At 39.0% G+C, this 60,948-nt stretch overlaps 2 protein-coding genes, 1 long non-coding RNA gene and 1 other non-coding gene across 5 annotated transcripts; 1 reads left to right on the forward strand and 3 right to left on the reverse strand.

The window, feature by feature from the left end:
• Window positions 1-821: 821 nt before the first annotated feature.
• Window positions 822-7,938, reverse strand: LOC148670143 (uncharacterized). The gene is made up of 2 exons (XM_088632440.1): window positions 7,332-7,938; window positions 822-4,273 (listed from the first exon to the last, which is right to left on the reverse strand). The coding sequence occupies exons 1-2, from the start codon at window positions 7,717-7,719 to the stop codon at window positions 2,619-2,621; spliced, it is 2,043 nt and encodes a 680-aa protein (XP_088488566.1). The 5' UTR covers window positions 7,720-7,938; the 3' UTR covers window positions 822-2,618.
• Window positions 7,939-27,581: 19,643 nt separating this feature from the next.
• Window positions 27,582-27,653, forward strand: trnam-cau (transfer RNA methionine (anticodon CAU)). The gene has a single exon. It is a non-coding gene; the product is annotated as a tRNA-Met (tRNA).
• An 18,141-nt stretch (window positions 27,654-45,794) lies between these two features.
• On the reverse strand, window positions 45,795-46,144 carry LOC148670145 (uncharacterized). The gene is made up of 2 exons (XR_015937085.1): window positions 45,966-46,144; window positions 45,795-45,886 (listed from the first exon to the last, which is right to left on the reverse strand). It is a non-coding gene; the product is annotated as an uncharacterized LOC148670145 (long non-coding RNA).
• Window positions 46,145-50,580: 4,436 nt separating this feature from the next.
• Window positions 50,581-59,613, reverse strand: LOC148670146 (uncharacterized). 2 transcript variants are annotated; one of them, XM_088632401.1, is made up of 11 exons: window positions 59,406-59,613; window positions 55,434-58,182; window positions 55,076-55,210; window positions 54,823-54,957; window positions 54,508-54,573; window positions 53,944-54,035; window positions 53,696-53,822; window positions 53,481-53,601; window positions 52,890-52,948; window positions 52,668-52,782; window positions 50,581-52,102 (listed from the first exon to the last, which is right to left on the reverse strand). In XM_088632401.1, the coding sequence occupies exons 2-11, from the start codon at window positions 58,170-58,172 to the stop codon at window positions 52,086-52,088; spliced, it is 3,606 nt and encodes a 1,201-aa protein (XP_088488527.1). In that variant the 5' UTR covers window positions 58,173-58,182; window positions 59,406-59,613; the 3' UTR covers window positions 50,581-52,085. The 2 variants fall into 2 exon arrangements, with proteins under 2 accessions (XP_088488527.1, XP_088488528.1); XM_088632402.1 differs by lacking the exon at window positions 59,406-59,613 and adding an exon at window positions 58,575-58,654.
• Window positions 59,614-60,948: the final 1,335 nt, after the last annotated feature.

Genomic DNA, 60,948 nt, shown 5'->3' on the forward strand with positions numbered 1-60,948 from the left:
ATGTTGCACATTGGTGGTGGTGGAGGGGAGTCCCCATTACCTGTAAAGCACTTTGAGTGGAGTGTCCAGAAAGTGTAAGCAATTATTATTATTCTGCTTTATTTCAATCTTAATACGAAACTTTTGTTTTCATGTTCCCTTTACCATCTTTTCTTTAGTCCTTATAATAGTCTTCCTTAAGTGGTCTAGAACCGACCCTGTTTTATCTGGACTAGATACCATCTCCAGATCTATCAGTGCTGCCAGCACACTTACAAGTACCCTTGTGAAGAAGTCAGTGAATATGAGTCTGGTGTTAGCATACAGGGCCAACTCCTCGCTTAACACTCAGCTCAGCAGTCACTGGTGATTTAACTGCTAGCACAACTGGTCTATACTCATATTATTAATAATATAATCTTAATAATATCATTAACCTTAGCTTCCTTAGGGGTGCCCACCTGGACTCAGAGGGAATCTTGCTGGCACAATATCGTCTCTCAGCTCACCTTGTTCTGTTTAGGGACTTTGCCTCGCCCCAGGGGGAATGCGCCCTGGTTTAGAGCCCTGCCCCGAGCTCAGAGGAACCACGTCTTGTCTTGGTTTCGAAATCAAGCTCAGAGGAATCGAGTCTTGTCTTGGTTTAGGGATTTTGCCCTGAATCTCACAGAGACGTGTCCTTACTCTTTTCCCTATAAATGATTCTTTATATTCTCCGTTTCCGGTCCTTCCCTAATATACTCACCCTGTGTGCCGTCTGGGAATTACCGGAGACCTGGAGAATCCTGTCGACTATGCCAACTGTTGTGAGAAATTCTTCATCAGAGAAGCAGGACACAGTCTTGTACAGATTCAGTTTTATTGAGCTCAATAAGTCCAACAAACGCACACCGGGTCTGCTCCACAGAACAGACAAACTGCAAGGGTTTCCAAGCTCTTATATATACAATCAAAAGAAAGTTTCACAATCTGAGTGCTTGTCCTGTTATTTGATAATTACTTAATTTGTAATTACTTCTTGTACTACTCTGTCCTACTCTGTCTTGCTCTAGGTTCTGTCCTTTGATATGCAGCAGACATTGGTCTGGTTTATCCTGTTTGTGGGTGTTGTTCCTGTCTTTTATTATGTAGCATTAAGCCACTGGGGCTGCTAAAGCAGGTCAGCTTTATGGCATCTTAGTTTAACTTTTGTTTGAGGCTTGATTAACAGACCCCATCAACACCTCTCACAGTGTGCTTAAGTGGTGATACTGTGATGCTGGATAAGTGAGATATATACGTCCCACTTCAGTTACAATGGACTTCACGGGGCTCTTAGGAAGGTTCAAAGCTTTGCCAATCTTTTTATAACCTTCTCCAGCTTTTCTCCTCCTAACAACTTTATCTCAAAGCTCCACAGGCAGCTCCTTGGTCCTCATGACAGCAGGACTGATCTGATCTGCTGTTTTAGTTGTGAGACCTTACAGTTAGTGATATTTATTGTGCAATTTATCGAGCAAGTGAACACCAGTGAATTTGAAAGGAACACAGGTGTACCTTGTTAACATAATTTAGTTTGACCTCAAGATAATTGACCCAAATTAGGTTGTTAAAACAAAGGGAGTGAATACTTATCAATTAAGTAATTTTCCATTTTTATTTAATAGATGACTTCAGAACTATATTTAATTTCATTTTAACATTATAAACAATGGGGCATGAATACTTTCTGAAGGCACTGTATATGTTGCTTGTCTTGTTTAAAAAATAGTTTGCATTGAAAAAAGAACATAAAAATATGGAATTACTATTATGGAATTATTACTAATGGTGCCAAAATAAATTTTCTTATTAAAAGAGATTCATACAATATCTTGTTCTTTATTATTTACCCTTTATTGTATAAATATTTATTGTATTTGATATATATCCTCTCTGGGGAAAATACACTTTAGATTGTGCAACAAAGACTTTGAGCTTTTGTTTGTAGAATTTAATCAGATGTGTGACTTTTTTTTTCCTTAAGAGTGACAGTTAAGGATCTTAATCTGTTTTATACACATTCTGTGTATAACATGGTAAGTTAAAAGCTATTACACAATTACAAGCCTATCCAATGAGAACAGTCTTAATTGTAAAATTAAACAAGACTAAAATTAACATTCCAAGACTATAAGGAATTAAATTCAATTGACAATGAAATTTATTCAGTTTAGACCTAATTCATTTTAAAATTGAATAAAACTAAAAACATTTTATTATACACATAAATTAAACTCTGTGACAAGAGCTATTTCTATTTTAGTCAACCGTAAATAATAGTATAGTCATAATTTAATTGACCAGACGAACTCAAAAGTGGGTGAGTACAAAGTGACTGTGACTAATAGATATTTTAGGAACAAGTAAAGGTTTGTTCCATGCTGAAAAGAGAAGAAAATAAACGTTTCGGCTGTGGAGCCTTCTTCGGATGTCACATGCCTACTTGCACTGAAAGACATTTTAGTTGACTGATAACTGACCTGGTGATTAGATTGGTGTTTTTAAGTCACCTGACTGGAAAAAACATTCTAACTGCAGCTGAATGGTTACTCTCCTATGTGAATGTGCTGGTGTGATTGCAAGTGGCTTATCTGACTAAAACTATTCCCTCGCTGACTTCAGCTGAACGGTCTCTCTCCTGTGTGGATGCGCTGATGGGATTTTAAGTCACCTGACCGACTAAATCTCCTCCCACACTGACTGCACCTGACTGGTTTCTCTCCTCTGTGAATGTGCTGGTGCCTTTTTAAATCATGTGATTCTCTAAAACTCTTTCCACACTGACTGCAGCTGAATGGTCTCTCTCCTGTGTGAATGTGCTGATGTCGTTTTAAGAGATGCAAGTAACTAAAACTCTTCCCACACTGACTGCAGCTGAATGGTCTCTCTCCTGTGTGAATGCGCTGGTGGGTTTTTAAGTCACCTGACCGAATAAAACTCTTCCCACACTGACAGCAGCTGAATGGTCTCTCTCCTGTGTGAATGCGCTGGTGGGTTTTTAAGTCACCTGACCGAATAAAACTTTTCCCACACTGACTGCAGCTGAATGGTCTCTCTCCTGTGTGAATGCGCTGGTGGGTTTTTAAGTCACCTGACCGAATAAAACTTTTCCCACACTGACTGCAGCTGAATGGTCTCTCTCCTGTGTGAATGTGCTGGTGGGGTATTAAGCTACTTGAATGACTAAAACTCTTCCCACACTGACTGCAGCTGAATGGTCTCTCTCCTGTGTGAATGTGCTGATGTCGTTTTAAGTGGTGCAAGTGACTAAAACTCTTCCCACACTGACTGCAGCTGAACGGTCTCTCTCCTGTGTGAAGGTGCTGGTAGGGTTGTGAAATTCTAGACTGACAGAAAGGCTGCTTCTCCCTGTGCCATAATGGCAGTTTGTCCACTCCATCTGAGCAAGGCCTTGAGTGATTCTTCCTCATCCTCTGATCGTGCTGGGGTCTCTTATTCTGCAAATGCTCCATGGAATGGCCTTGCTCTGTGTGCTGAAACTGAGCTGTGTTTTCTCCACCGTGACCTTCAGTGTGCTGCTCAGCAGTGTGAATCATCTGGGGCTCCTTCTCCAGCTCTCTGAAACTAAAACCGTCCAGTTCATTCAGTTGTTCCTCTCTTTGCCCAAGAACAGACATACTCTCCAGTTCATTAAAACTTTCAACAAGTTTCTCAGTAACCAGATTATTAAACCTGTGTGTAAAGTCATCAGATACTAAGGGATCATATGGTTGTCTCTGCAATGACAGTCTCTCCACTTGAACAGAACAAGGCCTAATTATCAAGCCCTGTAGGAGCTGCTGTTGCTCCTCCCTGTACTGACTCTCCTCTCGGTGCTGTATCTCAGTACTGTTCTCTTCACCAGGGACATCAGTCTGCTGCTCTGCAGGGTCAATCAACTGGGGACCCATGTCCTGCTCTGTAAGATTAAACTCACCCAGTTCTTCTTTGTGCTCTTGTACAGAGATACAGCCCAGTTCATTACAACCTTGTGTAGTATTGTTTGTGTCCAGATTATTCATCTTCTCTGTAAAATCATCACATACTAAGAGTCCAGGTGTCTCACTCTCAGACTTCATCTGCATCATGGGCACAGAGTCCAGAACCTCAATAATCTGTCTGCTCTCTGTGTGCTGCTCACTGAGAGTCTTTTTCCCTTCTGGAGCAGTGAGCGCTGTCTCCTGCATCAGACTGGAGCCCCACTCCTCCACACTGTGCTTCTGTTCAAGAGGAGCCCTTTCCCCAGCCTCAGAGAGAGCACGGGCCTCTGAGCCTGTAAACACAGAACAAGACAAAATCTTTATAATAATAATAAAAAACTTTATTTTATATAGTGCCTTTAAAGGTGGCTTCTGAAAGCATTTTACAGAATGCCAACACAAAATAAGCACGATGAGAACACATAGTTAGAGGAGACAGTAGATGGCGGTACTAAATACAGTAGGAGCAGAGGGGTAAAGAACAGTTCAATGAAGGGTCTTCTAAAGAAGAAGGTTTTGAGTCTGGATTTGAAGGAGTTTAGAGAAGGTGACTCTGTGATATCCTTGGGGAGAGAGTTCCAGAGCTTGGGGGCATAACAGGAGAAGGCCATGTCACACATTGATTGTAGACAGACTGGGGGACAGATAGGAGAACACAATTAGAAGAGCGAAGGTTGTGACGTGGGGAGTAGGGTGATAAACCAGACAGGTACTGAGACATGCAACTTGACAGGAAGCCAGTGCAAGGACTCCAGGATAGGAGTAATGTGAACACTTCTTCTAGACCTGGTCAGGATTCTGGCTGCCGAATTTTAGACATACTGAAGTTTGATCAATGTGGAGAGAGTAGAGCATTACAGTAGTCGATTCAAGATTAGACAACACTTTTCAGCCACAGTTAGTGATAACATAGGGCGTAGTGGAGCAATATTTTTGCTGCACATATGGGTCAAACGTCAAATATCATCCCTAAGTTTTTCAATATAGACTGAAGCTCAAGTATAAGATTATCTACAGATAGAGTTACAGCATTGGTTTTACAAAGTTGATGGGTGGTGCCAATAAGCATGACTTCAGTCTTGTCATAGTTAAGATGAAGGACATTTTGAGTCATCCAAGATTTTATATGGGAGATGCAACTAAATAGAATAGAGACAGACACATTAGCGTCAGGTTTGGTATGGATGTATATTTGAGTATCATCAGCATAGTAGTGATAGCTGAGGCCATGTGATCTAAAAAGCTTTAAACTACACACATGCATACAAGTACACTCACAATCAATTTGGGTTGTTTACACATAGCGGAATATGTGGGTATAAGGGGGTGTTCTGATTTAGCTTTGTCAGAAACCTAACTACCATGTAAAAAGTAAGTCTACTGTAATAATATCACAATCACATTACATTTACATTAACAGTGCACTGAGAGAGAGAGAGGGGTTAATACAGACACTGGACATAACAGTACATCAACACTGCACTGAGAGAGAGGGGTGAATACAAACAGACTGACTGGACACTACAGAACATTAACAATGCAATCAGAGAAAGGGGTTAATACAGACAAACTGACTAACTGGACACTACAGTGCATTAACACTATACTGAGAGAGAGAGGTTAATACAGACACTGACTGGACACTACAGCACATTAACACTGCACTAAGTGATAGGTTAATACAGACACTTTCTGGACACTACAGTACATTAACACTGCACCGAAAGAGAGGTTAATACAGGCAGGCTTAGTGGACACTACAGCAAATTAACACTGCACTAAGAGAGAGGGGTTAATAGAGACATGCTGACTGAACACTACAGCACATGAACACGCACATTAACAATGCACTGAGAGATAGAGGTGGGTTAACAGACAAATTGACTGCACACTACAGTACATTAACACTACACTGAGAGAGAGGTGTTAATAGATACATACTGACTGGACACTGCAGCATATTAGCACTGCACTGAAAGGGGTTAATACACACATGCTGACTGGACACTCCAGTATATTAACACTGCACTGAGAGAGAGGGGTGGATACAGACAGACTACCTGGACACTACAGCACACAAACACTGCAATGAGAGACGGGTTAATACAGACACATTGACTGGACACTCCAGAATATTAACACTGCACTGAGAGAGAGGGGTGAATACAGACAGACTACCTGGACACTACAGTACTTTAACACTGCACTGAGAAAGAGGCATTTATACAGACACGGACAAACCTGAAATGACAGTACATTAACAATGCTCAGAGAGAGGGGGGTTAATACAGACACACTGACTGGACACTACAGCACATTAACACTGCACCGAAAGAGAGGTTAATACAGACAGGCTGAGTGGACACTACAGCAAATTAACACTGCACTAAGAGAGAGGGGTTAATAGAGACATGCTGACTGAACACTACAGCACATGAACACTGCACTGAGAGAGAGGGGTGAATACAGACAGACTGACTGGACACTACCATGCATTAACACTATACTGAAAGAGAGGGGTTAATACAGACACTGACTGGACACTACAGCACATTAACAATGCACTGAGAGAGAGAGGTGGGTTAACAGACAAACTGCTTGCACACTACAGTACATTAACACTACACTAAGACAGAGGGGTAAATACAGACACTGATTGGGTATAACAGTACATTAAAACTGCACTGAGAGAGAGGAGTTAATACAGACACTGACTGGACACTACAGTAAATTAACACAGCACTGAAAGAGACAGGAGTTAATACAGACACACTGACTGGACAGTGCAGTGCATAAACAATACACTTAGAGAGAGAGAGGGGTTAATACAGACACACTGAATTAATATTCCAGAGGAGTTAATACAGACACTGACCCTGGAGGACGGTAAAATCTAAACCAATCAAAAAAATTTTTATTTACACAATCATTAGTATACATATAAAATCTAGACCGATACAACGTGAAAATAATATTTATACATGTTGTTTTCTAATGACGTTGGACTACAAATTGATTCAGTGGAACAATTGTTGAATGTGAACGAGGTGTTTTCAGCACCGTAACCGGACAAAACAGTTCAGTTTCCAGTAAAGAATCCCGTTGCTACATCACACGTCTTTCCCACGTCACTATGCATCTCTCCACTATATTCTCACCAGTGAGGAAAGTTTATTTGATGGCAGTTTGATACTTTGTTAGAACGCGTACTGATAATGAGAATGTTCACTATTGTGAGATGTTTTCTTTAAAATAAAGTTTGTTATTTAAAAAATCTCACCAGTGAGTTAGTTATAGACACTGGTTTTTAACACACACACACTCTGACTTCATACAAGTCACCACACTGACCTGAGAGCTGCAGTTCCGTGTCCATTTCTTCTTTTATTTCTGCAGTTACTTCACAGGGAAGCGTGTGTCCAACACGATCTGTCTGTCCCTGATCTCCTCTTGTTCCCGTCTCCTTCTCCCACAGCTGCAGTCTCCACTTCAGGCTCTCGTTTTCCTTCTTCAGCTGCGCCATTTCACTCCCGACACTGTCCTCCACACACTGTGTGATTTTAAACACGGCCCGTCTCACCAGGATCTGGGAGACGCTGAGGAGTTTGTCTTGAAACTCGTCCTCAGAGTCAGAAATCCTGTTTCGGAAAACTTCTGAAACTTCATACACGATCGATTTGAGCAAAACCTGCATGAAAGAGTCAAGCTGGGTTTGCAGATTTAACAAGCACTCCGCCATCCTTCTTCAGAGTCGGTCAGAAACAAAGGCTGACTTCCGAAGTTTAAACAGAACAGCTTCTTTATTTTTACTCTTCACAGACTCTGTTGTCAGAGCTGTGCTCTGTTCAAGCATAAACACAACCGACGAGACGTTACGTATTCAGAACCTGAAGTCATTTAACAAATTATCTAAAGAAAATGATTCACTCACCCACACGTGGGTGAAATACACGCAGTGTCGCGCAGTATGATGACGTCATTCGTTCGCGCGGCCGCGGCTTCAAGACAACCGAGAAGCGGAGCTGAGAAAGAGGAGTTTCTTCAGCCGGATATAAACTTCACTGCACCTCCTATCGCCACCTAGTGAAGAGGAGTGAATCACCTGCGACATGCGCCTTTCGTAACGAAACAGATTCATTTTTTTGCCCTTCCACAACCCTCCTCCCCTCCTTTTGAGAAAACGTCTCAAGTGGATTTTTGTTCTACATCTCCCTATGCAGGTTTTTGGTTAAAGAAAAATAAAAAGTCCTTTTCATGCTAGCTGGCAGTATTTCTTCTGCACCGTTAAGCAAGATTTGTATTTCATATTTTGCAAATTGTATGAATTCCTCAAAAAACAAGTTGTTCCAGAAAGGAAATAAATACTTGCATTTAACAAAATCAAGCCATATGTGATTGTCCTTAATGATAAATTCTGTATGACAAGAGAGGAAGAAAGGCACCTCAGGATTTCGGACACAGGATATCCTGTTCACTGAGAGAAGTTTTAACCATCTGGCAGTTTTCATGTCCAAGGAGCTCAATGTGCTCTCTGTGTACAGCAGCATGTCTTCTACACCCGCCACTGAAGCATAGCACAAGCTTAGCTTCTTGATATCTCCCAGAGACGCGCGGAGACCTTTTGGTGGGCAGTAGCTCAAAAGGGAGAAGGGGCACTTTCTGGGGCAGGATTTGTTACCTTAGAGTATCCTGGACACAGTTCAATGCCCTCTTGTATTTCTGTGTTTTTAATTTTACAGGAAGTTTTAATGTGACTTCAGAGGTATTATAATATTCACAACCTCGGCATATAAAAATTGTGGTCCATAATTGCTGATTATGTTTTATGATTAACAGACAAAAAATTACACCCCTTCTACTGAGCATATTCTTATTACCATCTAATTACATGCAATTCCAAATGCAATCTCTTTCCATCTGAAGAGCAAGAGTTCACATTTTTGTATCTTCACATGAAGCAAAGAATGACACAGAGGTGGGTGTGGAACAATGAACTATATATTAAAGTAAAGTTTGGTTGTAGAGAACATTACACTATCGATCCGATATCTTACTCTCACACTAGTTCTCACACTAGTTCTCTTCAACTTCAACTTTCAACTGGCGCCAGAACTATAACAGCCAGGTTACAACTTAGGAAAATGGTGTAAAGCCATCTGATGAACTATTACTTGTAATTCCAATATTACTTTTACATTAATTTATATATATATATATCACTTTACTACACTCCCTCCTTCTAAAGCTAACAACTCTTGTTTCTCAATAAATGTTCAGAGTATGGAATAGCAGATTTTTTTTTTACACAACGGCAAATTCCATAGTCTAGGAAGTTCAGGGTAGACTGCCTGACTTCGTGAGATCAGAACACATTCTTGCCCTTTCCGGAACACAATCTCACTCCAATGTAACATAGTCTTTCAAGGAGGTGGGAGAACATCTCATTCAGTGCAGCCGGTAAGTCTCCACTCTCTGGGGATGCCTTCTCTGGTTCCTGCGGTGCCCCAGCAGGACCACATTCTGTATCAGAACTCTCCTGAGACCCAACGAGTTCTTCTGGGAGAGGCTCCAGCTCTTCTTGGCATTCTCTATCTCGCTCTGAGGATCTATCCGGTGATGGACTGGGATCTAAATAACATTTTCTTATTTGATCAACATGTCACCACATTTTCTGTCCATTTCCTAGAATCACTGTATATGACACAGGGCCTGAGCACATCTCTATGGAAGCAGGTATCCATTTTGGCCCCAAACCATTTCAGCAAAGTTTTGCACGAACACAGGATCTCCTGGTGAGAAACTTCTCTTTTTAGCTGTTTTGTCATGATTCAATCTTTGTTATATTTGCTTCCATTCTATTTTAGTCTTAAGGTCTGGTTTGAGTAAATCAAATGCAGATCTTAGTCTTCTGGACATCAGCATTTCTGCAGGTGATAATCCTGTTGTTACTTGAGGCGTGATACGGTAACTGAACAAGAACCTCGAAACTCTTGTCTCCATACTATCTCCTTGCATTTTTCTCATCCCCTCCTTGAAGGTCTGGACAGTTCGTTCTGCCAACCCATTAGAAGAAGGATGGAAGGGTGTAGATGTTACATGGTGGATTCCATTTTGCTTCATGAATGTAGTAAACTCTGAATGATGTGAAACATGTGCCATTGTCTGACACAACATCTGCGGTAATCCATGGGTACTGAAGCTTCATCTCAGCTTTTCGATCGTTGCCTGTGAGGTGGAAGTCTTCATGGGGTAGACGTCCATCCACTTTGAATGGGCATCAATGATCACAAGAAACATATGTCCAAGGAATAATCCTGCGTAGTCCACATGAATCTGAGACCATGACTGTTCAGGCCATTCTCAGGGGTGTAATGGTGTGTTTGGTGGCACTTTCCTATTTTGCTGACATTTGCTACATCTATTAACTTCTCTCTCTATATCTTGATCCATCCGTGGCCACCACAAGTAAGAACGGGCTAAGCCTTTCATCTTAGACATCCCTGGATGCGACTGATGTAACATTTTTAAAAGACTGTCCCTGCGGAGGGATGACTACTCTCGCTCCCCACAGAATACATCATGTACACTCAGAGCCAGTCGTCGTGAGTAGTACAGTGTGAGTTGGGGACCTGTTACACGAGGCCATCCTCGTTAGATGTATTCATGCACTTGTGACAGTGTGACGTTGATTTGTGCCATGTTTACTGGTCCAATATCATGTCCAACATTAGATCTTAGCCTTGTAACTCTTCGTCCTCACCTTTTTCTGTAGAACTGGAAGTCTACTAAGTGAATCTGCATTGCTGTGGTCTTTGCCCGGTTTGTAGGCAATTTTGTACTCATATGTACAGATGCATCCATTAAACATGCGCGGTACAAACCCGCTGTACGGTAATCTACCCACAAGTGATTGGCTGGCCAAAATGACCGACAGGGGCACTCGTGGTGCATTGGTTGGTAGTGAAAAGATTTAATCATTTAATGTCTTTACTGTGCACATTTTAATCCGCTTAGTTTTGAATATTTATATGGAATTTTACCACTAAAGGGAAATTTTAGTAGCTGAGCATAAAATGAAGAGGAGCATAATGCATCTGAAGGTCATAAACGATATTCATTTAGGAACATAAACATTACTGTATGTACGTAAACTGTACTGTGTATGGCTGGTCTTGGTAGTTTAAAGAAAGAATACACACCAGTCTTCCATTTCTCCCTAAACATTTTAAGTATGAAAGTTTTATGAAACGGTACCCAAATATGCAATTGCTGTATAGAATGAATTTTAATTTAAAAAAATGATTTAACACGAAAATTAAGCTGTTTACATCTTCCGCCTGAGAACAGTCACCCGTTGCTACCCAACGCAGAAACATAGCCACTAACTAGCAAAGAGAGGACATTAGCTAGCCAATATGATAAAGAAATAAATTATTATTTTGTTTATTTCTTTTGCACATTTATTTGAAGATTTCCATCGATTGTACAAGCACTTGGAAACTGTCCAATCCCTAGTTCATCAGGCATTTTCTTTTACGCTGGCCGGCATTCTCCCGGCCTGGCGCCGGTCTGTGTCTTCTAGGATATAATGCCAGCGAACCCTTGTTTTTATGTCAACTATAACAGACAATCTCCTTCGCTTTTAACCGAGCGTATAACCCCTCTGATTGGAGAAAAAAGACGTGCCGGTTTGCTATACATACTGTACCAGGAAGATGATTTCTTTCTATTCGAAACGTGTATTTTAAAAGTTTAAGAAGTAAAAACCTTAAAGCGTACACAGATTTCTAAACTGATCAGGATCATTATCTTTGTCTTATCCATAATAATGTTCACCGCTCTGTCCAGCAAATTAATAATAAACTTTATTTTATATAGCGTTTTAAATGAATAAGTAATTAGATTGCTCATAAACCTAATCACTTTTTCTACATAAACACAGTGTAATTGTTCTCTGAAAATGCCTTTTCTTTTTATTTAGGCTCAGATTTCAACTACAGATCGTATTATTATAAACTTTCTTGGAAAAAAATGTCTTTTACGTAAACCATGTTTGCTATTAATTCATTTAGGGCTAGAATATGTTCATTGTCTTCCAATCGAGTCGACTTGATATTAGAAGCTTGCCACGCCCGGACTGTTACACCAACGCATTAGCACGTTAAAGCGATTTCATTGAGGAGCCTAGCTTTCTTAACTAGTAAGTACTGTACTTCCTTGGTTTTGGAGGGAGGAGGTGTCTTTCACTGGAAATCTCGCTCCCTTCTACTTTGAAAATGCCTGTGAAACCGGTTTAATTCATCACAGCCAGCACTCCCGCAGAGAGGGGGGTTGTACTCGTTAATGTAGCCGGAACATATCATTATATCTCATTTTGTATTTCTATAAAAAAATCGTTTGCCCAGCCTAACACTATTGTTGTTATTGTTTTTATCCTGTAAAGTGCTTTGAGGAGCACAGCTTTCTCACCACTTAGATTACTTTTTGATACCATCCTTACACAAAGCAGAAACTTCTTGTATTTTCCGATGACATACAAGTGGAAAGATTACAGATTTTAATCATCTTTTTTCTGAACCAGAGAAAATCTGATCATGTTTCTCTATAACAATAATAAAAAACTTTATTTTACATATCACCTTTAAAAGTGGCATCTCAAAGCAATACAGTAGATGTAAACCACAGATTACAAAGTAAATACCCAGACAAACGCAAACACGTTTTTAATAAAATGCTTTTATTCATTCAGCAGAGAGAGAGCGTAAAACCTGGGCGTAACAGCTGTTCCTTTTTCTGATCACTCGCTCTCTGGATAAACGTCTCACCTGTCCTGTTCTTTGTTTCCTAATTTGCTGATTATGCCTTCTGCGATCCACTCCTGCCCTCACACCTAAAGAAGACTATTTTAAATTTCTTTGCGCGGTCCATTGTGCAATTAACCCTTGTATGTGCTGTCCTTAAGTTGATATCACATAAAGGTGATATGTAAAATAATGTTTTTTATTATTGTTATAGAGAAACATGATCAGATTTTCCCCGGTTCAGAAAAAAAAGATCTAAAGTATACTAGTTTGTCACTAGTATACTTTTAATACAGTCTTTGCTGTGCTCTAGAGGATCCTTGTGATATTTCGAGCTCTGGTTAAATGATAAGTGTCGCAGTTTAAATAATTTTCGTAGTTGGAAATTATGAAATGCTCTGTTAAAAGCAAGGGAGTTTTTGTGTCCATTACAGTAAAAGAAAATGCCTGACAAAGTAGGGTTTGGACAGATTCCAAGTGCATTTTTGCAATTTACGTTGCATTGTGCTGCTGTAATACAGTTTAAAATAATTAAAACTCTAAACGGTATCAGCTTTATTTATGGGTTGCAATTAAAAAAAAGTCAAAAACCGCACTCAAAATGCTAATTTAGAGCTTTCTGGCAAGAGGAGACACCCAAATTAATAATGTAACATGCCACTGTTTGTGCATGAACAAGGTTATACTGCTATTTCCTTAGATACGCGATTAAAAAAAATAAAAACATCTTTGAATCCCCGGCGGAACACATTCCATAAGTATCAGCGCTTTTATATATCGCCTTTAAAGGTGGCTTCTCAAAACGCTTTACAGGATAAAAACAACAATAACAGCAACAACAACAATATTGTATTTCATTGCACTTTGAAAACCAAGTAATAACTTAACTATACGTGCAAACGTTTTATGATATGTCGCTGTTGTAAATGTCTGTGGAATGTATCTTATTTGCCTGTCTTTGCCGTGCTCTCTCGCTCCCCCTCCCCCCCCCCTCTCTCAATTCAATTCAAGGTGCTTTATTAGCATGACAGATGGGTACAATCAGTGTTGGGTATTTACTTTGCTTTGAGATGCCACTTTTAAAGGTGATATATAAAACCAAGGCTTTAACTTGCTTTAACTCCACAAGTCTGAGTTCTTGTGTCTGTCCTATCCGAACTCGAAAGTATTACAATATGTATCTTTATAGCAGGTGGTGTACAGCTTTTTAGTATAGATTACACTTTTCTAAAATGTATTTAAAAAATAAAAACGATTACAATCTAATCTTTCCATGTTTGATCCCAAGATCCCAAGAAAAATAAATCTAAACGGGGAGAAAGCTATGCTGAAAGTTTATTAAGATACTTAGAAGACAAAGATATCAATTTATGTTGCATTTGTCTGATTGTGAATCAAAAAACACATATACTTAAACCCGCGTTTGCGATTTAAATCAAAACGCGATTTAAATCAATATAAATGTTTATATTGTAATGCCTAGGTGACTATTCATTGTTATTAGAATGACTTAAATTTGATCATGTTGTGATATTAAGAAATATAAATTTGTCTGGTGCGAGTGAGGTTTTATTTAATCTCTGACTCAGGGAAACATTTCATTTTTTCAAAGAAATGTTTGTTAAAAAATGAAGTTATAGTTCCATGGGATTCAATCACAGACCATGTGACATGGGAGTCAGGAACCTAACCCACTGCACCACCAGCAAGGTCACATGCAGAGTGAAATTCTAAAAGTATGCTTGTTGACTCCGGTGACACGTTAGTTAAAGACTTCGATGCTTAAAATATTTAGGGAGAAATGGAATACTGGTGTGTATGTTTTCTTTAAAGTACTGAGACCAGCCATATACTGTATGTTTAAGTTCCAAAATTAATATCGTTTATGGCCTTCACACGCGTTACAGTATGCTCCTATTCTTTTTATGCTCAGGTACTAAGATTTCCCTTCAGTGGTAAAATTCCATATAGATATTCAATACTTAAACGGGCACAGTTAAGACATTAAATATACATATACCTACTGTATACAGTACAGTTTGCATACGTAATATGTTTATGTTCCTAAATCAATCTCTTTTATGAGCATGTGAAAGGCATGGTGAATCGATTCTCAAAAATTACTGTACTTTGCATGATTGGAAACAAATGCGAGATTGCGAAATGCTGTGGTGTTACTTTTACAAAGACGGTCAATGAAAAAAGGAATGTGGACCAGGGCAATACTTTGAGTTTACAGCTTGAGTTTAAGACTTTGATGGCTACAGCTCAAACATGAGAGGTTGAGCTTTATTAGCTCCACCTTGCGGAAATTCCGGATACTATTATTTTGCTAGCGGTATTATGGGTTGTTGTTTTTTTTTGCAGTTTTATCTAGAACAAGCGATGCTTAAACCTTTGTCTGATTCTTGTGAAACTATCCACACGACAGTTACCTACAATAGGAGTTGACTTCAGTGATGTCACTGATGGGATGTTTCTAAAAATCCATCCTCTGTAAAACGTCTTCTCTAGTTGTCCTGCATATGTATTCGCTAATGAAGCTGTGTGTTCTGAGCCTGGATCTCTACATTTCTGTATGAACCAGCTTAGAGGGCTAAAGACAGCTTGTGTTTAAATTGAGTGTAAGGTAATTTATGCTTCTAAAGTCATGGTCAGCATTTATTATTGTACTGTGCTGTAAACTTGTTCTGTGCCTAGTCACATTATTTTATAGCGTTTTTATAGCGTTATCAAATCTGGTGGCGCTGTGTGTTAGTTTCCTGACTCCCATGTCACATGGTCTGTGATTGAATCCCATGGAACTACAGTATGACTTTATATTTTAACAAACATTTCTTTGAAAAAATGAAACGGTTCCCTTGGTCAGAGATTAAATAAAACCTCACTCGCACCAAACAAATTTATATTTCTAAATATCACAACATGATCGAATTTAAGTCTTTTTAATAACAATGAATAGTCACCTATGCGTTACAAAATAAACATTTATATTGATTTGAATCGCGTTTTGATTTAAATCGTAAACGCGTGTTTAAATATATGTGTTTAAAGGCGATATACTGTATAAAAGCGCTGATTCTTATGGAGTGTGTTCCGCCGGGGATTCAAAAAATTTATTTTTTTTAATCACGTATCTAAGGAAAATTGCAGTATAACTTTGTTCATGCACAAACAGTGGCATGTTACATTATAATTTGGGTGTCTCCCCTTGCCAGAAAGCTCTAAATTGCATTTTGAGTGCGGTTTTTGACTTTTTCTAAATTGCAACCCATAAATAAAGCTGATAAAGCTTAGACTAACTGTATTCTAAACTGTATTACAACGTAAATTGCAAAAATGCACTTGGAATCTGTCCAAGCCCTCCTACGAAAATTATTTAAACTGCGACACTGATCATTCATCTCTAAATAAACTTTATTTTATATAGCGTTTTAGGCGAATAGGTAATTAGATTGCTCATAAACCTAATTGCTTTTTCTACATAAACACAGCGTGATTGCTCTCTGAAAATGCTTTTCCTTTATATTTAGGCTAAGATTTCAACTATAGATCACATTATTATAAACTTTCTTGGAAAAATGTATTTTATGTAAACCATGTTTGCTATTAATTCATTTAGGGCTAAAATATGTTCATTGTCTTCCAATCGAGTCGAGTTGACATTAGAAGCTTGCCACTCCCGGACTGTTACACCAACGCATTAGCATGTTAAAGCGATTTCATTGAGGAGCCCAGCTACCAGTTAACACTGTACTTCCTACTTTGAAAATACCTGTGAAACCGGTTTAATTCGTCACAGCCAGCACTCCTGCAGAGAGGGGGTTGTACTCGTAAAGTAGAAGCAGGCGAGATTTCCAGCGAAAGACACCTCCCCCACCCCTCAAAAACCCAGTAAGCAGTACTGCCTTATTTTGAAAATTGATGTGGATTTTGTTTATGATAAAGAGGATAAACTGGGATGGGAGGTGGGTTTGATTTTGCATAAGGGGCGGGATTATGATAATTGGAGGAATTTGCGAGAGTATAATGGTTTGATATATTTGTATTGTGGTCGTTATCTATGTTTTTGGTTGGTATAAAAAGAAAAAGCAAGTGATTAGGTTTATGAGCAATCTAATTACTTATTCGTTTAAAACGCTATATAAAATAAAGTTTATTATTAATTTGCTGGACAGAGCGGTGAACATTATTATGCATAAGACAAAGATAACGATCCTGATCAGTTTAGAAATCTGTGTACGCTGTAAGGTTTTTACTTCTTAAACTTTTAAAATACACGTTTCAAATAGAAAGAAATCCTCTTCCTGGTACAGTCGCATGAAGAGAGAGGTGAAACAGCCCTACACAGCCCTGTCGCAGTACACGAATAAAATCATATCGTTATTAAATTCTTTAGATACGCGATTCCATATTATATTAGCAGAAAAGCTTAAAACTACCACTTTTTCACACGCTATTTCACATGCTAGTTTAATATTTCGATGCTTGAAATGTTTAGGGAGAAATGGAATACCGGTGTGTATTTTTCCTTTAAAGTACCGATTCCTGGAATCTGACTGGCTGACACCCTTCTGAAGTGGTTCCATAAAATCTGGTATACGGAAAAGAAAGCATCGATAAAAAAAGCCTGGATTCTCATGTATCTCATACAAGTATCTTTTAATACAGTCTTTGCTGTGCTCTTGAGGATCCTTGTGATATTTTGAGCTCTAGTTGAATGATAAGTGTCGCATTTAAAATCATGTTCGTAGTTAGAAATTATGAAAGTTCTGTTCTGTTACAGTCTTGAGTGACACAAACCTTCTGTGGTACTGCTTTGCACTTCTGCAGGAGCCAGTTCAGCACACAAGGATCCTCAGGCAAACGCTGAAATCGCTTAATAAAAGCCATTTCTCATCCTTTCTCTTAGTGTCAGTGCTCCTATTGTATGCAAAGGAAGCGACTTGAAAATGAAAGGTGTGATCATCTTAACGAGAGTCTTCATGAAGGCATGCGTTGGCTAGCCCTCCACTGGCAATTGACCGGCTTGTGAAGAAATCAATCTCATTCAATGACCATACAAATTGCACAGCTTAAGGCACATGAAGAGAAATATGTGTGCATTTGACACAAAACAATATTGCTTCACATTGTCCACAAAGCTATTTTGCTTGTCCGATCTCCTCTTCCTACTTTTCAGTGAACACAATTATTTCAGTTTCTTCTCTTGTATTTTCCTTATTATTTTACTGTCCCTTTCCCCCATGTGGAGATGTATCCACATCCGAAACCCCGTTTCACCCTGTGTTTGTGCCAGTTTTACAATCTGAGTAGGAGCCTGACTTGCAGAGGTCAAGTGGTGCAATCGATCAGTGTGTAGTACTTGCTTAGCTGTGTACGGTAGAGTCTAGCTGAGGTTGTGAGTTCAAGCCTCCCCTGGAGCCATTAAGCCTTCTGAACATTTTCCACCAATAAAAAGTTCATTCACAATAGCAGTTTCACTGTGACTTTGCAGGTATTCATAATGAGAGCAATGTTTTATATGTGATAAATTTCCACACCGGAAAATATTGGAGAGAAATGGCTTGTCACACTTTTGGCAGCAGGCACTCAGACACAGAAACGTCCTGTCATTAAAGAAAATTCATAAAGAAGAGGAGTGACATCATTGCAAATGCGATATTTTCTGATGGCTGTTTTGGTTAATAATGATTGACGTGGGAATTTCTGCTGTCATTACTAGTAATAGTGATAAAAACAGAAGACTCACAGCTCTCTGGATGTTGGTCTGGACTCTTGAAAGTGTTTTTATTCGCAAGCAGCTCTGGACCTCAACACCTGTTGATGGGTCACTTCTGTCAGACACACCAGTGGACACTACTACTCTTAATACTTTAACAGTAACACTATAATTATAATTAATATTAACATTAATATGAACATTAAAACTGAAACTGTCAGTAGCGCGTTGTTATTAATGCTCACATGACACTACCATTAAAACTACCAGTTGTACTCTCACTAATGTTAAAATGAATACACTAGTAGTAGTATTAGTTGCTGCCCGTGACGTCACATACGCTCTCTGTGACGAATGCGAGACACCTAGACACATACAGTGACCTGCCGGCTGTTGCCGTGGTTACCATACTTGTTATTTACAAACACTGGAAAAAATGCATTTAAACTGTTACTTACATACATTTATCAACTTGGAATATAATTTTCTAGCTCTAGGATAGAGTTACCTAAATAATAATATGAATAATCATTGTTTAATTTTGGATTGAACATTATTAACACTAAACGCACTATGGTAATTGATCGATACAGTCTTTATTGACTGTTTTCTAGATATTTAAACAAGGTCAAGAAAGAATCAGTACTCACCAATCAGTGAAGTTAATCGATTATTCTATGGTCCTTCAGTTGAATAAATTGGTTGTCGATACATAAGTGATCGATAATTCTCCTCCGTTCCTTCCGCGCGTCTCCCGCGGTCTCGCTCTCTGATCCCGACGCTCTGGCTGGTGTCTGTGACATCACAGCGCTCTTTCTGACAGAGCAGAGTGCGTCTCCGCTGGAGGAGACTCCTGTCCGGAGACCGGGGGGCTTTTCATACAAATTTAACATCTAAAAAAAAACACACAGGACTGTGAAGAGAAGCGAATCATCACAGTTGGAGAAGGAGAGTGACGAACCTAGGAATAAAATTCATTAAACAGAAAAAAAAAGTTTACATCGCAGATTATTGCGTTACAAAGCGTACCCATGTGGAGCAGTAGAGGATGAGCACGAGTCCCTGAAATAAGCGTTTTTAAGAGTTTTACACGAATCTTCAGAGTAAAGAAGCCAGGAGGATCAGACTCCTGATCCTGGAGGTTAAAATGTGTATCCTGGTTTTATTTCCACCCAGCTCTCAGTTCCATTAGTGGTCTGATGATTTAAATTAACTGTATAACTGTTACCAGACTTAATCTAAATTGTAAATTTATAAGACTCTGAGAGACACTTGTGAGAGCAGCTGAATCCCAGGTCTGGTGTGGAATCACACACAGACAGGTCTTCTGTGTGATCTGAGTACCTCTGTTCAGAGCTAGAGACAGGTCAACTAGTCACTATTGTGGTCACGACCATCGCACCATTGGCTACTAATAATAAATATACTGATCAAAGTGTCAATACTGGTGTTTATAAAATAAATACTAAGATAATTCCACACTCACTTGTGTTATAAAGCACTTAAAAAACATGTTTGGAAGCTGACATACAGTAAAGAAAGTAATACTGGAAGGGCTGGAAGTCCTGGAAAGGGTTAATAGAAGCTTCTTGACCTGGAGCAGAGCCCACAGCTGCCAGGTCAGTGACCCCTGAGCCCTGTTCACAGAGAGGAGTACCAGGAGCTCTTCTGTGTTTCTAAGAGGCTGTGAGGAAGGAGAAAATGGGGAGATGTGACCTGAGTCCAGGCTGTTCTGTCTGATATTATTCATGTAGCAGCACTGATTGTCTGAATGTCCTCTGGTTCTGGATTGTGAGGATAGAGAGAAGTATGGAGTTGAGCTTCTGTCTGAATGTGAGTCTAAGCTGTGAATCTGACTGAGAAGAGAATAATGATTTTTTATTCTGCCTCTGAAAATTTTTCTTCTTTGCCAAACGATGTTACATCCCAGTCAGATACTCTGCACAGACTGCCAGAGTGAGAGAAGAGGAGAGAGAGATGGACAGATAAAAGCACACGCAGCGAGAGAGACATACGTCTTGATTTACTTTGAAGCAACTGCTAATTTCCTTTCTGGAACAAGCTGTTTCTGAACTTCAAGAAATTCATATAACTTTTGAAAGATAAAATACAAATCTTGCTTATCAGGACAGAAGAAATATTGCAAGAAAATGTTTTCTCCTTTTAACGAAAAGTGCAGAAAAACAATGGCAGTGCATCTCCGTCGGCTTGATTTAGCTTAATATAAGTATTCACTCCCTTTTCTGGAAATTACAGCCTGCGAAAGATGAAATAAAGTTCTTGTTTTTTCTTGGTCAGTGCAGAAAAAATACTGCCAACTGGCAGGAAAATGGCAGTATTTTATTTCCTTTAACTACAAACATGTGAAATGTGAAAAGCAAAGGGAATGTGTCCCTGTGCAGCTGTTAAACAAAGGGCTGGTGGTTCAAACCCACTCAGGGACGCGCTTCAGATTGTTCTGATGTAAACAATCTCTGCTAAAAACTGACTTGAAGGGATTTCTTTGCAAACTCTCTTGAATTTTGCAGGAAATCTTTGTGGTTTACTCGTGTGGAACTACAACAAGTAAACAATTAAGTACCTAAGTCAATGTCCAAGAAAACCATTTTCACGTGTGGAATTGTAGCCTCAACTGGCTGTCGGGAGAATTCATTTATACTGGACACCCGTTGTATCCTTAGCAAAAATATTTTAAAATTAGAAAACAGATTTGTTGGAGAACTGGACAATCTTTGACAATCATTATCAAATGAGCATTATACAAATGTGCGTTTATATTTTTAATATGTACCTTAATTGTAATATATATAAACACAATTGCTTTGATATGGATGTTAACTTGAAGGATTTGAGGAAACTATCAAGGATCGCAGAACAACCAAAGATACATTTAGGCATCTGCTATTTGGGCATCTGCTATTAAAGATTAAAGAGCACCGTAAGTGTGAAGCTTGCAGACACACGAGAGAAAAATCAGTTTTAACGCACTTCATTAAACGGATGGTGTGCTTATCAATCGTGCATAAGATACACATAGCAGAGGATGGTTTCAATCCATTGACCTCTGGGTTATGGGCCCAGCACGCTTCCGCTGCGCCACTCTGCTGATAGCTGTCGTGTAGTGTTTCAACACAACTACTCGATCTTTGCTTTCTAAAAGTGCGCCGGAGATGAAAGTTTAAACGGTAAACGCAGACGTCACTTTGAGCACTTGGTCTTTTATAGTACAAATCATCACACGCTGCTCTACATGGGCGTGTCTTCAAGATCGTTGAGAACCAAACCTTCTGCTTTCCAAGGCAACTGAATCTTTCGTCGTTATTTCCCAAATCTTCAATGAGAATCAGTGAAACGAAAACCAAACACATATACACACTCACGTCCTAGCTTGAAAGAAAAATGATGGAAGCATTTAAGAAATAACAAGAGCAGTCTGAACAGCTCCAGCTAATCAACTGCTCTAAGAAGTGATCGCTCCCTCTACACCCAGTTTATATCACTGAAAATGATTCAGGAAGCACAGCAAAGTTCTAAAACCAGCAAATGCATCTGCATACCTAAAACGTCTATTTTTTAAAAGCAAAATCTTCAGCTTTGAAAGATTGTCATCCATATATTTTCGTTTTTCTCTTTTTTACATAACACGCTTTCGAGAAATAAACTGTCTTGTAAATAAGGCTGCATTAGAAAATGTGTATCTAGGTTTGCTAAATTAAAATCGGCACATCCCAGTGGGCGAAATATGTAGAATATACATCAATTAAACGCACACCTTATACGTATAAATGGGCTCCGTAACTGGTCTAGAATGAAATTCTAATATATGAATATCGTTATACGTCAATTAGACGTCTATGATTATATGTTCATTATACATAAATGGTTGGAGTTCTATTATACGGATAAATTGAGAGGACTATCGTTAAAGGTCTGTTATACATCAAAGATAGATTTTATAGGTGTAGAAACTAGTAAATAAAGCCAATGATTTGTTTTAGAAATGTATTCTGAAAATATACAATTATTCACACCTTAAAAATATGTAGTTCAAATTATACATTATATACAATATTGTAATAAACAAATGGCTAATCATCATTAAAACACAACTAGTAAACTTCAGTTACAAATTCTTGTAACATGGCAATATAAATATATAGTAATGACAAACAAACTAATTACATGAACACGCTAATATTTAACTGAAACCCACATTTCGATATCGATCATTTCTATATTTCCACGAAAATATTAGTAATGTAGCACAAACGCTACTTTCTAATAAAGACAGAAAGAAACTGTTTTGTGTCTCATGGTGATCCTCCTCTCCATCCTAATGAAATGTTTAATATGATCCCTCGAGAAAAAAAAAGGAGTCAATTTCCACCTGGAATGATTGATGCCCTATCAAACATTTTGTAATATCCCTGGAAGTTTATACAGTAGAATCCTGGTTCTTGGCTTAAGTTCAAGGTAAACAAGACTAAGGAAACGAATTGGAAACTTGATGTCGAACTGGAATTTAATTTACCCGGAACATTTCACTTCATTCGGCAGTACGTGCCAGAGAGCATCATCTGTCATCCCTTCGATAGCTCAGTTGGTAACGCGGAGGATTGTGGTGAAATTAGTGGGGAATCCTTAGGTCTCTGGTTCGCTTCCAGCTTGCAGGAAGGTGCTTTTTGTGTTCTTTAATCAAATAGTTAAAATAGCAAATCTGTTTCACTCAGACATTGATCAAAAGCTTAATAAACGCTGAAGCAGAGGCTCCTGTTCCGAATTCAGCTCACGTCTGATTGTCTTGTTTTGGCCAATATCTAATCTTTGAATTAAGGGAATACTCTGTTTGCTTTGTAATTAAAAAAAAAAACATACAGTACAAATGTCAAGTTTTTGGTAGATATAAAGGTGTTCTCTGTTTTCAAAGGATAGGTACTTAATTGGCTTTATGATTTGGTATTTATTTTGTATTGTTGTATTATAAAGTTTGTGCTTTCTGTGTTTTTATCGTATTGCTAACTTATTTTTTAAACAAATGCTTACAAAGGCAAACACGGCACACATCTGTTTATACCAGCGGTAAATTGTACATTTTTATTAAGTAGAAGCTACTGTTCACTTTTGGGAGTATAACAGGTTCGATATAAAGTGGCAAAAATATAAAAGGGGAATATACCCCAGACTGCGTATAAAGTTCTCGTTGTGACTGTTGTTTTATTTTGAGATAAAAATGGCATACTGTGCACGAAATGTTGCAGAAACACAATCTGTTATTTTAATAATTATTATTTAAATAATTTGATCAAATTGAGGCCCCGGATCCAAATATTCAGTTCTGATTTTCTAAAGTGATATCTTCCCTTCTTCTCGTGGAAGTCACACGATGTGAGCAATTGTTTTTTTTTTTCACATTGTGATCCAAAGAGCCTCAGACGCACAGTAACCAAACCAGGATGGATTCTGCTGGGAACCTACTGAGCTCATTCTCACTCCCTGTGCTGAAAACAGAATCAGCTCTTCGCCGAACACTGTCTGCAGCTGCTGGATGGTGCTCTGCGTCCTACTGCTCCAGCAATTACTTTGACTAAAGACGGATCACTTGTGTGCTTTTAACCTTCTCGCAACTACAGGCGAGACTGAAGCTGGAGATGTGAAGGCACCTGCTGGTACTGTACATCTTCTCTAACTTTCACAATCGCGACAGACTTCTCTTTAAAAAAAATAAAAAGTAGATATAGCCCTGAAAAAGCATTAGCTTTATCAGTTTTTACATTAATCGATTTTGAATCACATTTTGATATTTGACATTTGATATAATTTTTATTGCATTTTACATAATAATAATTATTATTGCTTACACTTATATAGCGCTTTTCTGGACACTGCACTCAATGTGCTTTACAGGTAAGGGGAATCTCCTCCACCATAACCAACGTACAGCATCCTCCTGAATGAACACAGAGAGTCAGGATCTCGGTTTTACTTCTCAGCCGACGGACGGCACCTGTTTACAGTTTAGTGTCCCCATCATAATACTGGGGCATGAGGACACACATGGACCGCAGGGTGAGCGCCCACCGACAGAAACCAGATGGTTCCGTGTGTCGGGCTCGGCTGGGAGCAGGACAATGACGTCACGGGGACAAAGTAGAGGAAATCAAAACGGTTCTATAAAAGACCTGTGTCAGCTGTCGGTTTGCACTCTGGACTCTAAATCCACCGTTCCAATTTCAAATCTCTCTAACACCTGAGCTGCGGCTTCTTCCGAGTACTTATTTGTATACTTATTATGTGTAAGTGTATAGATGAAACCTTTAATGTATTGTTGAGTTTAAATCAACATGCTTTACTAATACAAGAGAGAAGTATAGTATGAAGGATGGGACAAATTTATGATTTCTTGGAAGAAAATGGTTTTTATTTGCATTTGAAATGAAGCGGAATTTTAGGGCGACACACAAACCCTTTGTCTTTTTTAGAGATATTTTTAAACAGACAAAATTGTAGAAAACGTGTTTTTTGAGCACCACAATATCAGGGCCAGTTGCGTAATGAACAACGCGTCAGAGGATTATAGGTTCGACTCCTATTTGGCTCGTGTTGCGTTTATACCATTTACATTCCTTTATATAAATGAGCTGCACCTGAAAGCTATAGAAAACACTTTGGGTAAGTTGACGAAATTCGAAAGGCTGCAGACAACTTAACACTGTTCTGTCTGGAGATCAGCTCCCGCTCTGAACTCAATTGCAATGAAAAACCATGCGTAACAAAGCTGGAGAACAGCTGAGCTTGTGCTCAGTACGGTGCTGAGGGTTCATTAGTGGCGTTGTTGTAATTAGCACGAACTGCACAGGCTCTGAATCAGCCCATTTCAATTAGTCTGATCAGTGTAGGACATGTTAATGTGGAAGTGCTGTTGTTTTTATTTTACATATTGTTAGCATTTTAATGAATTGTTAAAAGATTGATACACAAATCGCTAAATACGAAACGTAAAAAAACCCAACTGTAAACAATTGACCAATCATATTCCTGAATTTTAAATCCCTGGGTTTATCTGTGTCCGAGTGCCTGGTGTAGCTATTTTAAAAGCAGAGGCTATGATTTTTGTGGAAGTGCATTGTTGCCACTAAGGGAAAAAAATCCTGAGTTCTCTTAATTAAGAAATACCAAATTATCTCCTAATTAAGAGATAGCAACGATATCATATGTGTGTATGAACAACCTGTTACATTTGCAATGGCAGTACCTACAGGCTATCGATAGGTTTGCTGGCACTGTGGGTTTGTTGTTCCTGACAATGTGCACGCTGAGAAATGCGCACGGACTGACTTTCTTCTCGCAATGAAAATGTTACCGTTTGTAGCTCATGTAAACACAGTTTTAACCAGTAGCACACTCATATATATCTCTGAATCAAGAACCAATGTGCCTTGGAATCCATTGTACCGCTTCAAACTGAAGTCAGATATTTAGTCTTAAAACTACATAACTCAGGATTTTATTTTATTTTTTCCTTGATGGCAGCATTGGCTTCTGTAATTTAGATTCAACCACTGAAGAGGTTGGTTTTGTGTTTTTAGCTATTGAACATAACTGGTAAGTTTCAGTCAGTTCTTGTAACTCTTTCCACTCGAAAGAGCTGTATTAATACCGACGCACCTGTCTCCACAGGAAAGTTATTGCTGCCCCCAAACCAATGTACTGCAGCTTGTGGCCACGTGTTCCTGCTGTCAGCCTGTGATACCATGTTCGTCTTACGCCTTTACCATGCCAAGAACGGGATTTGAACCTAGACGAGCAGAGCACAATGGATTAGCAATCCAAAAAGTGACTCCTGTTTAATTTTCTTTTCGCTTGCTCGATTTGTGGTACGCTCCGCAATCCTTACAACGATAAACAAAACGACTTCATGTGCCACAGCATTCTGCTGCAGGTACGGTTTGCACCGTGTATTGGGCGAACCCGAATGAAATATTTCAAATATGTGAAGAATTTCATGAAACCTGAAAAAAGATCACAGCCAATGTCAACAGTTCAGAGCCTGTAGGTAGCTTCAACAGAACAAAACGATCTGAAGCCGCAATTCTTTCATAGAGTGTATTGTGACACTCTAACCACGCTGTTGCTATTACTGCTACTTCTGCTGCCGTTGCTTTAAACTCTACTCAGCGGGCCAGTAAAGTTGTACAAGGAATAGACTACTTTGAGCCGTCCAAGTTCCATTATATGAATTTAAGTTTTTTTTAATTAATAACAGCATTAGTAATACAATGCGTGCTCAGAAACGTTACTTATTAGCTTATGAAGCAACAGTGTTTCGACAATTTGCGGTCTTCAAAAAGTAAACCCTGAAGTTTTTATACTTCTTTGTGAACAGATCACCTTTGATTTAGAAAAGGAAAACTTACTCCCCTGTTGCTTTCATTGCAATATCTGAATCGAGACCCAAGCGCTTAGAAAGCTGAATAACTCAAAAGTCATAAACCCGATTTTAATTTAGATAAACATCTTCTAATGCAGCCTTACTTACATCACAGTCTATTTCTCGAAAGCGTGTTATATAAAAAAGAGAAAAACGAAAATATATGGATGACAATATTTTAAAGCAAAAGATTTTACTTATGAGAATTTGTCATCTTATGTATCTAGACGCTTTTCAACCGCTGGTTTTAGAACTTTACTGTGCTTCCTGCATCATTTTTAGCGTTATAAACTGTGTGTGGAGGTAGCGATCACTTTGTAGAGCAGTTGATAGGCTGAACCTGTTCAGACTACTCTTGTTATTTCCCAATTGCTTCCATCATTTTTCTTTCACGTTAGGACGCGAGTGTGTAGATGTGTTTGGTTTTCGTTTCACTGATTCTCATTGAAGATTTGAGAATTAACGACGAAAGAATCAGTTGCCTCGGAAAGCAGAAGGTTTGGTTCTCAACGATCTTGAAGACGCACCCATGTAGAGCAGCGTGTGAAGATTCGTACTACAAAACACCAAGTGCTCAAAGTGACGTCTGCGTTTACCGTTGAAACTTTTCATCTCAGGTGTAAAAGCAGTTGTGTTGAATAGCTTCATGTAGCAGAGTGGCGCAGCGGAAGCGTGCTGGGCCCATAACCCAGAGGTCGATGGATCGAAACCATCCTCTGCTATACACGGTTTACGCACGATTGATAAGCGCACTGTCACTTTAATGAAGTGCTTTGAAACTATTTTTTCTCTCGTGTGTGCAAGCTTCAAACTTAGGGTATTCTTTAATCTTTACCAATAGCAGATGCCCAAGTGTATCTTGTTCTGAGATCCTTGATAGTTTCCTCAAATCCTTCAAATGAACATTAATATCGAAGCAATTATGTTTATACAGTATATATTACAGTTAAGGCACATATAAGAAAATATCAACGCACATTTGTATAATGCTCATTTAATAATGATTGTCAACGATTGTCAAGTTATCCAACAAATCTGTGTTCTAATTTTGAAATATTTTTGCTAAGGATACAACGGGTGTATAAATGAATTCTCCCGACAGCCAGTTGAAGATAAAATTCCAGACGTGAAAATAGTTTTCTTGGACATTGACTTAGGTACTTAATTGTTTACTTGTTGTAGTTCCACACGAGTAAACCACGAAGATTTCCTGCAAAAGTCAAGAGAGTTTGCTAAGAAATCCCTTCAAGTCAGTTTCTAGCAGAGATTGTTTACATCGGAACAATCTGAAGCGTATCCCTGAGTGGGTTTCAACCACCAGCCCTTTGCTTAACAGCTGCACAGGGACACGTTCCCTTTGCGTTTCACATTTCACATCTTTGTTGCGAAAGGAAATAAAATACTGCCATTTTCCTGCCAGTTGGCAGTATTTCTTCTGCACTGACCAAGAAAAACCAAGAACTTGATTTCATCTTTCGCAGGCTGTAATTTCCAGAAAAGGGAGTGAATACTTGTATTAAGCAAAATCAAGCCGACGGAAATGCACTGTTGTTGGTTTTCTGCACTTTTCGTTAAAAGGAGAAAAAATCACTGGCATTTTTAACTTGTAACAGTTAATTTAAATTATCAGACCACCTATGGAACTGAGAGCTGGGTGGAAATAAAACCAGGATACACATTTTAACCTCTAGAATCAGGAGTCTGATCCTCCTGGCTTCTATACTCTGAAGATTCGTGTAAAACCCTTAAAAGCGCTTATTACAGGGACTCGTGCTCGTTCTCTACTGCTACTCTCTACTACTCTCTGCTACTCCACACGGGTACGCTTTATAACGCATTAATCTGTGAAGTAAATTATATATTTTTTCTGTTTAATGAATTTAATTCCTAGGTTTGTTGCTCTCCTTCTCCAACTGTTATGAATCGCTTCTCTTCACAGCCCGGTGTGTTTTGGAGATGTTATATCTGTAAGAAAAGCCCCCCGGGCTCCGGACAGGAGTCTTCTCCAGCGGAGACGCGCTCTGCTCTGTCAGAAAGAGCGCTGTGACGTCACAGACACCAGCCAGAGCCCCGGAATCAGTGCGCAAAACCGCGGGAGGCGCGCGGATCACACGGAGGAGAGTTATTGATCACTTATCTATCGACAACCAATTAATTCAACTGAAGAACCGTAGAATAAACGATTAACTTCACCGATTGGTGAGTACTGATTCTTTTCCCGTTCTTGACCCTGTTTTAAATATCTAGAAAACAGTCAATAAAGACTGTATCAATCAGTTACCATAGTGCATTTAATGTTAATAATGTTCAATCTGAAATTAAACAATGATTATTCATATTATTATTTAGGTTACTGTATCCTAGAGCTTAGAAAATTATATTCCAAGTTGATAAATGTATGTAAGTATCAGTTTAAATGCATTTTTGTCCTGTGTTTATAAATCATAAGTATGGTAACCACGGCGACAGGCGGCATGTCACTGTGCGTGTCTAGGTGTCTCGCCTTTGTCACAAAGAGCGATGTGACGTCATGGGTAGCAACAAATTCTAATACAATGTTTGTATTACAAGTGTAATACAAGTGTATTCATGTAAATATTAGAGAATACAACTGGTAGTTTTCATGCTAGTGTTTATGTGAGTATTAATGATGATAGCGATACTGATAGTTTTAGTTTTAATGTTCATATTCATGTTAATATTAATTATAATTATAGAGTTACTAAGTTAAGTAACTTACTTAAGTTAAGTTAAGTAAAGTAAAGTTAAGTAAGCGAAAGTGTTCAAAAATTCTTTTGCCCAGTTCTGAGGGCCTGTCCCCATCCTATTCCATAATGTAATTATATATAATATAATACCTTACAACAGTGTTACTGTTAGAGTATTAACAGTAGTAGTAGTGTTTGTTTTAATGATAGCTTTACTGTTTTTATAAGTAGTTTGTGTCAATGTTATTGATAATGATAGTGTGTGTCTTAGTGATAGTGTTACTGTTGTAATATGAGGAGTTATTTGTGTTAATGTTAGTTATCGTGTATCTGTAGATACCTGTGTATGTGGTGTCTGTGCATGTGTGTCTGTAAGTGTGTGGTGTTTGTTAGTGTGTAAGCATGTGGGGTCTCTGAGTGTGTGGTGTCTATAAGTGTGTCTGTGAGTATGTGTAGTGTCTCTTTGTTTCTGTGAATGCATGCCTGTCAAAGTGTGTGTATGGTGTGTGTCTGTGAGTGTTTGGTGTCTATCAGTGTGTAGTTCTATATTTGTAAGTGTATGTGTGGGTATGTCTGTCAGTGTGTGTAGTGTCTATGTGAGTATTAATGATGATAGTGTTACTGATTTTAGCATTAATGCTAGTATTCATGTTAATATTAATGATAATTATACTGTTCGTGTCAGAGTATTAACACTCTGTATTATTAGTCTAGTAGTAGTTTGTGTCAGTGTTAGTAACAATGATTGTGTATGTTTTGGTGATAGTGTTACTGTTGCAATATTAGCAGTATCTGCATTAGTGTTAGTTATAGTGTATGAGTGTATGCGGGGTCTATGTGTGTATATAGTGTCTACAGTGTATGTGTGTGTCTGTGCATGTTTGTGAGTGTGTGAGTGTCTGATTGTTTGTATAAATGTGTGTTGTGTCTGTGAGTGTGTGCGAGTATAAATGTATGTGAGTGTGTAGGTGTATATCTGTCTTTGTGTGTGAATGTTTGTGGAGGTGGGCTTGGGCTCCACTGATGGGCTCACACACCTGAAGACACTAACGTTTCTCTCCGTTAGAGTATGTGAATAACAGTTTAACCCAAAATGTTTGTAATTGTGATTTTGTTAAAATGCAATTAATCGTCTATCAGCAGTAAGTTTACAGTTCGTATCCTTCGCTTTGTCTTTTAACTTAAGTGTTCAGGATCCAAGCCTGTGAGCGGACGGTTGTGTTTCTTGAATCTCTTGTAATCATCAAAAGTCGTTGTTTGAGTCCTTCAGTTTTTTCTCAAGTTGTACCATGGATATTTTATACGATTCATACTTTTCATGATCTTTTGAATATTCCTTCACTTCCTTCCTTCATGGAAAAAGTTCAAGTGGTTCTTGTCGCTGTGCTCCACATCTACAAGAGAGCACTTGTAACAGTACAGGACACGCAGTGAGGAGTTTGTGCAGCTTTCAGCTCAGTGCGGAGTCCAGAGGGAGGACTCGCTCACTGAATGTTCTCTCAAGAAATCCCGGGTGAGATTCAACAGGTGGCTTCTTCAACAGCCACGACAAGTCTGAAGACTTTCTTCTGAATTTCCTGAATATGACGTTAAATTAGTTCAAATAATTTGGTAGTTAACACAACTAAATGCTGTGGCGGTATATTTAAAGTTAAATTAAGTTAAAAGACAAAGCAAAGGATGTAAACTGTAAACTCTCTTAACGTCTTACAGTTTATTAAATAAAATAATTTCTTACTTTCTTAATTATTTCTTACTGCTGATAGACGATATATTGCATTTTAACAAAATCACAATTACAAATATTTTGGGATAACTGTTATTCACACACTCTAACGGAGAGAAACGTTAGTGTCTTCAGGTGTGTGAGCCCATTTCTAAAAAAATAAAAAATAAAAATTACATGAAATTAATTGTTCTACTTTTTAGCTTGCATAGCCTTATGAATATTTCGGTTAAATCTTTTTTTTCTGTTGTAATTTCAGTTGATATTAATATTAGTCATGATTTACAACTTTTGGACATGGTACATCTTGAATAATTTTGTAATTAGTTTCAATTTTGGAAAATCGCACCCAGAAGATACCAAAACTGATAATGTTCATATAATGTGTAATGCAATAGCAGCATTTTGGGTGGGAAAACAAAAAGTATTTCTTGGTATGAATCCCAACACTTCATAAGCGGGGTTCGAGGACTTCTCGCTTCAGATAAAGCTGTCAATACATCATAGATTTTTAATCAATCAATAGCAGTGTTATCGCTACCGAACGCTAAGTATAGATCCTGGCAATACTTCGTGAGATCTTCGTAAGAAAATCAAAAATACTACAGAAGCAATCAAATGTTTCTTTTGGATCTAGAATAATCTAGGATAATTATGAGACTCAAAACATGCCCATCTTTTCTTTTTTCGAGGACAAATGGATTCTTGAGGTTTAAAGATGGGTTCAAAACCAAAATCATCTGCTATTGCTGCTGTTTCTTTGATAGTTTCTTCAAATCCTTCAATTGATCATCGATATCGAGGAATAATATTATACAAATTGTGGTTTTCTGTTAATTGCCAATTTTATTGTAATTACATATTTTTTTACAGATGTCTTGCATGTATCACAAGGTATAATAGTCGCCGTGCGGCCTCAGCTAAAATGTTTTAAAAATTACGACAAAAGTACAATTTGCTTAACAACATTCATGGTTATATCTATATTAAAATGAAGGTAAATATACCAAGATATTAAAATACAATTTTACATTCCTAACCTAATAATGCTTGTGAAGTTTTCCAATAAATCCAAACTGTAATTTTGAGATCAAATTCAATGAATGAAAATACACAAGTAGTTCACTAAACTGAGTTTCTTCCCTGAAATGATTTGCTTGCGAAGCACTAAGCAGCTTTGAACGGATCGCGGGAATCAAATATACAGATGGGTTCAGAGTGTGCTTTCCAACTTTTGTGTAACATTTTCCTTTGATAGGGCAGAGTTGTCTTCACAATCTGGGTTAAATAAAAAGGAGTGACATCAGTGTCAAACAGCTTTCCTTCTTGGAGAACAACGGTTGTGTTCAAAATTTCTAATTATTTTGGTTTCAAGATCGCAATTTAGTGTGAAACATAGAAGCCAGCTGGATAAATCTGTTACACGTCATTTACAATGGCCTTTCAACTAATAGCCTGTGCAGGGCTCAAAGCCCAGCTGTTGGTATGAGTTGCGTAAGGCTCTGCAACATGCAGATGAGAAACTAACCTCTGCTTCTTCATTATAGACACAGTGAGCTATATTTGCGAGCCTACTGCTCCCAACGGGCTCTGTATTTGATTGCGGTACAAGACCGGCCATTGAGAAATGAAGTGAGAAGGGTGTGTACATTAAAAGGCTCATAGCGTTCTTGGAAAGGCTCAAAACACCACCCTTTGGGTTAACAACTGACCCACAAAGACTCATGTACAGCTTAACACTCCTCGGTCTCAGTGAAAGTGATACACTCCGTAAAATTTCCGGAGATTCAATTGTTTTTAAAGGAAAATCACCAACATATACTGGAGTTTTTCATTCTATACTGCGATTTCTGAAGGGTACCCTGTGAAAATACGAGTTTTGATGAGAAGGGATTGACATATAAGGTCAGCAGGCTTGGGGAATTTGACCTTATGATTAAAGCTGTGGGTTCAGCAGCATCAGAACCTAATCAATATCAGTTGACTCCAATAGACTTTGAAAATTAACTTCGGGATTTAGAGTCAGACGTGTTACAGTTGCACCATGGGGTACTTAATTAAAAAAATAGAAAACAATCAGTGTTCCTGGATCTGTTATCGAGAACAACACCTGCACAGCTGCGCAGGAAAAATAAAATGTGGTCTGGGAAGAAGAGACTCTCTTCAGAAGAGCGGCGCTACTCACAGGAGGAAAAAAAAAAAGTCTTTTTTTTGTGAAGCTGATTTTTCTCCTTTGGGGAATTCAAATCCATAGACAGCTGTTACCTTGTGGCACAACGGTAGCACGTCTGACTCCCAATCAAAAGGCTGCATGTTCAAATCACGTTGAAGTCAGCTAATAGCTTTTCAGGTTCTGCTGGTCCTGAACACAGAATTCACACCATGCAGTTGAGCTCTCTGTGTACACCACATAGATAATCTAAACAAAATAGAGCTCACACAGCGACTACCCTTTAACAAAAGAGAAAAGGCACAGTTCACATCTGCTAAACATCACGTCCGACTTCTGAGACAGCTACATCAGAAAATGAAATGGAATCCTGGAAGTTTCAGGTAACGTCTTTTAATACAGGTACAAGCAAACCTGCTAGGGAGTTTCAGGACACTTTTGTTTTATTAAAAAGTGTCTGAAGCCTGAAGTAAATGTCATTTAAAAAAAAACGCTATTGGGCATTAGCTGGTGCTTTTTGTAACGATTTGCTATTTCATGTTGGAAAAAAAGGAAACCGACCCAACGTTTGCTTTCAGGTGCAGTTCATTACATAACAGACATCTATTACTGTGGAGCCTGAATAAAGTTTACACGAGCCAGGTAGAAGTCGAACCTACAATCTTATGATTTGAAATCAGATTCGTTATTTATTAAACCTCTGGTATATCACATAACCTGAATTGCGCCATAGTGTGCTGGGCTGCTACTAGTAATACACCGCCCAGTTAAAATTTCAAAGTGAGAAACAGGTGTTTTCTACATTTTTATGAGTTTTAAAATATAATCTCTTTAAATCAGACAAAGGGTTTATGTGTCGCACTGAAATTCTGACTGATTTAGAATTCAAAATAGACTGCTTTCTTCCACAATGCAGAGAAATGATCAAATCTTTCACTCTTGTAGTAAAGCAGACCTTGACGGGTGAGCATTTGCTCCGGTAAGTTAGGTCACGTATCATGTTAAATCATTTCTTCTCAACACATTTCCTGGTGCACGTTTTCTCTATGAAAAAAAGGACATTTTTCCCTTGCACGATTTCTCGTTTTTTTATCAAAGCGCACAGAAAGAAAAAAGAAGAAGAAATAGTGTTGCAAAAGAACTCTGTCGCCCTTGGGAGATGTCAAACGCATTGGACACGAAAAATACCAGATAAAAGCCAGTTCTCTTCGTTTCTCAGTGTCGGGGCTGCTATGTAAAAGAGGCAATTTGCTCTGAGAGCAGGTTCAGCACTTACTGAACGCAGATGTCTCAGAGCGGTGTGTCCAAGTGGCTATAGAAGGTAATGACCGTCCTGTCACTGTGCCTTAGTTGGTTAAAGCACCTGTTTGTCAAACAAACGAATCCAGGTTCAAATCCCAGCCGTGTCTTTCTTCCTATCTTGTGGTACAGAACGCACCATTTCGGGCAACCACAAAGGGCTTGACTTTGTTAAATGCATGTGTTTAGTTCCTTTCTGGAAAACTTGTTTTTCAAGAAATTCACACAGTTTGCAAAAAAATTCAATTCAATTCTTGGTTATCAGTGCAGAAGAAATATTACTTGAAAAGCAATCAGTGGAATTGTTTGACAGTCTCTTGAGAACCTAAGCTAAGTTTTTAGAGATACTTTGTCAGCTTGACATCAAGGCAGAAAACAAAAGCTTTACTGCGTCCTCTCAACCCAAATGCGCTTTGCCACCTTTAGCGTTATGCAGGGAACAACGTCTGCTGAGATCACTTTCGAGTCAGTGCAAATCATAGTGTTTTAATGTTGGTTGTGCTGGCTTACTGCTTCTGTCTGTGAAACTTCAATGTTTTGCTTCTTCACGGCAAATCGTTGGCGGGAGCTGAGCTTGTTAAATCTTTGCACACAGCTCCATCAGAAATAACAAATAGAACATTTTTGGAACAACAATAATAATAATAAAAATCTTTCAATCCCTTGATTGCATAAGAGTGCAAACCCTTTACAAAGGGGGTTGTAACTGTTGAAATGTAACCAGTCACATCCCAAATCATGAACAAAGGTTATTTTCCTTCGCCAGACATCAATTGTTATATCAATGATTATTCATATTTAATATCAGTTCATCTCATATAACGAACCAGATTTCGGAGAACAAACGTTCAAACTGCACAACAGGACCTGAATCTATCTGCTGATTGTCACCAAAGAATGTCGTTACAAATTATCCGCTGAGCTGTTTTAAGTATCCGGCCACCTCTGTCCTTCCTACTTTGCAGTGGGCACAATTCTTTCAGTTTCTTTTCTTGCATTTTCCTTGCTATTTTACTGTCTCTTTCTTCCACGAGGAAATGGATCCACAGCCAAAATCCTGTGTTTCTGCAGTGTCAGTCAGTGTGGAGAGAAATACTTGCACAGCTCCAGTGCACAACTGCACCAATCGTTCTCAACAGCAGTGTGCAGTGAAGTCATGCCCATGTTGTGAAGTCTCGCCTGTGTTTTCAGCTGCAGAAGATCGCTGTTGAATTTATGTTGGTTCTTCTGTTACTTTTTCTGCTCGATGGCCTCTATTAAATCAGGCACACCTGCTTCCTCAGCAAGTTACTTTATCGCTTCTCACAAACCAACATACTGCAGGCACCTCTAATACCATCACTGCTTGTGGGCCACGTGTTCCTGCTGTCAGCCTACTATACCATGTTCATGCACATCTAGAAACATTACTACTCTAGTACAAGAGGGAAAAATGAAACGAAAACACAACCACTTAAAAAAGGGTAGTGCTTTGCTGTGGCTTAGTTGTTAAAAGTTCTTGCCTAGTAAACAGGACATCCTGGGATCAAATCCAAGTGGTGCCTTTATTCCTGTCTTTTTGTACCATTTATCATTATACACAACATGCTTCTGCATTAAGTTTAATGGAGGTGTTCATTTAGTTTTTAGCACAACTTGTTTTTAAAAAAATCCACACATTGTGAAAGATAAAATGCTAATCTTTCTTATCAGTGCAGAAGAATTACTGCTGGCTGGCAAGAAAATGACAATAATTTTTTTTGCTTTAGTCAAAAATCTGTTAATGTAGAAAAAATACACCATGTGTCAGTTTGTATGGCACACTCAGTCAGGGTGTGCTTCAGTTAAACACAACGTTGGTAGATCAAACGCAACCAGAAACACACTTTGAATTAAACCGATCTAAACATTACCTTCTCTAAATGTGATTGAGTTTCTTTACACATCTTTAGCCATCCTGATGTTTGCAGAGATTTTAAACTTTTGACACGAGTCAAACTACAAGTAAATAGTTGAGTATCTAAGCCATTTTGATATTTGCCAATCACCGGGAATGTAGATATACATGTCTACGTGTTTACTTGTACATTATCTACTGTTTGTCTGTATATTATCTTTAAGCACTGTTTGCACTGTGTTTTTACACTTGTTTTACAATCGTGAGACTTTCTGTAAGTAAGAATTCCATTGTACCAGTACATGTACTGGTTACATATGGCAATAAAGTTCAAGTTCAAGTAAACATCAATATTTCTGCTGTCTCCTGAGAAACACAAGTGTAGAGTCAAAACACAATAAATAATACTGTAAATCTATTAAGCTAACACCCAGATGTGACAGAACAAATGTAAGACTTACACCCCCTTTAAATATGTATTTACGTTAAAGAAAAAAAAAATTGTCACTGACGAGGATGGGATTCAAACCCACACGTGCAGAGCACAACATATTAAAAGTTAATCACCTTAACCACTCAGCCACCTCATCTAGAATCCCACTCCCTTCAGACATGATTTGGTGCCCTTAAGATGACCATCTTTCTGCATTCTTGAGGGTCATTTTCCTCTTCCACCTGTAATTTCACTATTTTCCTTGGGAGATGTAAAGCCACCAAGCCTGTGCTATGCTTCGGTGGCGGGTGTAGAGGACACCCTGTTGTACACGGAAAGCACATTGATCTCCTTGGACATGTAAAGTGCCAGATAAAAGCCATTTCTCATCCTGTCTCTTAGTATCGGGGCTGCTAGTGCATTAAAGGAGGCAACTTGCTCGGTGAGTAGGCTCAACGCACACCGAATGCAGATGTCTCATGGCGGTGTCTCCAAGCTGCTTTAAAAGAAGAGTGCTCTGCCGGCGCCATGACAAAGTTGATTAAAACACCTGTTTAATAAAGAGGAGATACTTGATCCGAATTCCAGTGGTACCTTTCTTCCTGTCTTGTTTTACAGAACATGTAATTTGGGACACTCACAGAGGTCTTGATTTGGTTTAATGCGTGTATTTATTTCCTTTGCGGAACCCATCTTGCTTTTTTTTTAACCATATAGCTTACAAAAGATGAAATGCAAGTGAATTTTTTGTTCACCAAAAGCATGTAAATGAAAAAAAGCAAGGTGCAAGCATTTCTTTGGTGCAATTGGTTTGCGTGTTCGGCTATTAACCCAAAGGTGGGTGTTTTGAACCCACCCAGGGACGCACTTCCTCCTGTAGTAAACATCATCAACGCAAAAAAAATATTTTTCCTCAAAACCTTAACTATTTTGATATTCACAGTAGTAAACAATTGAGAAAAGAGTCAACATTACCGGGAATTTCCAATAATTACCGACATCGGCAACTTCCAAGCAGATAGTATTCACCCATGGACATTTATGTTCCAATGGGTGGCGGGAGAATTCACTTCTACTCCCGTTGCATCTTCAGCTAAAGTAATTTAAAAAACAATGCAAAATTGTTCGAGATCTTGACAAGCAAAAACAACAGATCACCGGAGTTCTATTTTAATATTTTCGTATATTTACCTTAATTTGAATATAAATGTTAACTGAAGTGCTTTTCGATATAATGTAATGCTGTTGTACTTTTAAAATATTTTAGCTGAGGGTGAGAGGGGGGATATTACGCCTTGCCAAACATCTAAAATAACTGTAAAAGGGGATGGCATTTTAATAAAACTGGCAATCAAAAGAAAGTTACAATTTGTATGGTATTATGCCCAATATCCCTCGATATTGAAGGTCAGATGAGGAATTTGAAGAAACTATCAAAGAAACAACGGCAATAGCAGAGGGTGTTGATTTTGAACCAGTGTTTGCACCTCAATAATCCATCAGTCTTCGCTTGACAGGCTTCCTCAAGATATTCGGTGTTCTATACAGAAAATCGACAATTAAGCGCAAATGTGGCAGGAGGCAAAGACTGCGGTAGAGGAGGAATAAACTCCACACGATGACTGTATGTATACTGTACGTCTGTCTAATATTCGGCCCCTGCAGGGGCATCATATTCGCTGAACTGCCTGCCAGCGTGTGTACGGGCTTATAATTCAAGAATATCAATGGTCAGACGCTTACATCGGGTGTTTGTGTTTGTATTATTTAGAGAATTGAAAAAACATTTTCAAAACTACGGCTCAAATGAAATTAAAAAAAGTTTATTTGTCTCTTTGCTGTAACAACTGTGCCAAAACTATTCAGATACATCAGAATGTAACTAGATTGTATTGGATTTTAGGAAATGTATTTTTGCGCATTTCCCTATACGATCAGAATGCCTTCCTGTTTTCACTGTGTTTATTGTTTCTGCCTATGATCTCGGAAAGAAAGACCCAGTATCTGTTCACCGAAATAATCCAGGAGTTTGCTGTGGTTTGAGAGGAGTGTATGAAGGTAATGAAGGAGGGAGGACACGCGCATTCCGCACGGGGAGCGCAGAGCAATGAGCCGCGCCTGCAGCTCTCTGAGTCTTTTCTTATATAACCTCTGAACCTGGAAACACAGCGTCTCCAGCCCGTTTTGGAGATTTACAGTTCAGAAAATGGCTGTCTCCAGCAGAAACTGATCTTTCTGCTTTAGTTAAGGTTTGGTTATTGTGGGGGTTTAGCGCTTGTAACTCTCTTCTCTTACTAAACACTATCTACTGTAAAGTATATAAATAGAAGCTAAAATGCAGCTAAAATACTTCAGTAAGGCCGAGCAAATAGGAAAGTTTAATAAAAATGATCTATGTTCTAGTTGCCCATATTTTTTAAACTCTCTGTTCGAGTTCTGATATCCTCTCGGCTCCTGCCGCTGTCACTGGGAGAGTGGCTGCATTCCGTAGGGCTACAGGCTGATTTCACAATGCCACATTTAATGAAATACAGGGGAAACCGCAATGAAAACAATATGTTTTAATACATCTTCTTCTGGATTTATATTTCGGTCTTTCACCTTTGAATGCATACCTTGACCGTAAATCTTTACTCGATTACAGGCACCCCAAACATTTCTTAAGGAAGAAATCGAAGCCTATTTGACCTTTTGCTAATCACATTGAAGTGTTCACGAAGCATTTCCCTGCCCATCATGTGCCCGCAAGCCGGTTTCTCCGTTTTCTTCTTTCCGTCGTTGTCAGCGAGCACAAGAAGACAGGAAAAATTCTAGAGAGGGAAAAGCTATCAGGAGTGGGATTTGAACCCATGCTTCTATTTAGAGACCAGAACACCCAAGCAATGGAAAGACAAGAGTCTTTGAGTCTGGCGCCTAAGACCACTCAGCCATCCTGACGAGGTACGTAAGTTGGTGTGTTAAAAGCACCAGTAGTTCACAAAACTGAGAAATGCTTTGCTGGAGAAGCGCCATGTGTACTGTGTACTACGTTTAGGACTAGTTAGTGTGGTAGAATATGGAGATCATCTCCAGCTCTGAGCTCAACTGCAACAACAAGTTGTGCTGAACAAAGTCAGTTCAGCTGAACCTTTGCTCAGTGTGGTGCTCAGGACTCAGGAGTATTGCTGTGGTTCTAATTAGCATGAACTGCAGGGGCTCTGAATCAGTAAGTTAAAATGCAGGACACGTTAAAATCGGATTATTACTGTGTCTCTGTCCCGTTTGTATATAACCGGATGTTTAAAAGATACCAGTAAGGACACACAACTACTAATGCAGTACTTATTGGAAATAGTCCCAAAACAAGTATGTCCGGCATCTGGTAGACCCCTGTAATAATTTTGCAGTGACACTTTGAAGATTTACACTCTATTTAAATATTAATTTACTAAATTTCAGTTCTCTTTTCTCACACTCCCTTGCATAACTGAACTCTCACTCTCTCATACTAAAGGCTTTACATGCATTAGCTGTGATACAGATTCTAATAAAGACAGAATGAAACTGTTTGTTTTGTGTCTCATAGTGATCCTCTTCTCGATCCAAATGAAATGTTTAATATGATCCCTCGAGAAAGAAAGGAGTCAATTTCCGCCTGGAATGATTGATGCTCCATCAAACATTTTGTAATATCTCTGGAAGTTTATACAGTAGAATCCTGGTTTGTGGCTTAAATTCAAGGTAAACAAGACTAAGGAAACGAGTTGGAAACTATGTCGATCTGGGATTTAAATCATCCGGAACATTTCACTACATTGGGCAGTATGAGCCAGAGAGCAGCTCTGTTGATAGCTCATTTGGTACATTAGAGCAAAGGACTGTAGGGGAAACAAGAGGGAATCCTTAGGTCGCTGGTTTGACTCCGACTCGAAGGAAGGTGCCCTTTGTGTATTTCATTCAAAGAGTTAAAATAGCCGATCTTTTTTTCACTCAGACTTTGATCAAAAGCTCAATAAACGACGAAGCAGAGGCTCTTGTTCCGAATTCAGCTCACGTCTGATTGTCTTGTTTTGGCCAAGATCTGATCTTTTAATTCAGGGACTACTCTGTCTGCTTTGCACAGTAATTCAAAAGTAGATACAAATGTCACATTTTTATTGTAGATATAAAGGTATTCTCTGTTTTCAAAGGATAGGTACTTAATTGGCTTTATGATTTGGTTTTGATTTTGTATCGTTGTATTATTAAGTTTGTGCTTTTTGTGTTTTTAACATATTGTGAACTTATTTTTGAAACAAATGCTTACAAAGGCAAACACGGCACACATCTGTTTATACCAGTGGTGAATTGTATATTTGTATTAAGTAGAAGCTACTGCGCACTTCTGGGAGTATAACAGGTTCGATATAAAGTGGCAAAAATATAAAAGGGGAAAATACCCCAGACTGGGTGTAAAGGCCTCGTTGTGACTGTTGTTTTATTGTTGAATACGGCATACTGTGCATGAAATGTTGCAGAAACACAATCTGATAGTTAAATAATTATTATTTTAATAATTATGTATAAGTATGAGGCACCGGATCCAAATATTCAGTTCTGATTTTTTTAAAGTGATATCTTCCCTTCCTCTGGTGGAAGTAACACGATGTGAGCAATTGTTTTTTGTTCTTTTTTTTCACGTTGCGATCCAAAAAGCCAAAAAGATGCACAGTCTGACAGCAACCAAACCAGAATGGATTCTGCTGGGAGCCAGACTGAGCTCATTCTTGCTCCCTGTGCTGAAAACAGAATTAGCTCTTACCCGAGCACCATCTACAGCTGCTGGACAGATTACTTTCGCGCTTTCAACCTTCTCGCAGCTACAGGCGAGACTGAAGCTGGCGATATAAAGGCACGCGCTGGTACACCTTCTCTAACTTTCACAATCGCGATAAACATTTTTTTAAAGACCTTTGAAAAACTAGATATAGATATAGATAAAACTAGATTACATTAATCGATTTTGAATCAAATTTGATCTTTTTACATTTTACATTTTACGTTGAAATGTAGCATGCATACCTAATCCACCAACGGACAGAGCAATATTTTACGTTGCCTTCCAGAGCTTCCAACGTGTGATGGATTTGTATGGGTGTCTGTATGATACCACTAGAGCACTGGCGCAGTTGCAAAATCCACTTTCACACGACTTTTTCAGTGTCTTCTCTCTCAAATGGACCGAAGCACAGGAGCCAATATTCGGGAAAACGACAGGTGTTTAAACAGAGGATGTTCCAATGTCTGGGACAATGCATTGTGATTTTGTATAAACGCAAATGGTTTCTCATTTAAAAGCCAACAATATTCTTTTTCTCCCTGGTGCTAATAAGCTACCACACATGCGAGCTGTAGTGTGAAAGAAAATTAAAATGTCCATAGGAAGGCAGAATAAAATCCAGAAATGTGTTGGTGATATCGATAAATAGGGCTCATGTTCACAACAAAACTTTACTGTATAAAAAGTTAAAATTTGTAAATATATATTTTTTTATTATGCAAAGTGTCTGTTAAACCATTCATGAAGGATTTTTAGACAAAAAAACACACCATTATATGAGAAAATATATTTACTATATCTGCATTTAACTCATTTTTTAACAATTTCAATTTCAAGGCTGATATAAATTGTTGCCCTGCTTTTTTGTCATAAATACACAAGCTTGTTATGTCTTGTGTCAGAAATAAACTGCATGAAAGTTGCTAAAGCAACAAAAAGTAAGCGCCACAAAGAAGACAGACATTTGCGTTTATAGTGCAATGTTATCTCGAGCCTTTAAAATTACTTTAAATGCAATTTGTTTTTCTCTGTGGCTCTAAGGCTTTGTCATTTACTGTAGTTATTCAGGAGAACATTATGTTAATCGTATAGATAAAACGTTTAATATATTCAGGTGGGTAGCTACGTCAGCATGCGTATCTGCAAAGGAACAAGTAATACTGTAGGTTTATTCCATGCTGAAAATAGAAGAAAGAAAAAAAGAGAGAAAATATGTTTTGGCCGAAACGTACCAGTAAACTTTACATTAACAATACCAGCCAACGATACATTATCATTTCACACCGGTTCTACAGGAATCTACAGCAGAGCCCTGAGTTGACTCCCAGAGTCCCACTGAGCCCATAGAATTCCACATCACCCATCACTCCTGCACACAGTCCGCTGAGAGCGCCTGTCCATAAACTACTGGATTGAGAATGGGATCAAATAATTCCCCATTTTCTTAATTCTACATCAAAGGACTGTTAAAGGTCTATTTGAAGGCATCAATTCGTATTCTTAAACCAGATGAACGCCTGGAATAAGTTAATATTACTTATAAATAGTCGTGCTACAATACTCCAGTTGAAGGCACGCTTCTAGCTTTGTGGTACTCTGGTGCGTCACAAATTTATGTTTGAATTTCTGTGGATGAACTACTATAGGTGTACCCTCGCTCACTTTCTTTAGCGACAGTCGTTGCTCTTCATCTGAGTGATGTATTTGCCTGTTTTTCAGTTCACTTCCCTGCAAGGAATATTTACCTCAGAGCTCTCTTTCACAGACTGCAGGCACTATGTTTGTTAACAGGTGTTATAGTGATGACATCTTTCTGTATGATCAGGACAGGAGCTGCAAGTCCACTGTGTTGTGGCTGCAGTACAATTCTAGCTTATTATTATAATACTTTTTAACAGCGACAGATTCTTAAGATCACAAGGTGTTTATATTATTTCAGTATTAAGCTGTTACTACATTCGGAACTGTCCCATAGGATTCAGTGTTCCGTTAGTTTGGCACTAAACTGCTTAGTCTATTGCAGGAATTGTACTTAGTCCTGTCCTGTAGTGTCCTCTAGAGAGCAGCAGCTGTTTCCTTGGGCTCATTGCAATTGGGAACATTGTGATTACTGAGCAGGGGACTAAAGTTAGCAGACGAGCGAGTTGCAAATCGGTATTAATCTGGCGTACAGAGCTGCATGCTAATCTCTGGATCATCACCAGTTAATGTGATGCTGTTCTTACCTTGCAATTGACCCAATCTGACTACTGGCACCAACAACTCTGTTATTACAAATAAACTTCTTGTGTACCTACCGTGATACATAAGTTTGGTGGAGAGGTTTGGCAGCCCATATTCAGTCAAAGGTGTGTGTGCAGATCACTGTGATATACAGGCATCAACAAACTGACATACAATATTAAATGTTTAACTGATAAAACCCAAATGAACCAAACCTGAATAAATTATTGGTGGAAAGAAGTCTTTTTATATAGCAAAAGGTCTCTGAGCCTTTGGTAAGAACGTTGGGTATATAACCCATTGTCCTCAATATTAGAAATGAATCCTTGAGCACTGCTGTTTTACCAACGGTCCCCAAAAGTGCTGCCATTACCCCCGTCCCATAAAAGCCTAACATTACCCTTTCTTGCATAAACTGTAGAACATGCCATCACATTTCAGTTGCAGTTTAATCTATTATCACCCTACTCCCCACTTCATAACCTTCACTCTAATTCTGGTCTCCTAACTGTCCCCCAAGCCACTGCAATGAGTGACAAGGCCTTCTCCTGTTATGCCCCCAAGCTCTGGAACTCTCTCCCCAAGGATACCAGAGTCACCTTCCCTAAACTCCTTCAAATTCAGACTCAACACCTTCTTCTGTAGAAGAGCCTTTACTGAACTGGTTCCATTCTTTACCCCTCTGCTTTTATTTTCCTTAGTACCACAATCCATGGTCTCTTCTGTCTATTGGAATTGTTTTATCTTGTGTATTCTTATTGTAATTATGTCAAGTACTTTGAGAAGCCACCTTTGGAACCATTATATAAAATAGTTTATCCTAAATCCTTGAAGCTTTAATAGGGCACTGCAGTAGGGCTACAAATTAACAGCCTTAGTGGGCCATCATAATTTGTGCAAATTATAGGTAGTCACAAAGGGAGACTAGGATTCACTTGAAATTCATGACATGGGACACTGAAACAGTGGAGAGACTTTGTGTAGTAAGCGTTCAGTCTCACTCTACACAGTCTGTGCTGCTGGTAGAGGTGGTTGTGAACACCTGTCTTCCCAGTCAAGTACTGGGATCTCCAGTCTCAATCCTAATACTTCCCGTGACTGTCCAATACTGTGAAACCAACACCCATAAGACAAGACCTCCAAGATTTTAACTGTACCATTATTCACTGATGTTTGTGCACCAGTATTGTTCCTCTGCTAAGGAAGGGAAGGCCTACTTTACACCAAGCCCCTGTTGACAATTCCTTCCTTGTGTTTCTTTTAGTCAGTTTGTGCAGCCTAGAATAGGACACCAGATCTCACTCTTACAGGGCACTACAGTAGCAACTCACTCCATAACCACTACCCCTCTCGGAAACAGGAGGATTTCCAGTATATTGAACACCTCTGTCTCTCCCACAGTAAAAAAAAAAGTCACACTGCCCTGCCCAAGGAACAGTGCGGCCATCTTCCCCCAGTTCAACGCTTTATTACTCCAGCCATTTTCAGTCCTCATTGGCAGCAATATGGGAAGCATTCTTGAAAGGGGAACCCCCACAAATACTTCCATTGATTAATGGGTCTCACTTCCCTTGAATTCTTCCACCACATTCAAACCTATAAACCATAAAGAAACAAGAGCAGGCAGAAGGGTCTTTCACAGCTTTATTAAGATGTTGCCATTACAAGGCAAGTGGAGGCAGGAGAGTCACAAGGGCCAGGCTGGAGCCTTCATTCAGGCACCTGGGGAGGAAGAAGGAGAACAATGCAGCTGAACTGCAGGACACCCACCCCTATAGGGGCTCCTCCTGCCAGACCCTACCTGTCCACTGGCCAACATCTCCAAAGTCCTCTGCTCCCTCCACATCCTCACTGGTGCTCTCAGCATCTTCACTGGAGCTCTGAGGGTCTCCTTCCTCATCCTCAGTCCAGTCAGCTCCCACATCCAGAGGAGCTTCTACTGGTGCCACAGCCACCCGACTGCTGGTCACCAGGCTCCTGGTACCTGTGGACAAGCAGCACCCAGGAGTGAGGGATCCGCTATACCCAGAGTCCCACAGTGATGCTACTCATCTAAACAGTCCCTTTGTCCAGCATGGGATCATTCCTCAGTTGTCCAAGCATGGTTGTCTCTTGGGCAGAGATGCATCCAAAAGGGATAGAGAACCAGACCCACCTTCATGTCCGTCCACACTTTCTTTTATCGAGGGGGCTGTTCTATCAACACGTACCGCAATGAAAATAATTTTACTAATTTTCATGTGTAATTGCATGTCATATTAAAATGTGTAATACAAGCATTTCTTTGCTTCCCAGTAAAGAAATACTGATCAGCTTTTGACATGTTCTGATAATAATTTGTCTGATTTCTCAGAGATTGCTTTTTCTTCGCAGCACTGAGAACCAATGGAAGCCCGTTTCCGCCAGGGAGTAAAAGAAAACGCACTATGGTATCTCAGAATTGTGACTTTGAATCTCAGAATTGCGACCTAAAAACTCAGAATTTTGACTTTATATCTCACATTTGCGACTTCGAAATAGCCCATATTTCATTGTCTGTCCTTTTGTTATTGTAACGGATTCGGGTTCTAGGGCTTGTGCCCTCGCCGCTTCCACCCTACTTCGTGCCTCACTGTATTGGCTTGAATCCAGGCCTTGCTAGCTGAGCTAAAGAACATTTTAGATATAAAGTCGGAGTTCTGAGTTACTAAGTCGCAATTTTGAGTTACTTAGTCGGAATTCTGCGATACCATAGCGCGTTTTTTTAACTCCCTGGCAGAAACGGGCTATCATACATTTCAATTAGTCTGATCAGTGTAGGACAAGTTAATGTAGAACCATTGCTATGTCTGTCTCTTGTTTGTATATAAATGAATGTCTTTGACAACTTAATGTTAGTTTTTAATTTAGTTTTACGATGTAGGTCATGCGTTAACATATGCACGAGCATACAAAATGTCTCCCTCCTGATTCAGCTCATGCTCCATAGGAGTGAAGCGATTTCTCCTGCTTCTCGTACAATCATATCAGAACAGAAGCCCGTCTCACCCGGCTCTGATTCAAGAGCAACTCACATCTTTAGCCCCTTTTTTTATTCGTGATCGTAATTTTCTTAAGTTATGATCAATATTGAAATTTTTCTAAATAAAACGTCAATATTCAAACATACAAAGTATTAGGAGTTGATAGGGTGCCCCTTTGGAATAGTCGTCAGAAAATGTGAGAAAAGGAAAGTTACCTAAGCTCTCACACACAGCATTAGAGATTGGAATCTGATTGTAAAAAAAAAAAACTACCTGTCTCCCCTTCATTTAACGGTGCTGTTGTTTTTATTTTACATATTGTTAGCATTTTAATGAATTGTTAAAAGATTGATACACAAATCGCTAAATAAGAAAACGTAAAAACCCAACTGTAAGCAATTGACCATTCATATTCCTGAATTTTAAATCCCTGTGTTTATCTGTGTCCAAGTGCCTGGTGCAGTTATTTTGAAAGCAGAGTCTATGATTTATTGCGGAAGCGCATTGTTGCCACCCAGGAAAAAAATCTTAATTAATAAATACCAAATTATCTCCTAATTACGAGATAGCAACGATATCATATGTGTGTATGAACAACCTGTTATATTTGCAATGGCAGTACCTACAGGCTATCGAAAGGTTTGCTGGCACTGTGGGTTTAGTTTTCCTGACAATGCGCATGCTGAGAAATGCGCACGGACTGACTTCCTTCTCGCAATGAAAATGTTACCGTTTGTAGCTCATGTAAACACAGTTTTAACCATTAGCACACTCATATATATCTCTGAATCAATAACGAATGTGACCTAGAATCCATTGTACCGCTTCAAACTGAAAGTCAGATATTTAGTCTCAAAACTACATAACTCAGGATTTTTTTTTCCTTGATGGCAGCATTGGCTTCTGTTATTTAGATTCAACCACTGAAGAGGTTGGTTTTGCGTTTTTAGCTATTGAACATAACTGGTAAGTTTAAGTCAGTTCTTGTTACTCTTTCCGCTCGAAAGAGCTGTATTAATACCGGCGCACCTGTCTCCACAGGAAAGTTATTGCTGTTCCAAAACTAATGTACTGCAGCTTCAGGCCACGTGTTCCTGCTGTCAGCCTGTGATACCATGTTCTTCCACCGCTAGAAATATTACTGCTCTAGTACAGTAGTAAAAGAGGAAACAAATGCAAACACCGTTTAGAAAAAACACACACGTCTCAGGCCTTAACCATGACAAGGATGGGATTTGAACCTAGACGAGCAGAGCACAATGGATTAGCAATCCAAAAAGTGACTCATGTTTAATTTTCTTTTCGCTTGCTCGATTTGTAGTACGCTCCTCAATCCTTACAACCGCTAAACAAAACAACTTCATGTGCCACAGCATTCTGCTGCAGGTACGGGTTGCACCGTGTATTAGGCGAACCCGAATGAAATATTTCAAATATGTGAAGAATTTCATGAAACCTGAAAAAAGATCACAGCCAATGTCAACAATTTAGAGCCTGTAGGCAGCTTCAACAGAACAAAACGATCTGAAGCCGCAATTCTTTCATAGAGTGTATTGTGACACTCTAACCACGTTGTTGCTGGTACTGCACCGGGGTAAAGTTAGCTCGAAGTTCGAAAACGATTTTGGCACGCCTGTAGCGCTTTCACGAAACCTCTTAGAATTGCGAGAATGCTTGTTTTGTGTATAAAATACATTGTGGATGCTTTCTCAGCCTTTACTTTTTCGTTTTTATGACATTTTTTTGACCAAGCACGAATATTCTTTTGTCCATATCTTCGCAATGGAAGCACAGAACGCCGTCAAACCAAATGCATTTTAAAGACCACGACTTGTGGATATTTCCACACTCTTTACATCAAACTATCAGTGAGCTAATTATCTTTTTTTAAACCTCCGGTTTTTCATCGATGCGTAATTACGCACGAACTGGAACCCGGGGGACCGCTGTGTGCACACGTTCACAACGCGAGAAATACTGTTCAAATCGCTTCGTGCGAAAAACCCGTATATGACCATAGGAAGCAGAACAGCGCAGTCTCCCATTACCCAGACTGTAAGCACGGGAATAAAGCTTTGTTTGACTTCTGAAACCCTTCCTTTACGTCCTGTTTTCATTCAGGTAAGGGTCAACTATATTGAAAATACTACTGACAGCAGGAAGATTAAAATATTCTTTACTCAGCATCTTATTAAAAACAGCTCCCATGATGTTCAAACCGATTTTTTACACAGAACACTGACACAGCTTTGCATTCTGAATCTCTTTTTCTCATGCTTTTATTTAATATGGCACAATGCACTGGGATAGGGGTATTCTGTTCACAAACCAATAGCATTTAAACCACAGCACCCACAATGCTGCAAGTGTTTTGCACACTAAGCGGGTCCTCTGACTTTTCCCAGCTTTATTTTGGGTTGTGGAACCTTTCTTTATATTTTTTAGGATTTTCTGAAGATAACACTACAGGTGGGATGGGTGGGTTGTCTTCATGGCTCAATAGCATTTCAAATACAGCACCCACACTGCTGAAACCAAGTGTTTTACACACCAGACAGGCCCCCGAACCTCATACAACCTTACTGTGGCTGTGGCCCCTGTCTTTATTTTGTAATGAGTTTCTGAAGATAACACTACAGGTAATACACTGGGACAGGTGGGTCGTCTTCATGGCTCAATAGCATTTCAAATACAGCACCCACTCTGCTGAAACCAAGTGTTTTACACACCAGACAGGCCCCCAAACCTCATACAACCTTACTGTAGCTGTGGCCCCTTTCTTTAATTTTTTATGATTTTCTGAAGATTACACTACAGGTAATACACTGGGACGGGTGGGTCGTCTTCATGGCTCAATAGCATTTCAAATACAGCACCCACTCTGCTGAAACCAAGTGTTTTACACACCAGACAGGCCCCCAAACCTCATACAACCTTACTGTAGCTGTGGCCCATTTCTTTAATTTTTTATGATTTTCTGAAGATTACACTACAGGTAATACACTGGGACGGGTGGGTCGTCTTCATGGCTCAATAGCATTTCAAATACAGCACCCACTCTGCTGAAACCAAGTGTTTTACACACCAGACAGGCCCCCAAACCTCATACAACCTTACTGTAGCTGTGGCCCCTTTCTTTAATTTTTTATGATTTTCTGAAGATTACACTACAGGTAATACACTGGGACGGGTGGGTCGTCTTCATGGCTCAATAGCATTTCAAATACAGCACCCACTCTGCTGAAACCAAGTGTTTTACACACCAGACAGGCCCCCGAACCTCATACAACCTTACTGTGGCTGTGGCCCCTGTCTTTATTTTGTAATGAGTTTCTGAAGATAACACTACAGGTAATACACTGGGATAGGGGGGTGCTATTCATGAGTCAAAAGCTTCATCACAACATCTGAAAATTTTAGATTTTACATTCTTTTTATTTCCCATGTTTCGTTTAGTTTTTTCCTAATTTCACATTTTAAATAAGCTATATCTGTAATCACAATGAAGGTGTGGTATGCAGTCTTGATGATGTGACTGTGTAACCATCAGGCACGAAGGAGAGAAAAACAAAAAACTCCAAAGGAGAAAAAAAATCTCTGGGGGTCCAAGGCCTGATGGTTGACCTCCCCTCCAGGTCCTGGTTGTGTATGACAAATAGTTACTAGAAACAGTTCACATGTACAACCATGCAGATTGACACGGTGAATTCTATTTCATATATTATGTGAGACTAGATGTTAATGTTGAGTGTGTCCCATCCACTGGGTTGAGCAGTACAGGATCTTGAGTTTTGTAGGCTGGGTTCCTTGCTTCAGAAATCCAGGAGGATCCCTTGTCATGGGGGACGGAGCTCAATATCAACCAAAGGCACCGAAGAGAGAACAGTGGCAGGCATGGTGTGGAGAAAAAAAAAGGGTTAGACACAGAAAAAACAATTGCAACGTGGTTGTCTACTTACCCACTTGATATCTATGTTTCTGCACCTCCTAAAGAATTAGATCACTTGGGATAAAGAAGACTACAGAGACGATGTAGAAGACTACAGCATTGTTAAATATGCTTGTAGGTATGGGGCATCCTTAAAAAGGTCTGACATATATTTCCACAATTTAGGGGCTGTGTGCCTAAATGCTCTGCTACGTGCTTGCTATTGTTAACATAATCTGTTCATTGATCTAGACAGCATCCTACAACTACCTTAACCTTACTGTAAGAAAAGTATCACTTTGGTGTCTAGGCTGTTCTTTTTCATGAGTCTCCACTCCTGGAGATGTACATGGTACGATATTGAAAGCCAGTGGGGTTCGGACTTCGATGATGCAATTGTGTTTTATTGTTCCGGTTAGAATCCTTTTAGCACTGTGCCCTGTCTGAAGGTAGATAGAGTACTGTTTTGGAAACCTAATAAAAAGGAATCACCCTAGATACACTTCTATTTGATAGAAGCCATTTTTCTTTGATCTTTCTCACAACGGAGTGGAATTTCTTGATTAATCTATCTTACTAGGATGGATACAATTTTATCTGGAAATCTTTCACATAAATCATGTCATGGTGACATACTGTCGTTTTACATTTCTTTGCACTACTACAGTGATGTTAACAGTGTGTAGTGATCATATTTAAAAGGGACTGTGTTGTGTCATGATTAACTTTTTTACTGTTTTCATACAGACTTTGTTTGGTTTCTGGCAATAGATAACAAATGGTTTCTAGTGATTTTGTGTTCTAGTGTTTTTCATTATTGTTTGGCAAAGTGTACGAAAGTTTACTCTTACCCAAGATAAAATTTTTGGGGGGATATTGAAACTTGTACTTACGTGTCTTTTGGAGGTGAATTCTGCTGAGAACACGTTGACAGTCTTCTTGAGTTTCCAGCATGTCTTTTATGTAATGCTCGGGAGTAGGGGGTGGATGCTCACTCATCAACAGTGCCTGAAATATAAAACCGTAAGAAGGGTTACGAACTGCAAAGGATCCAAGGAGTATAAATGGGTCACAAATCAAGATCTAGGTATTTGCACAATTTGCCAGATCTCTCTTAATCAAACTCCTTTTTTCTTACTTTGTGTTTTTACAGCAAGACGTTATATTGTTTCTGTGCTAAATGGCAAGCTCTTTTAGGTGTTCATGGTTGTGTCTTTGTTTCTATACTATTGGAAAGAAACCTAGTAAGTGATTTGATGCATCCATGTCTAATCATTAATCTGACACAGTAATTCTATCTTTGAGATGCCTGTGTCATGTAATAAATTGCACAGATTATCAGTAATCTTTTATGTGTGCCTTCTTTGGTGTGTTTTTTGAAAAGTTATCTCTAATTTATAGAACCATTAATGCCAGAAGACAAGCCTGCAATCCAAACTTCTTAACAATAACAAACAATTATAACGTCCACTGAAATATGTCATCCTACTGTATGTTTCTGCTGAATCTAAAACTACATGTCCTGCTTAAAAAACCCTTTCATAGTGATAGTTTGCATGCAGAGCATACTCACCAAACTGGGGTTGGCAAAATGTACATATCCATGTTACTTCATTCTTTGCGCTTTCATACTCTTCTTTTGAGATGCACAATTCATGGAACCAGTTTTCACAACTGTCACACTGAATCTACACGGACAGTAAACCTTATATCAGTTCAGCTATCACCTTTCACTGGCATGTTTTGTTATTATGTGCTTACATTACACATACAGATAGAGATGATGTTCACTTACCCAGTTTGTCTGCCGCACTGGTGTTTCTCCACACATCAGGCACATGTCCTGGAGAGGAGCTATAATAAACATGCCAAATAGACTGATTTTTCCAATGTTATCTACAGATCATTGTTGCATAATTGAAGACAGTTTGATAGAGACCTTTTCGTATGCACTTTCCTGATTAGGTGTTCTACTGCTTCTTAAACCGCACATTGTCATGTCTCAGAATACTCCTGTCAACACCTGTTACCCTTTTTTGCGTCAGCGTGTGTTGCTATGATTTTAAGGGGGCACATGATAACACAGCTATCATGTTTCAGTTTGCTTTGCTTCACTATGGGCAATTTAGACCCACACTTTTCCCAGACAATGGTTGTGTCAACCACGACGAAGGCCAAAGTGTCATTGAATTTTAACTGTGTGAAATGTGATTTAATTAACTTTTCATCACTGTGTTATATAGTACAAAAAGAATACCCAAATGAGTTCTGCATATAAATAAATTGAGAATCTTTTTCATCCAGACTTGTTACAGAGAGAGAACATGCTTCAGGAAAATAATATACAGCAAGAAACGTAGGCAATGAGGATCAAATGGTACAATACCTGAAGCCTCAAGAATTCTGATTGACAGGTCTTCCCGCAACTTTCTCATTTCTTTGGCACTGCTGTTTATTTCGATATATGTTGGAATATCCGGGAAATTGTTAATGATGTCTGCGCCCATCTAACAGACAAAAGTTTGTTTCAATTATTTCCCTAAAAATCTCTCATACAATAGTTTTAAGTCCAAAATTTCGGCGTGGAAAGGTTATGCTGACCTGCATCACAAAGACCCCACAGCTTGAGGCATCTGCTTGCCTGGTGTGACCAATCACGCTTGGGTGCCAGTTGATATTCAACCAGTCTTCTTTTCCTAGGACATTCCTTCGCATCTTAAAAAAGTCCCTGTGAATCAAAACAATAGGTTATTGATAAATGAGGAAATATTTGTCATGCTGAACTTGAACCTGAAATGTATGTGTGCCCCTGCAGAATTTCACCACGAAACTAATGCTTGATTTCTTACCTGAACCTTTTTGCCGCTGCAGTGGAGTCTCCCATCTCATCACTCCCCATAGGGTCGACCACAAAGACTTTCTGGGATGGAGCATACAGATACTGCAAGAAACAAAGGGCCCATCATCAGACATGAAGTTGCATTTAATGTGGGGCCAGACACACAGGCAGTTTCAGGAGTTTTATGTTGTTTAAACAAAGGTTTTTAATATTTGAATATTTTATATATATAATATTTATATTTATATATTATTTAACATTTAATATTTTGCAAACCTCGGCAAAGACAGTCAGGAAATGACCTAACAGTACTTTTTTTCCTACATGACACTTTGACTTGTTTGGTTGTCTGTTCATTACACAGCAGTATTCACAATAATAATTTAGGAAAAGTGCACTGTCACCATTGCCTTGGACACTCACTATCAATGTCCACCTTTTTTAACAGGAGAGGAACACATACATTGTGACTTTGTAATTTTTTTAGATGCAACAAGGATAATCACTTGAACTGTAATGGTTCCAGGTGTAATTATAAACCTACGCTGTTTTGGATTACCTGCACCACACTTACCAACAATTTCCAGTGGACACCAGTGTTAAAAAAGCTAATAATGGCTTCATAGTTTTCAAAGTTGACCTGTAATGAAAAGAATGACAAGATTAGTACAACAGGCTGCCTCACAGGGATGGTGTGCTACCTTTGAATTTTGATTTCTGACTATAAAGGTAGTTTCTTTAGGCAGCACCATGGGCACAGTTGTGACCTGTTTTGATTGCTTGTAGCTCTCCTTGTTTCTCTATTGATAAAACAATCATCAGTTAGTGAAAAACCATGTTTGCCCCCTCACTAATGTAATCCATCAACATTTGTGTTTGATGTCCTTACCTTGGACAAACGTTGTCTAGCCATGCGCTCTCTATTCCCACTCATGATTACACCAGTTGTGTAGTGGTTCATTAGGAAAACCTTCTTCCCCAAGTCCATGGATTCTTTCGCTACTTGAAAGTAACACTCAATGGTCTTATGGAAAAAGCAAACACAATTGAAGAAGATGTGATTTCACGCACTCACACACATTTGATTACACAAAAGCTCAGAAACCTTAACAAATGCATGCAATCAAACACTTTCATCTTACCTCGCCTATGAGCCACTCATCTGGTTTCAGAGACACAAACTCCGAGTGTCTGAGAATATATGTGTCTGCACTGTGCATGGATGGCAAAACTGCAACCACTAATTCACTCGGATTGATGTTCCAAAGGGCGTGTACCTAAAAAAGATTTACCAAGCCAAAAGCATACACAAGAGATCACTGGACCTAACATAATGAAAATTGAGATTACACACCACAAGTATAACACAAGTATGTCAACAAGTATAACAAGTTAGAGAGAAACGACAAAGAACACCTACAGTAGTAGAAGATGACATTCATAAGCTCTGAAAAAGAAGTGAATGTCCACACAGAGAAATATTTGAAATACAAATCCTACCTTCTTTTTGAAATCTGTTTTCTCTTTTATAAGTTTTGAGATGGGGCGTGCATCACAGTGTGGTGTGATCACTTCAGCCATGCCCACGGCAGCTTGCTTGGGTGACACTTTCCTTTCTTCTTTGTGCTGCCATTCTTTATATTCTGTGGTTCCTGCTTTCCCCTGCTGTACTTGCAGGCCGTTGCTGTCATCTGGCGATTTTTCATTTGTTTCAATATTTCTATTGCTAACTTTTTTTTCCTGTGTTCTCATTTTTTTGGGGATTGGAATTTTCTGTGGTGCGCTGTAGAATTTATTTTTTGTTTCTTTGCCTACACCTGGTGCTCTCTTTGCCCATTGTTCCTGTGCATGTTCATGACGTGTCTTAGTGGTGATCAATGGAGCCGTCAAAACCTTTTTGGGGAGAGCATTTTGGATTATATGTTCTCTGTACCGGCCTTGGAGGGATTGTCTCATTATCGTAATAAACTCTGCTGGCCTCAGTTTCCTCCTGTGCTGAAGTATTGAATGCTTGACAATGCCAAACCAGGTCTCAACATGACAATTAGTGGCTCTTGTTTGTGCTACCTCTGACATTGATATGTCTTTTTTGCTGTCTGAAGCATATCTTGCCAGGTCACCCAACAAAATTCCACTCCACAGTGGAAATAGTGCCATGTATCTTTGCAACAGAAATCTTATTATGTCTTCACAGAAATAGGGGTTCACATTGTGTTGTGTCCCATAGTCATCATGTCCTTGAGCTGATATGCTGTCTTCATAAATACCTTTGAACTCCACAGCGAAAGGAGAGCGGCCCAGGCTGCCTCTCATTTTTGGGTACAGTACCTCATCTGTGTCTTTGACTTCTGCTTCCTTTTCCATCTGGTCTGGTGTGGTTGTTTGAGAAATGTAAGCGTTAAGGAGGCAGACACTAGATTGGACTTCATTTGTGAACCTCCTGCTTGAGAGTACAATACACATGTGTTTGAAAACATTTCTGGCGACACTCAAAGTTGTGCTGTTTTGCAGGATGGCAAAGGAAAATGTTGCAAAGTCTCGCAGTCCTTTGTCTGTTGTTTTTTTACTAATTGCTTGAGAGACAGCCTTTATGACATGGGCAGAGCAAAGGTGCAGAACAGTGAACATCTGAAGTTCTGTGTACTTAAGTTTGCCTTGGCAGACTTTCATTGCACGATTTAAGTATGCATGGATGGTGTCCCCATTGAAGGCAAAAAGAACACTGTGAATCAGGGCCCAGCTGTAGTCAGTTTCTACATGCTGCACTCTCTTGGTAGTACATGTTGAGATGTCAAACATGAATTTCCGTAGCCAACGTTCTATACTGACAATGGTGTGGTCAGTTGTCAACATTTCAGACACTGGTAATGGAGGCTTTCTTTTTCCACCTCCAGGTAACGTAAGACTGTAGTACAAAATTCTTTTGTTCTCCGATGGAATTTTTCTGACTACCCCTCCTGTTGCATCCAGGTAAAGGCTGACTTTCTCCTTCATCTTTAGATGGGCAATAAGAATTCGCATACTCTGTTCTGTGTAAAGATAGGCAGCAAATGTGTCTAACTGCAAAATCTGTATATATCCTGGGAAATGGACAATGTCGAAGTCGCATGCTTTCATATATTTTTGTGCCATATGTAATTCAAACACTGGATCATAGTGAATGCGTTTACTGTTCCTGAACTCTGATGAAATGACTTTCAGGACATTCTGTGTTAGTGGTTTAGATAAATTGCCTGCTGCAATTTCAGCAAGCGGTGTTCTGCTCAGGTTCCTGTAGTACACATTGCTGATTCCTTTTGTGAGGGCACGGGCAATCTTTCGACGATAAGGCTGACGTGCTTGTCGAAATTTTGTTTCCCTTTTACTGTGCTGTATTTGCCCTGCTCGTACAACATCAATTGTGATGTCATCATTGCCCATTGGTTTGTGTCTTGTTGTCATAATGTATTTTACATTGCAGGACCTGAAGGTACAGACTGCTTTTATCATCAGAAAGTTTTTTTTTTTTCTGCTGTTCTCTTTCCTGATGTATTGGTATTTGAAGGCTATTGGGCAACAAGGATTTATCTTCCTGAACTCGTTATATAAGATCTGGGTCCATGGTCGTCTTAGTTTAGATGTACCTTTTAGAGGTGCTATTTTTCTCCATTGTTCAGCCTTTAAACATACTTGGAAAGTTTTAGGCACAGACATAATCTTTCTTAATCCCCTTTTATCCTGAGGTGATGTCCCAGATGAGCTTGCCCCCTGGGAATATTCACTGTGCTCTTCAGGCTTTTTTTCTGATTCTACACAGATTTTTTCTCCCTCTAACATGTCACCACTGTCTGTGCTGCCGTGTGCTGCCCATGCATCTTCTGTATCTTCTGATGAACTTCTGAGCTCTGTGTTGCCTTCCAAACTATGTCCCTCACTTTGACTTGAAATATTGACTATAGATTGTGTACTGTCATCTGGTTTGGAATCCCTACCAATACTCTCCTCTTTCTGCGCCCTAAGCACTTTGGTTCTTAGTTGTTTTCTATCTTCATGCCAAATCACTGATAACCATTTCTTGTTGCTGGGGCATTCCTCTCCAAGGAGTCTGTTTGACAGTGTTGACCACATACTGTCATTCCACCTAATTTTTTTTTCGAGTTTAGAAAACTTCAGAAATTCGTTGATCACATTCCCTACTCCACCAGCCCTTGACCACAGGTCTGGCCTTCTACTCCTCTGTCCTCCTTTAACATGTGACATTGCCAGCAATCTGAAAAATAGAGAACATATCTGAATGGACTGGAAACATAATTGAAATTCAATGCCCAATGGATGTTAATAGTGTAGGAGCGCAACAGATGTACAAGTCCATTAAATGGTTTTAGTTCTGTGTTTAATTTTACGGGCCCTATATTTTGATATAGCATCAATCACATAACAGCATTCTGTCACTGTCACAACCACCAGCTAGCGGAGAATAACTCACAAAAGAACTAACCACTACCAGCAGCGGGTTAATTATAACAAGCACCGCCGCACGTGTTAATCCATCAGCACACACTCTACTGTGCGGCAAGCAGCACAATTTTAACCATCCAAACCCTCGGTATTGAGTCTTCTCTTTGAGAGCTCTACCTCGCGTTTACTCTAAATCTCGCTTACTGGTTACTGATCTCCCTTTTGCCTCTCGACCTTGGGCCTTGCCTTCTGTTTCGGATTGTTTGCTTCTCTCTGTACTTCCTGGATTTTGATCTACCTTTCGCCGATCGACTATGATCTTGCCTGACGTTTCGGATTGTTCTCTTGTCTCAATAACTACTTGCTCCTGCGTCTGCACAGGATCTGCATACCTTTTCACTGAGGATTCCTGGCAGCCACCACATAAAAAAAAACTAGAAAAGAAGTATGTGTTTCTTTTAAAAAAATGTTTTTAAAGAAGTCAACATATCTGGGTTGTGTTTGCAAGATTTTTAAAAATTGCAAAGTTTTTGTGGGTATGATTGTAAAAAATCAAATCATAACTGAAGAAGGCTCCGTGGTCAAAACATTGTGTTTTCTTTCTTCTCTTTTCAGCATGGAATAAATCTGATTACTGTATTGACCATATACATTTTCTTGCATTAGGACTTCATATTCTGCATACCTCAGCTTGCTCTCCATGAGACACACAGACAGGGAGAAAAGCTGGGAGTCAGAGCACAGGGTCTGCCATTGTACAGCACCCCTGGAGCAGCTGGGATTAAAGGCCTTACTCAGGGGCTCAACAGAGTAGGATTCCTCTGTCAACCATGGGATGTGAACCAGCAACCTTCCAGCCACCGGTGCAGATCCTGAGCCACAGAGCCACTCCTCCGCCTATTGTGCCAATTCTTTAAAATTTGTCCAAAAAGATGCAATTTTGAAAAAAAAAAACTGTTGTTAATTACATCAGTGGCTATTGAAAAGTACATAGAAAAAAAGAGACAAGTTAATAAACTTGGAATGACTACTTACAGCTCTGGAAAGATCGAAGATAGTGTTTCAGGTTGTTGTCCTTTAATTGATCCTCAACCAAAACAGAAATCCTCAACAGTCGAACAAGTCCATGTGATGAAAACCCTTATGCTCTTTAAATGGTTTTTAATGGATTGTGCATCTGTACTAAATTTTTTTCCACTCATAAGCTTTTGGATGAGAGATTCTGACCACTGTATAAGATCAGAAGCAACAGAAAAAACAGGCCTCTTTTCTGCTTATTTAACACACTCCTAATGCAAACAACACATTATGAATACAATGGAAAGGTTGCACCCAATGGGATCAAGCAGCTTAAAACATATGTTCTGGGGACAGGAAAGTTGTTATAGAGATAAATGGTATTCATGAAACAAATTATGTAGCAAAAAACTTTGCCAAAAGTCACAACCCATTTAACATATGTCTGACAGGTTAAATGAGTTTGATATCTCTTAGGTTTGAAATGCACTCCAACGGCTGTATGATGCAAGCTCAAGAGTCAAAAGAACAGTAGTGAACTACAGTTCTTACAATTATAACAAGCAGCCGTGTGCTCTTGTGAATGATCTACATCATACACCCTTACAGACTTGGAAGTTTGCACAGTTTGTAGTCTTTCTAATTCAAAATTGGTTAAGTGTGAAATAGACGGAATGGTTTAAATAACCAGACAAAACAAATAGTAACAAACATTCCTTACCTTGGTCTTACATGGCACAGTTTGTTTATTTCAGGCTTTACTTTTTACTTTTAAATCCCTTCTAAACGAAACATGTCCCATAACTCCCTATGTACAGGGTGAGGCCTATTTATAATTTAACTTAATCTTTAAGTTGTTAATTCCTTACAGGAGCAAGCAGCTTGGAGCATGCGTTCTCAGCACTCCACGTGCCACATAGAGAAAGGAAAACTTTTTAATGGTGTTCATGTACATTACAGCTACATGAGTTAAGCTTTTGAAGGCTGATTTGTAGAGAGGTAAAAACAAATTAAACTGGTTCATGACAGTTCAAGAGAAAATTTTTATATTAAACTCTCTCTCAGATATCAGAGTATGCCAGTTTGACTGCTGTAAAAGTATTAAAAAAATAACAATACCTCTTGGTTATATTATATTGCGAAACCCAAGTGTAACTAATATTTAACAAGTAATAGTTTAATTCCATGCTGAAAAGAGAAGAAAGAAAACAAAGTTTCGGCCATGGAGCCTTCTTCAACTGTAACCCTTGAAGAAGGCTCCACAGCCAAAATGTTGTGTTTTCTTTCTTCTCTTTTCAGCATGGAATTAAACTATTACTTGATCCTTTGCAGCCTACACCTGCTGACACAGCTAGCCATCTGAACTAATATTCAACAGGTTCCACTCACATAGAGATTCAAAAATGCTTTATTATCATGACTGTTAAATCACAGAGTTGCCAAGGCCAATACAACATCCAAAAACATCCACAAAGAAAATACAACATAAGCAGATATTCTGCTACAGATTATTGTCTATGTGGCATTCTAGTTTGTGTTATGTTTGTGTACTCCTGTGGTT

This window comes from Lepisosteus platostomus, chromosome 5 (genome assembly GCF_059453375.1).
Source record: "Lepisosteus platostomus isolate fLepPlt1 chromosome 5, fLepPlt1.hap1, whole genome shotgun sequence".
Taxonomy (NCBI): Eukaryota; Metazoa; Chordata; class Actinopteri; order Semionotiformes; family Lepisosteidae; genus Lepisosteus; species Lepisosteus platostomus.

What these genes read in the sequence shown, in the direction of transcription:
- LOC148670146 (XM_088632401.1), bottom strand. Translation starts at nt 58,172, where the DNA reads ATGTCACATGTTAAAGGAGGACAGAGGAGTAGAAGGCCAGACCTGTGG. An exon ending in GTGTCCACTGGAAATTGTTG is followed by an intron (nt 54,036 to 54,507) that starts GTAAGTGTGGTG and finishes TGTTTCTTGCAG; the next exon opens with TATCTGTATGCTCCATCCCA. An exon ending in CAGTGCGGCAGACAAACTGG is followed by an intron (nt 52,783 to 52,889) that starts GTAAGTGAACAT and finishes CTGTCCGTGTAG; the next exon opens with ATTCAGTGTGACAGTTGTGA.
- LOC148670143 (XM_088632440.1), bottom strand. Translation starts at nt 7,719, where the DNA reads ATGGCGGAGTGCTTGTTAAATCTGCAAACCCAGCTTGACTCTTTCATG. An exon ending in CACGGAACTGCAGCTCTCAG is followed by an intron (nt 4,274 to 7,331) that starts GTCAGTGTGGTG and finishes CTGTGTTTACAG; the next exon opens with GCTCAGAGGCCCGTGCTCTC.